The sequence below is a fragment of the Jatropha curcas genome, chromosome 10, assembly GCF_041381405.1.
Source record: "Jatropha curcas cultivar XTBG-Jc1 chromosome 10, XTBG_Jcur_1.0, whole genome shotgun sequence".
In the NCBI taxonomy this organism is placed as follows: Eukaryota; Viridiplantae; Streptophyta; class Magnoliopsida; order Malpighiales; family Euphorbiaceae; genus Jatropha; species Jatropha curcas.
This window is the reverse complement of record NC_143160.1, coordinates 26860520-26932608: the sequence shown is the minus strand read 5'-3', so window position 1 is coordinate 26932608 and position 72089 is coordinate 26860520. Positions and strand designations below refer to the sequence as shown.

The 72089-nt window shown below is 34.4% G+C and overlaps 2 protein-coding genes and 2 pseudogenes across 3 annotated transcripts in view; all 4 read right to left on the bottom strand.

The window, feature by feature from the left end:
• LOC149493384 (uncharacterized) overlaps positions 1-1763 on the bottom strand; it is a 4532-nt gene extending 2769 nt beyond the window's left edge. The window contains exon 1 of the mRNA XM_089726691.1: positions 595-1763. Coding sequence (XP_089582817.1) covers positions 595-780 — 186 coding nt within the window. The 5' untranslated portion in view covers positions 781-1763. The remainder of the gene's footprint in view (positions 1-594) is intronic.
• A 31050-nt stretch (positions 1764-32813) lies between these two features.
• Positions 32814-51915, bottom strand: LOC105636727 (SEC7-like guanine nucleotide exchange family protein). 2 transcript variants are annotated; one of them, XM_012220097.4, is made up of 11 exons: positions 50591-51915; positions 44462-44779; positions 41655-41988; positions 40996-41418; positions 40196-40488; positions 39497-39770; positions 38714-39219; positions 38085-38406; positions 35945-36305; positions 34372-35051; positions 32814-33681 (listed from the first exon to the last, which is right to left on the bottom strand). In XM_012220097.4, exons 1-11 carry the CDS (start codon positions 51685-51687, stop codon positions 33073-33075), a joined length of 5217 nt encoding a protein of 1738 aa, XP_012075487.1. In that variant the 5' UTR covers positions 51688-51915; the 3' UTR covers positions 32814-33072. The 2 variants fall into 2 exon arrangements, with proteins under 2 accessions (XP_012075487.1, XP_020534941.1); XM_020679282.3 differs by lacking the exon at positions 50591-51915 and having other exon boundaries at positions 41655-41998; positions 44462-44639.
• A 2313-nt stretch (positions 51916-54228) lies between these two features.
• On the bottom strand, positions 54229-55251 carry LOC149493383 (uncharacterized; annotated as a pseudogene).
• A 159-nt stretch (positions 55252-55410) lies between these two features.
• On the bottom strand, positions 55411-57595 carry LOC149493382 (uncharacterized; annotated as a pseudogene).
• Positions 57596-72089: the final 14494 nt, after the last annotated feature.

Genomic DNA, 72089 nt, shown 5'->3' with positions numbered 1-72089 from the left:
ATTTCTGTTTCAGAAAATATAACCAGCAATATTTACTGTAATGATCATAAAACACCACATAATAACGATAACCATCAATTGAAATTACTGGAGATGGACCCCAAACATCAGAATAAATTAATTCCAAAGGTTTTGAAGTTTGATAAATAGAATTTGAAAATGACAATTTGTGTGATTTACTCACACTACAAGCATGACAATACTGAAAAGAATTATTAGAATCAACAGAAATATTATTTGAACGAAGAACACTTTGAACTAGACGAATGTTTGCATGATCGACACGCTCATGCCAAATTGACACAGGTGCTGGAAACGTTTTTGGTGAGAATGAATGAACAGATTGCTGCATCGGAAATAGATATAACCCATCTTTACTCTGGCCTTGTTAAAGCACCTGTTTCGTGGGGATATCCTTCACAAGATAAGAGTTAGGGAAAAATTCAAGAGAAACATTATTTTGTGAAGAGAATGCAGACACAGACAATAAATTTTTCTTAATCGTAGGAGAATAAAGCACATTATCAAGAATATATGAATGACCATTAACAGTTTCAAAAGAAGAACCACGAGAGACAATAGGAAGGGTATTACCATCTGCAATAGTAAGAGTAGCTGTGTCTGGAATAGGAACAGGTTGAGCAATAGCTTTCTTATGAGCAGCAAGGTGATAATTAGCACCGGAATCAACAGTCCAATCAGCAGTTTCAGCTTGCACAGCGTTGCCATAAGATGAGATTTTTGGGGACGGGCATTGACGGGCAACATGACCGCTGCCATTGCAGCTAAAACAAGTCAGAAGAGCCAAATTATTACCACGTCCAGCAGAACTAGATTGATGTGCAGAATAATTGTAGTTCCTTCGTCCAAAACCAAACTGATTATAACCACGACCTCTACCTCCACGCCCCCCACGCGACCTACCACCATAACTACCTTGTCCACGCCCAACAAAAGATGCGCCATAATGGGCAGTTGGGGAACAGAAGCATTTAATGACATAGAATCCAATTTCAATTACGTTTCCTCACTGAACAGTAACGCGTGAAGCTCGTCGAAAGAGATGGGGGTGTTTCGTGCTTCAATTGCTCGAGTAAAGGGTCGATATTCAGAACCTAGACCCTCTAAAACATCACAAACTAATGTTGCATATGATATGGGATTTTGAAATGCCTCTAATTGATCAACAAGAAAACGAGCTTTCTTCATGTATGTATCAATCGAATCTGTTCCTCTAGACAAATGCTTCAACTATTTTCACAATTGAGGAACCTGTGACTTAGCACCAGTAGAATAGATCGTTGCAAGCTTATCCCAAGCCTCTTTTGCGGTTTGGCAACGTAAAATATGATGAGCAATACACTCAAAGACAGAACAATTGAGCCAACTTCTAACAATCTAATCCTGACTAAACCAAGTTAAATATTCAGGATTTAGCTTACTAGATTCGGTTGTTTGTGATGGTTGAGGAATCGATCCATCAACATGCCCAGCTAATCGATACCCATGAAGAAGAGGAAGAAGCCGTGCTTCCCACAACAGATAATTCGATAAATTCAGCTTAATGGTTAAAAAGGGTGTAATATTTGGGACTTGAAGAATAGGAGCAGCAACAGTTTCAGCAGAGGTAGAAGAAATCGTTGGAGAAGGAGAAGAATTCAGACTTGGTTAAGTAGACGTGGTGAATCAAATCAATGGACGATGGACGGGAAGAAAAGAAAAAGAGCCCTGCGCTGGCTCTGATACCATATAGAATTTAAGAATTCTAGGAATCATTTTCATTATTTTATTTGTATTGTTGTAGGCTGTATATATAGTATACAGAATTTGTTACAAGAGATACTGCTATATTATTTACATTTATCACAATATAACAAACTATCCTTATCACTTTTAACCCATGTGCTACAAAACTACACATATCTTTGTTAGATGTAACACATACCCAACTCTACTAAGGGATTGGTGGAAGGGCATTGATGGAAATATCCGCATAATAAGTTTTCCATTTTAGCGTGAAAATATCTATAAATTCTTCTCTTCAAGAAAAAACATATGAAGTAAACGTTCTTCTAAACGCATAATTTTAATTGAGCTTATCTTTTATTTGTAATTAGAAGCGCAATACTAATGCAATTTCTCATTAGAGAGATTTTGAAATCCAAGTCAAATATTTAAATAATTAATCCTTGCAAAATAACAACACAATAATAGTCTAAACATGAGCAACCACTGGCACTGTTTGTTCTCTTTATTTAGAAAAAATTTCCTTTTTGGATGTATTTTTAATATAGAGAATTTTACTTTAAATAATAACTTTGGAATGCAAGCCAAGATAAAAAGACAAGAATGTCCTTTGCATATATGTTTGTTTTAAGATTGAAGCTCAAGAATAGAAGAAAGTTGTACACACATGTATTCTCAGCATTTAAGTATGTGGGTTTCAAAGGACCAATTATCAGTTTACTGTTTTATATCGATTTTGCATAATGGTGACCGTTTATATAAATTTGGCCATAAAATTAAAGTTCATGTTCTAAATGTTAAAATTATTGCCACATAAAAATAGAGTTTACCCTTATTTGAATGTTTGATGGCTATATGTCCATTTTTATCATCGTAAATGTGGCCAGAACTATTGGTGTAAAGAATAAAGATATGTTGGGCCTAGTTAGATTTTGAAAACGAGCATGTTTTGTGTTTAAAAGTGCGGACGTCTTGAGATTTTTAAAAAAATTACAATTATTACTGTTTTGGCCATATTGGTGGAAAAAGTAATCAAAAACAGTGAGCGTCCACATTCGTGGAAAGGATATACAAAAACAGTGAGCAAACACAGAAAAACAGTGCACAACTTGAAGAGTTGTAGTCTTTTATTGCTGATTTGAGACACTTTCTCGAAGGAACTGGTCAGTACTTTGAGGTTTTTGAAACACCTATTTTTTGCTAATGGTGGCCAAATAGATGCAAATGTGGCCAAACCTGATAGTCTTCTAGAGAAGTAAAACAAATGATGATGGCCAATATCACCAAAGTCCAAAAGATGTGTTCGATCCTGCAATGCATGAAGACAGTACTATATGCAAACAATGAGGACAGTGCTATCTCAAATTGTAAAAAAGACTTTCGAAAACTATGACTTTCAATGAATTATTATATAGAAAGTAGAATACTATTAGCTAGTTTATGTAATTCAAATAATTTAAATGCATTATATTATCATATATAATTCTATTATAATTAAGAAAATTCAAAAATAGATATATATAGATTATATTCATAATATTCTATTATTTATATTTATGTAAAAGTAATTACTTATCTTTGTAAATTAGGAATTCCTCCTCAACACTGTGGCACATGTTTCTAAGCAACAGAGTGGATTGCACCTGCGTATGAATCCTGTTCTGGGTGTCCATGTGCCAGGAGGAATCCCCGTCTTCCATTCCATCGCCTAAGGTCCTATTGGTTGTGTCTCCTTCTTCTGTGGCGACGTTAATGCGACGTCCACCTACAGGGGGTATTTGGGACACAGGGTTTACAGGCTTCACCATTATCCTTTCCAAGACACTTGCAAAGTTATTGTAGGCGTGAGTTAGAAATGATAACCCCTAAGGATCTAGGGCGGATATGTTAAGGGGCGATGGGATTAATTTCTCCATAGAGCTCCCGGCCTTGTCAACTTCCCCAGGTCCTGCAGCGGATGCTTTCTCCATAGCGTCATGGAGGATTTGACAGTTATTTTGCAATGAGGGGCGAGCTAACATACTGAAAATCTAATAATTTTTCAGTCCACGCTTACCGCACCAGTTTGATAACTTCAAAATATATTATTCATAGAGAAATGGGAATTGCAGAATTATATTGATATTACCAATAGTCATTAACCCTTTTTTGGAGAAGGCTTTGATCTAATATACAGGATACTAGATAAAGTTGGTTTCATGAGTAATTGAGGGAGAGATATTTAGAGCATTATTTCCTAATATTAAGCCTAAATCATATATTTATTGTTCGGCCCTTCACCTCTATTTCTCGAGGGTCCAAACAGAATAGGTGTCTATTTCTTAACATGATCATTGTTATCATCATCATAATCATAATCAACAATGAAAAATTAAATTTTCTAATAAGAAAGACAACCGATAAAATTAGAAGTACTTAGTAATCTACTTATGCAATATGTTTTCAACTACAATGTACTCTAATAGAAACAATTCAAAATAAGTTTATACTAAAGAAAAAAAAAAAAAGAAGCAATCTTTTAAAGCCAATATCTATTAAATATATAAATAATTTAGTATTTATATTCAAAATTGCAAATCAAATCAAATTAACTAAATAATCGATAATCACACACAACATTAGAGGTATCAACATGGGTCATGACACGTGAACACATTCACCTAACACGTGAAATACACGGGTTAAAATTGAGGTTAAACAGGTTCGTGTCATATACAGGTCACCCATTTATGACAAGAATATAAACGTGTCGCGTCGCGAGTTGACATGCGGGTTGAGCGAGTTGATAAGTGTTATTTTTATAGTATTTTTAATATTGTTTTTATTAGGATTTTTAATTATTTTTTATTTATATTTTTGTTTAAAGCTTCCTTGAATCATATTTCACTTGATCTTGAGGAATTTTATATGAGTTTTATAAGAAACCAGCCAAAAATGCAAAAGATGATTAAAAGCAATCATTTGTCCTTGACGGAGCACATCCAGGTCGTGCTATCTAGGGATGGCAATTTAATCTAACCCCATTTGGCAGGTTTGGATAGTGTATGAACGGATTTGGGACTGATTTGAGTCGGATTTGCCATGCACTTGGTCATCGCCTCGCCTTTCCATTTTCTGCACTTCTACAGCCACAGCCACAGGTTGTTCATGATTTTTTTATTTCATTATCATTTTTTTTCATTTTTCTTCATTTCTTTATATATATATATATATATATATATATATATATATATATATATATATATATATATATATATATATATGTAAACACAGACAAACAGACAGTGATTGTGAATTGTTGAATTAATTTATGGGTTCAGCTTTTTGTACAAAATGTGAAATCTCCACCTGCAAAAAATGAAAAGAGTTCCATTTATTTGATATGATGATGATTGCTTTTACTCTTAATTTGTTGATGTCTGGAGAATGTTATAATTGTACCAATTTATGAATGGCCATTATATAAGGGATTTTAGATTTGTGGAATTGTAATAGTTGTTGATTCTGGTTTGATGGAATAAATATAATTAAACGGTTATTTATGCGGATTCGAGTAGTATGCGGGTATTTCTAAACAGATTTGGGATGGGTCTGGGTATTTTTAGTTTATTCCTTAACGGATCCGGGACTGATTCGGGTACTTTAGTTATTAGCGGATTCGAATTCGGGTAGTTTGGTTCTTGCAGGTACCCGCCCCGTTGCCAACTCTAGTGCTACCCAGCACCCCTGTGCTCTCTGTATAGTTCAACTTGGGCCAAGATTTTATATTAACCTCATACTGCCTACATGAATATAATTTGTTATAGGACGTACCTTATTAAAGCTTGGGTCCTCTTAGATGTTGGGAGAGTTCTAATTGAGAAGAAATACAAAACCTTCCTATCTCCAAAAGATTTCTTTCTCAATATTCACTTTCCTAAACGAATATAAATATATTATAAACAATATATGTAAAGAGAGAGACTAGCCATAACTATCATGCATTGTATATTCCATCTTTTGTTCTATTGTTCTCTACATAGTTTCTTTCTCTTTAAGACTTCAAGCATTCAAGTCAGTGTCAAGAGTCAAGAAAGCCGCTCAAGCCAATCGTCTACTAATTTTTATTTCTAAACTTTCTTCTTGTTATTTATTCATTATGAGATTATTTACAAGTTTAATTGAGTTTACTATGTCAAACTAATTCTTTTTACGGGGGATATAATGTAGCTTAAATTTAACTCCAGTTTATAATATTAGTTTTGATTTTTTTTATTCAAGTAAAATCTATTATTGATCTTAATGCTTCCAAGCAAAGTTTCTCCCCTGGATTGATTTATTTCATTAATCATTATCGAGAATAGGATTTTTGTTATGAATGGGTAATAAATTTCATGGGAATAACAACTTGATGCGAGAGCTTAATGGTTTTGCTTGTGGGAGGTTTTCATAAAAATAAAGGCCTTAATTGCGAATTCTTGAATAATCACAAGAACTTAATAAGTTAATCTATGTTTGATTACGCCATTAACAGATGGGTAATTGAATTGGGTTAAAATAGCTAATAAAACATCGAGAGAGCTTATTAGCGATTTTAGGATATTTCTCCTTTTTAATAATTAATATTGATTATCAAACTAATAGGATAAACTGGATAGAATTAGGTGAAGTCAAAATCGTTAATAACTTTTAAATCTTGATTTCTTTTCAATAATTATTTGCTTGATTTCTTATTTATTGCTTTATTTTATTTCTTTTATTTTTATAATTGTTCTCCTTATTGCCGTTTAAATAATAATATGTTGATACAATTTTAGTACTTGGTATACAATTCTCGTGAGATGATACTTTACTCATTCTTTATTACTTGTTGCGCTTTCATGCACTTGCGAATTTGCCATGTCACTAGTGACCTGTTTATTTAAGGGTAAAAAGAATTTTAGTGTTAGATATAAATACTCCAACTAAAATCCTATTTAAATTTTATTGTTGTATTAAATTTTTTTATTTTAGTTATGAATCTTAAAAATCTATACATGTTATATATGAAAATTTATTTCTAAATATATTTGAGTTAAATATGTTAAAACTTAAAAATATCATAAGCAGGTTAAGTGAACTTGTCAATTAATTAATTATTAATTAATTAATTCTAATGAACTCGTGATCCAACCCAACCTGTCAATTATAAAAATGACCCGCCCAATCCAACCTATATCTTCAAACTCATCGAATTAAATTGAATTGGATTGAATCGCTCAGATTTGATTGGGTTAAAACAGGTCATGTGCAGTCCTACATAGACACTGGAATAGACATTCTATTCCTTATTTCATTCTATTTCATTCCTCATTCCATGTTGAGTTTTCTATTTTTAAAAATTAATAATTCCATAATAAATTTACTGCATTTGAATTCAATTATTTATATATTCAAGCACTTCACAACATGATGTATTCAATTAAATTATTCTAACAATCGGGATTTAATATTTCCATTAGAAAGAATTAAGTTAGAACTTGAATGGGAATGCATAAATCCTATAATATAGTAATTTGAATATTAACGTATTGAAAGACTTTTAATTTCTTTTAATTTTTTAACATAAATAGAAAGATTAAAATTAATTAGGTTAGAGGCACTTATTAATCTGATTTAGGACAAGTTTTGACCAACTCAGTGCACGGACTGAATAGTGATGGCTAGCAAAAAGCTGGCATTTGTATGCTGCCTAATGCCTAATGCCCAATGCCTAATTCTTTTTTTTATTTAAATGCCATCCTTTGACCTTTTAATTAATTAAATTAATAATACTAAAATAATATAAATTTTTTTATTTTGACTCAGTTAAAATTAAAATTAATATGGTGTTCGATAAAACAAAAAATTTAATATTAACTATTAAATAATATATATTTAGTTATTATATTATTTGATTGATATAATAATAGTGATTTCGTGTCGAATTACATTAATATTTAATTTTAAAAAAGTTTTAGTGAGAAGAATAATGGAAATATATAGATTTGACCAAAAATAGTATTAAATATTTCAAGGAAGGTAGAATTTGGTTTAAACACAATCAAGTAAAAATAAATAAATAAATAAATAAAACTTGGTGGTTGGAAGTGAAATTTCTTATTTAGAATCTATAAACTATGCATTGAATTTTGAAAATATGTCAACGAAAGATGATTTTTTAAATTAAAATTGAAATTATTATTTTGAATACTCCTTCGTTACTACTACACTCAATTGACTAAAAACATTTATGCACACTGCTGTCATTTTTTTATAAAGTTTGGACAAAATCATTTCTAACATAAAAAAATTACTATCATATTAGCTCAAGGCATAATTAAAGAAAAAAAAATGCAAGTTCTAGAATTTTTTAATTCATTCAAATAGAAATCAAATTTAATTAAATGATTTATATTTCGAAACAGGGAGAGTAGTATTTAATTTTTCTTTCATGTCTCTATCTGTCTTTAACTCGGTTTCTTTTTAAGTACTCCCTCTTGGCATCAGTATTAATAATCCTATATCACTAGGGGCATTATTGAAAATTAATTCTACTACCCATATCTTTTAACCTACGTGCTACAAAACTAACCATATCTTTGTTAGATGTAACACATGCCCAACTCTACTAAGGGATTGGTGGAAGGACATTGATGGAAATATCCGCATAATAAGTTTTCCATTTTAGCGTGAGACTATCTATAAATTCTTCTCTTCAAGAAAAAGCGCATAATTGTAATTGAGCTTATCTTTTAATTGTAATTAGAAGCGTAGTACTAATGCAATTTCTCATTAGAGAGATGTTGAAATCCAAGTCAAACACAGAAAAACAGTGCACAAATTGAAGAGTTGTAGTCTTTTATTGCTGATTTGAGACACTATCTCGGAGGAATTGGTCAGTACTTTGAGGTTTCTGAAACACCTATTTTTTGGTAATGGAAGCAGATGCAAATGTGGACAACCTGATAGTCTTCTAGAAAAGTAAAACAAATGATGATGACGAATGTCACCAAAGTCCAAAAGATGTGTCCGATCCTATAATGCATGAAGACAGTACTATGTGCAAACAATGAAGACAGTACCATCTCAAATTGTAAAAAAACTTTCGAAAACTATGACTTTCAATGAATTATTATATAGAAAGTAGAATACTATGTGCATACAATTTACTAATCCTACAATAACTTAATTATCCTACTTACGTTTTAGCTAGTTTATGTAATTCAAACAATTTAAATGCATTATATTATCATATATAATTCTATTATAATTAAGAAAATTCAAAAATAGATATATATATGGATTATATTCTTAATATTCTATTATTTGTCTTTATGTAAAAGTAATTACTTATCTTTACGGAATGGTAACCTTCAATTTAAACAAAAATAAAGCAAATCTTTTAAAATTTTTGTTGAATTATTATCTCTGTTTTGATTAATAAATTTATATAAAAAAAAAAAGTATAAATAAAACTGTAAATCGAGTAGCCTCAGAGGTTTTGATCACAAAGGAAACTGTAGTTTGGAGATGGGAGATATGAAGGAGCCGAATGGCTAAGTCAAGAGTTATAACAATCAGTTTGCAACGTATAAATCATTACATTTCTAAACACAAATAATAATGAAAATAAAAATTTATTAAACCGAAAAAATATAAAAGCTAAAAGCTAAGGTTTTAGTCGGATTAGACGAGGTTTTCAAAGATAATAACCTATATTTATCTTTTAAAGTAATTATAAACAAATTTTGAAACTATAATAAAATTTTTAAACCAATCAAGTTGTAGAAAGATACAATAAAATCTTAAAAATTCCTAAAAAAAGAAAAATAGAACGTTGGACAAAGAGAGAGCGTTGAATCTTCTCTTTGTTTCAGCTTTTCATATATATATAGATAAAATTTTACATGAACAGTGGAGTCCACATTTTTTTTTTGGTTAGAATGCTATACAAATAAAACTCATCGTTTAAGTAACTCATATTCTCTCTTGTGCTTTACTATCCTCCCTCTCATCTTTTATTACCTTTTTGTTTGAAATTTGGAGGCCACTTAATTTATCTTTTTAGGAATAAATTAAAATTCATAAAAAATCCACTTCCTTCGTTCTAGAGAAAATTTGACTTTTTCTGCGTAAATAGAACGGAAGGAATATTATATCATATAACTAGAAGTTAAATTTAAAGCTTATGGAAGTGACATTCCGCATAAGGCTTTGTTCGGCAATTTCAGCTGTTGCAGTAGATGTTAGTGTTATCTGTTCTACTAGCTGTTAGTGGTTAAATATTAACTGTTAGTAGTTAGTTGTTTATATAGCAGCTGAAAATAAAAGTGTTCGATAAGAATAAATATTTGATTAGCTGTTTAATATAAAAAGACAAAAAATGATAAGGTTATAAAAAACAAGACAAAGACAAGTGATGGGATAAGCTTGATAAAAAATTTATAAAAACACTAAACGTTAATGAGGATGATAATGCTTCATGAAACGCTGCCTCAAACTCTAAATGTTAAGATAGATGTGACATTACCAAACACAATAATTAATTAAAACAATGTTTAAACTAAATCAAAATACTAAACATCGTTTCAAACACTTTTGCCGAACAAAGCCTAAATATTAAAACTATTTCCCGTTATAAATCTTTTTAGAACTTAGGGGACGCGCAAGCAAGCCACTAGTTATACATATAGAATTCATGTATGAATTATTTGTTGCAACATCAAATCAATTTGCTGCCATTTAATCAAATTTGAAGATTTAAAATTTTAATTTATTTCACATCAATTAAGCATTTGAGAGTGTATTTGTCATTCGTTCATAATTGATTTGTTAACATTTTAGGAGTTAGACTTTTAATACACTACTCCATTCTTTATTTAAATTTAATTTAATAATTTTAGCTTTGCATAAAAATTAAGAAATATTAAATAATCTTAGTTCTATAAAAAAAACAAGAGTGATTAATTTAAATTAATCTTTTATTATTTCTTTATCAAATTATAGTGCAGATATATATCTAGATAAAATTGAAATAAAATAATAAATACAATCTTGATTTTCCAAAAGTATTATATTAACTAGAACAAGAAAAAAAATTCAAAAATTATTAAATTTAACTAAAATTAATAAAACAGATGGAGTAATATTTAAATTAAATGCAATAATCTCTTCTAATTTAGTTAGCTATATTAATCTTTCACAATTCGGTATTTTTTAATTTAAATAATTAAAAATACATTACATTTTAATGTGCTATTTCTTCATTACTAAATTTATATCAAAAAAAAAAAAAAAAAGAAAAAGAAAATAAACAGCTCAGCATAAAATCTATAAAATTTTAATATTTATTATTACACAGTAAAGAGTTGGCAATACATAAGAGTTTTCTATGTAATTGAGAAAGGAAGTTTTTATTAACGATATTAAAGTATAATCATTATCTTTTTTTTCGCAAAGTATGAAGTTCTAAAATATAATAGTCATGTACCCGCACGATGCGTTTTTTAAATTAAATTGAATGTAATTTTTAAGAAAATTATTGTAACTTATCTTTGTACTGCTTTAATTTAAATAATTTATTTATTTATTTTTAATTAAAAATAAAAAGTAAAATTATAATTTTTTTAAAACAAAATTATCAAGTAATGAATTGAAATATTAATTAGCACAATTAATCATTTTGTAAGTAAATTATTGTAATTCTAACTGATAAGTTAATTAATTTTTTTCTTTAAAATTCTTATATATTCAAATTAGATGAGGTATAATAATATTTAATTTTAATGAAATAAAATTTTAGTGAATTGAAATTAAATATTTTAATACTATTTGTTAATATAACTATATTATTTAATTCATTTTTATTAATTATAACTCTATTATAACTCCATTAGTTTTTTTATAAATAAAACCTATTTTACAAAAAAAATCGGTATTTATTAAATGTAAAAAATATTTAGTATAATGAAATGATCCAAATATTATAATGAAAAAATAAAATGCCACATCATCAGTTTAATATTCTATATATTGCCACGTAAGTATTTAAATCTTAGAATTTATATATATATAACGTTATTAATTTAATATTTAAATAATTAATTAATTAACAATTTTAAGTTGTACTACTTTGTAAGAGACGTCCAACTAGTTTTAATCAATGATTTGAACACTTATTGCCAATTGACTTATTGTAGCTACCTGAAATTATCATTTCCAAATTGTTGTAGTATTGTTATTTAATAAGATCAGTGATATATATCACTTTTCTCAGAATATAAGTCATTTAATATTTTTATAGAAAATAATTAATTCTCCTAAATTATACTCTCTTAATTATCAAATGCTTGTCCCATTTAGGTATTTGAGTGAAGAATCATTCAATCATTACTATCATATACAAAGGGAAAAATAGAAAAAATAATTTATTATTTATTAAATCAACAAATGTGACTAGTATTTGATAATATAGCACTTAGAAACAGAGGGACTAAAAAGGCAATTTAACCAAATTACCCTTTATTTCAAAATCGAAGATAACTTATGAATATATTTATTGTATTTAATATAAATAAAAGTAAAAATTTATAAATAGTTAATTTATTATTTCTTGAAATACTCAAAGCTGTCTTATATTTTAAAACGAAATTATTACTCTACAATGATATTATACTTGGACGAATAGAGTAATAATTAACAAAATGATAAAATCGAATGCAAGAATCGGATGTTAGTTGCCATAAATGCCACATTTTATCAACGAAAAACATAGGCAATAGGCCAAATGCCAAAAAAAAAATATATATATATATATATATATATATATATATATATATATATATATATATATATCCTCACAATAATTGTGATTTTTGTTATGAATATTATAATTTTGTGGATATCTATTTAGTTATCTTCTTCATAAATTTATTTATGATCGGTTATGACTTTTTGAATGTATGGGTATGCCCTTTGAAATGTAAGGTTATATCATTTAGAAAGTATAGTTATGACCTTTGAGATGTATCTTGTACCTATAAATAGAGACACCTTAACTCTATGCAGATACACTTTTTTAATGAATAAGTATTACTTTCTCTATATTTTTTCTACTCTGCTACTTTATAGTCTCTTTATTTCTTATATTTATAACATGTTACCAGCATGAAACTCTAATCAAATCATATGAATTTGTTCTAAAACTTCTTTGATTTCGTGGTGCTGTTTTCTTGATCAACTTCTACGCTACTCACTTTCTTATTGAAATTGGTTAAAGAGAGAGAGGATAACTTATGGTTTGCAACAACCAAAGTTAAAAGTTATATATCTAAGGTTGCTCACGCTTACAAGGTAATTCTATATACAATTTTTCCTCATGTATATTTTAGATCTGAATTATAAATTCAATAATCTTTATAATTGTGGTAACCACAAATAATCAAAATAAATCTTACCACTAAAAGTGGTAATGTAATATCCCTTCCCGGTCCACCCGTTAACTCAAATGAACCGAGCCGAGATGTTACAATGCTGATGTTGTTTACATTAATAATGTAATTAATATTTACAAAACATGATACTAGTGGCAAAATGAAATGGGCCCAACTGTGTGCCCTGTACATGCCATAAAAAGGGTAGACAAAAGATACACATCTAAATGAGTAGCTACCCTGAAGACTGAGTCTTCTACAGATGAACTGCAGCAGTTGCAAGCTGACTCTCTATGGTCCAATCTCAAAACCTGCGAGTTAAACAGGTAACTCGCTGAGCAAATAAAGCTCAGTGGATATCTCAACATATAAAGAAACAATTAAGCACATACATAGATAAAAATGAGCATGTAAATGCATATGGATAACTAAACATATAAGCGCATATAGCATGATCCTTTCCTTATACCTTGATTATCTTTCGTACTGTTTATAATACTGTATGGTTCATGAAATGTTATGTCAAGATATTTGTATGGCTCCATAAGGTTATAGTGAAACCGAAGTGATAAGAAAAACTGTATGAAACTGGATGAATACTGTATGCTTGGCTGCTATGGCCCATATATAATCATATCCACTCAACGCCCTGTAGCCGGAGTACCAAACTGTATGGGGTGCAGATCTGCTATCCTATGTCGCGACATAGCCTTATCTACATGGTTTCTACCTAACCTCAATGGAGCATAATGTTGGTATGTCAATGATATAACACAACATCATATTCATAGTTCATAACTTCATAAATCATAATGTTTATTTGATTTCACATCATTTGTATGCTTGCATGTTGTTTTAATACATGATTTAATGTTGTATTTTTGTTGTAAAATGATTGGAGGCATACAAGTTAAGCAAAGGAATCCAGTTGCATAGAAAATAAAATCCAAAAATGCATGAAAACACAAGTCGCGAGCGCGCCTTGCAAAGTCGCGAGCGCGTAATGCACACCTGAAGGTCAGTGAGTTTCCAGGTGAAAGTCGCGAGCGCGCAGTGCAAAGTCGCGAGCGCGTAAAGTGCAAAATGAGAGTCAGTGTGTTATCGGGCACAAGTCGCGAGCGCGCAGTGCAAAGTCGCGAGCGCGTAAAGTACCAAATGAGAGTCAGAGAGTTTCAGGTGAAAGTCGCGAGCGCGCAAATGAAAGTCGCGAGCGCGTAATGTGCAAAATGAGAGTCAGTGAGTTTCAGGCACAAGTCGCGAGCTCGTCATGCAATTCGCGCGCGCGCGTCGCGTTTTCTAGCCTGCACAGTCTGTACTCTTTTGGTCATATCTCTCATTATACAACTCCGATTTGGATGATTCAAAAACCCATGTAAATCTAACACATAGAGGAACAAATAACTCTTCTATAACACTTCCTAATTCCATCATTAAATGGGGTCAAAATCAAGATGAAGCTACTGGTAAAATTTCCAGCAAAACCTGTTTCAGCATAAACTCACTATTTACTTCATTTATTCAACTGCTCCCCTGTTTTCTCACCATTACCAGTCCTCCCACTCAACATAAAGCAATATTGTCTCATTAGCAACACACCACACAAATTCTCATGCAAAGAAAATGGTAAATGAAAAGAGATATCAAACCTTTACTCCAAAAAGCTTGAGCTCTTCTTTAACTTCCTTTTTCTACTACCTTTGAACTCACTTCACCTATAAATAAGAATTCTTATGAATATTCTAAAAATAGCACCAAATGATTCAATTATGAACTTCAAGAAGGTTTACTTACTTGGATAGAAGAGAAGTTGAAGTTAAGGCTTAACTACCATGAAAATGGATGGAGAAAGGAAGGAGATGAAGAAGATGAAGATAAAGATGAAAATGGGAAAGTGAAATGGTTATTACGGGTAGGCCATCAAAATATCAATGAATTTATGTGAAACTTCCTAAATGGTACCTCAATTGGCAAAAGGCTATAACTTAATACCCAAGCTTGATCTTTTAATACAAATAAATCCTCACCCATATGCTTTGAGCTTTTTCTCTCAATTAAGTAAGTCCACTTATAACCCCATTCTACCCCAACCGGGTTTGGTTTGGCCCGACTCAACTCGACTCTATGAAATGACTTGACTCAGTGCTAAGACTCGACTCGGTAGGATGTCACAATTCTCCCCTCCTAAATAAAAACTTCGTCCCGAAGTTTACCTGCTGTGAACAATTGCGGATACTGTTGTCGCATGGTGTCTTCAGATTCCCAAGTTGCTTCTTCTGTCTTATGATTCCTCCAAAGAACTTTTACCAATGCTATTTTCTTATTCCGCAATTCTTTAATTTCTCTGGCTAAGATTTGAACTGGTTCTTCTTCATAAGTGAGATCCGGCTGAATTTTAATCTCTTCTGCTGATAACACATGTGATGGGTCTGATCGATACCTCCTTAACATTGATACATGAAAGACATTATGAATCCGATCTAAGGTTGAAGGTAACGCTAGGCGATAGGCTAATGGTCCTACGCGTTCAACAATCTCGTATGGACCAATGAACCTAGGGCTAAGCTTACCCTTTCGTCCAAACCTTAGGATCTTTTTCCATGGTGAAACTTTCAGAAATACCTTATCACCAACCGAGTACTCAATATCCTTTCTCTTTAAATCAGCATAAGACTTCTGTCGATCACTTGCTTCTTTCAGCCGTTTTCTGATGATTTCCACTTTCTCTTCTGTTTCTTTAACCAAATCTGGACCCAAAATCTTCTTCTCACTCAGTTCTGTCCAACACACAGGTGTCCTACATGGTCTACCATACAACGCTTCATATGGTGCCATCTTAATGCTCGATTGGTAGCTGTTGTTGTAGGCAAATTCCATGAGAGGTACATATCTGTCCCAACTGCCTTCAAATTCTATCACACATGATCTCATCATGTCTTCCAGGATCTGAATGACTCTCTCTGATTGGCCATCTGTTTGAGGATGAAATGCAGTGCTAAAATGCAATTTTGTCCCTAATGCTTCCTGCAATTTACCCCAAAACTTCGATGTAAACCTTGGATCACGATCAGATATAATGGATGATGGAACTCCATGTAGTCGCACTATTTCTCTAACATAAATGTCTGCTAACTTGTCCAGAGAATAGTCCATCCGAACTGGTAGAAAGTGTGCAGATTTAGTTAATCTGTCCACGATCACCCATACTGCATCATGCTTCCGCTGCGTTTGAGGTAATCCAGTAACAAAATCCATCGTGATCTGATCTCATTTCCATGTTGGCACTGTTATTGGATGAAGTAACCCAGCTGGCAGTTGATGTTCTGCTTTTACTTGTTGACATGTCAAACATCTTGTTACAACATTTCCGATATCTTTCTTCATGCCCGGCCACCAATAGCCTTTCTTCAAATCTTGATACATCTTGGTACTACCTGGATGCATTGTATATGGACTGTTATGAGCTTCATGCAGAATCTTTTGTCTAAGCTTCCCTGTCTGTGGTACAACAACTCTGTCTTCATAGAATAAGACTCCACTGTTATCCAATCTGAATTTCCCACCATGATCTTCCTGTACTTGTTTCACCCATAGTGCTGTTTGTGCATCTTTCTTCTGTGCCTCTGCAACTTCCTGAACCCAAGATGGTTGTACTTGCATCTGTGCTAGAATAACTCCCTGCGGTTGTAACTCTATGCTAATTCTCATTGCTCTCAAAGCAAACAATGATTTCCGACTAAGGGCATCAGCTACCACATTAGCTTTGCCTGGATGGTAATTAATGACATAATCATAATTAGCCAGAATCTGCATCCACTTCCGTTGTCTTGAATTTAAGTCCTTCTGTGTCGGCAAATACTTTAAACTCTGATGATCTGTGTAAATGTAACACTTTTCACCGTACAGATAATGCCGCCATACCTTGAATGCTAGAACAATGGCTGCTAATTCTAAATCATGGGTTGGATAATTCAATTCATGTGGCTTCAATTGTCTGGAGACATAAGCTACCACTTTTCTGTCTTGCATGAGTACACATCCTAACCCAATATGAGAGGCATCACTGTAAATCTCAAAGTCTTTACCTGACACTGGCTGAGTCAACACTGGTGCTTCAGTCAACTTTTTCTTCAAAGTGTCAAAACTCTGCTGACATCTATTATCCCATTGGAATACAACTGCTTTCTTCAATAATCTTGTTAAAGGTGATGCAATGATGGAAAATCCCTTTATGAACCTTCTGTAATAGCCGGCTAAACCCAGAAAACTTCGAACTTCTGTGACATTTCTGGGTGGTCTCCAATCAACAATAGCTCCAATCTTATGAGGATCCACTCTGATACCCTCCGATGACACCACGTGTCCTAAGAAAGAAACTTCTTCCAACCAAAACTCACACTTACTGAGCTTGGCATACAGCTGTTTATCCCTCAGTGTCTGAAGTACAATCCGCAAATGTTTACCATGTTCGACCTTATCTTTGGAGTAGACCAGAATGTCATCTATAAACACCACCACAAACTGATCCAGATATGAATGAAACACGCGGTTCATGAGATCCATGAAAACCGCTGGTGCATTTGTGAGACCGAATGGCATGACTAAAAATTCATAGTGACCATATCGGGTCCTGAATGCAGTCTTAGTGATATCTTCTTCCTTTATCCGTAACTGATGGTATCCCGACCTAAGGTCGATCTTAGAAAACATACCTGCACCTTTTAGCTGATCAAACAAATCATCGATTCGAGGCAATGGATATTTATTCTTGATTGTCAGTTTGTTCAGTTGTCTATAGTCAATGCACAATCTGAGTGATCCATCTTTCTTCTTTACAAATAATACCGGTGCTCCCCAAGGTGATACACTGGGTCTGATAAAGCCTTTATCCAATAACTCCTGTAGCTGAATCTTTAACTCTTTTAGCTCTGCTGGTGCCATTCTGTAAGGTGCAATTGATACTGGTGCTGCTCCAGGATAGACATCTATGGTAAACTCCACTTCCCTCCTTGGTGGTAACCCTGGTAACTCGTCTGGAAATACGTCTGGATAATCACACACTGTTGGTATGTCTTGCACTTCTGACTGTTCTTTCTCTGCTTGTAATGCACATATCAAGTATGCTTCACAACCCTTCTGAATTAATCTCTTTGCTACCATGGCTGATATCACATTACCCAGAAAATCTCGCCGCTTCCCGACTACTGTAATCTCTTCCCCTGCTGTTGTATATAATGTCACCCTTTTCTTTGCACAATCAACTATAGCCTGATGTCTGGATAGCCAATCCATACCCAGAATAACATCAAATTCTCTGAATGGCAACTCCATCAAATCTCCTGGAAACTCTTTTCCATGAATAACAATTGGACATCCTTCGACCACTGTATGAGTTTGTACTACATCTCCTAATGGATTAGTAACCAACATACCCTGACTCACATATGCAACTTCTAACCCTTTAACCCAAGGTTTCGGTACACTAATGTATGAATGAGATGAGCCAGGATCAATTAAAGCATAAACTGTATGATCACCTAAAGAAAACTCACCAACTATTACATCTGGAGCTTCCTCATCTTCCCTGGTTCGCATCGCATAGACCCTGGCTGGACCTCTTGTATCGGGTCTGTCTACAGTCTCTGACTGCTGTCTCTGCCCTCCGGAGCTCTCACCTCTCCCTCTGCCTGCTATGAACTGTATAGGAGCTTTTGCCCTCTTCGGACAATCCTTCTTCTGATGGTCTGATCTCCGCATATCCAACATTTACCAGTCACCAACCAACAATCTCCACCATGCCGTCTGCCACAATGCTCACAAGGTGGAAAAGTATAACCGGCTGACTCTGCACCTCTACTGGTGCCTCTACCAGTTCCTCTGCCTGAACCTCGACTACCACTAGCAGAACTAGCCACAACTGATACCGCTGGTGCGTTAGCAATCCTAGCTGCGCCTTGGCTAAAGGGAGGTCTAGAACTAGCTGAACTACTAGCACCTCTGAATCTCTTGCTTTCTGACTGATATGCACTGGGTGCACTCTGAGTTTGGTCTCTCCTCTGCTGAGACCGCTGGCGTCTGGTACGCTGACTGGCCTGAATTCGCTCTATCTCCTGAGCTGCCTCTACCAAAGCTGAGAACTCTCTGAATCTGGAAGCTACCACTCCCATTTGAATCTCATCGTTCAGGCCTTCCTGAAACTTTTTACACCTCTCGGCTTCTGTAGCCACTATCCCCTTACCATACCTGCTGAGTCTGGTAAATTCTCTTTCATATTCTGACACTGACATTCTGTTCTGCCTCAGGTATAAGAATTCTTTCCTTCTCGCATCTAGGTAAGCCTCTGTGATGAACTTTTTCTTGAATTCATCCAAGAAGAATTGCCATGTACGCTGCTCTGCTGATACCCGCTGCTGAACAGTAGTCCACCATGTGTATGCCTCATCTATCAGCAATGATGTGGCACAAACCAACTTGTCCTCTGGTGTACACTGTAATTGTTCCAGAACTCTCGATGTCCCATCTAACCAATACTCAGCTATTTCTGGACTGTCATCCTTGCTAGCTTTGAATTCTTTCGCCCCATATTTCCGAAGCTTCTCTAGTGGGGGCTTTCTTTCTCTTTCTACTACTATTGGTGCTTGAGGTATCACCCCTGCAATCTGTCGAAAAGTATCCGCAAGTTGCTTTAACAACACCTCTTGACCTGGTGCTATTGGAGCCTCACCCTCCACTGGTCTGGAGGTGTGTGACTCGCTCTCACCTTCCTGTGACATCCTCCTAAAAGAACAACAACTGCTTAGTTCATCAGGGTAGTCATGGCATGTACACTATACTGACTTATGCATGTAAGCCCGGGGAAACTAAACCTAGGGCTCTGATACCAAAATTTGTAACATCCCTTCCCGGTCCACCCGTTAACTCAAATGAACCGAGCCGAGACGTTACAAACTGGTTAACTTTATGGTCTGACACGCTGAAATCATAATGTATATTGAATATAATATCATGCTGATGTTGTTTACATTAATAATGTAATTAATATTTACAAAACATGATACTAGTGGCAAAATGAAATGGGCCCAACTGTGTGCCCTGTACATGCCATAAAAAGGGTAGACAAAAGATACACATCTAAATGAGTAGCTACCCTGAAGACTGAGTCTTCTACAGATGAACTGCAGCAGTTGCAAGCTGACTCTCTACGGTCCAATCTCAAAACCTGCGAGTTAAACAGGTAACTCGCTGAGCAAATAAAGCTCAGTGGATATCTCAACATATAAAGAAACAATTAAGCACATACACAGATAAAAATGAGCATGTAAATGCATATGGATAACTAAACATATAAGCGCATATAGCATGATCCTTTCCTTATACCTTGATTATCTTTCGTACTGTTTATAATACTGTATGGTTCATGAAATGTTATGTCAAGATATTTGTATGGCTCCATAAGGTTATAGTGAAACCGAAGTGATAAGAAAAACTGTATGAAACTGGATGAATACTGTATACTTGGCTGCTATGGCCCATATATAATCATATCCACTCAACGGCTTGTAGCCGGAGTACCAAACTGTATGGGGTGCAGATCTGCTATCCTATGTCGCGACATAGCCTTATCTACATGGTTTCTACCTAACCTCAATGGAGCATAATGTTGGTATGTCAATGATATAACACAACATCATATTCATAGTTCATAACTTCATAAATCATAATGTTTATTTGATTTCACATCATTTGTATGCTTGCATGTTGTTTTGATACATGATTTAATGTTGTATTTTTGTTGTAAAATGATTGGAGGCATACAAGTTGAGCAAAGGAATCCAGTTGCATAGAAAATAAAATCCAAAAATGCATGAAAACACAAGTCGCGAGCGCGCCTTGCAAAGTCGCGAGCGCGTAATGCACACCTGAAGGTCAGTGAGTTTCCAGGTGAAAGTCGCGAGCGCGCAGTGCAAAGTCGCGAGCGCGTAAAGTGCAAAATGAGAGTCAGTGTGTTATCGGGCACAAGTCGCGAGCGCGCAGTGCAAAGTCGCGAGCGCGTAAAATGAGAGTCAGAGAGTTTCAGGTGAAAGTCGCGAGCGCGCAAATGAAAGTCGCGAGCGCGTAATGTGCAAAATTAGAGTCAGTGAGTTTCAGGCACAAGTCGCGAGCTCGTCATGCAATTCGCGCGCGCGCGTCGCGTTTTCCAGCCTGCACAATTTGTACTCTTTTGGTCATATCTCTCATTATACAACTCCGATTTGGATGATTCAAAAACCCATGTAAAGCTAACACATAGAGGAACAAATAACGCTTCTATAACACTTCCTAATTCCATCATTAAATGGGGTCAAAATCAAGATGAAGCTACTGGTAAAATTTCCAGCAAAACCTGTTTCAGCATAAACTCACTATTTACTTCATTTATTCAACTGCTCCCCTGTTTTCTCACCATTACCAGTCCTCCCACTCAACATAAAGCAATATTGTCTCATTAGCAACACACCACACAAATTCTCATGCAAAGAAAATGGTAAATGAAAAGAGATATCAAACCTTTACTCCAAAAAGCTTGAGCTCTTCTTTAACTTCCTTTTTCTACTACCTTTGAACTCACTTCACCTATAAATAAGAATTCTTATGAATATTCTAAAAATAGCACCAAATGATTCAATTATGAACTTCAAGAAGGTTTACTTACTTGGATAGAAGAGAAGTTGAAGTTAAGGCTTAACTACCATGAAAATGGATGGAGAAAGGAAGGAGATGAAGAAGATGAAGATAAAGATGAAAATGGGAAAGTGAAATGGTTATTACGGGTAGGCCATCAAAATATCAATGAATTTATGTGAAACTTCCTAAATGGTACCTCAATTGGCAAAAGGCTATAACTTAATACCCAAGCTTGATCTTTTAATGCAAATAAATCCTCACCCATATGCTTTGAGCTTTTTCTCTCAATTAAGTAAGTCCACTTATAACCCCATTCTACCCCAACCGGGTTTGGTTTGGCCCGACTCAACTCGACTCTATGAAATGACTTGACTCAGTGCTAAGACTCGACTCGGTAGGATGTCACAGGTAAAAGATAATATGGTATGTCAATTATGTGCTTATTGTAACTAAAATATATGAAAGCAAATTTTGGCTTTGATACTAAAAGAATTATTAAAAGCTCTTAAGAGTAAATATTATTATGGAGAAATGAATTTCAATCATATTATATTATTATCTTTTTAATCTTGTAGAATTTTATTTTAAGGATATTCGCATAAATGAATATCATATAGAGAAAATAATTGTAATAAATATAGTTGTAAACTAGAAGTTTACATATTCAAATGGCAATGATCGTGAAATAACGCGAATTTTTATTTTTGAAACTTTTGAATTTTTATTAAATTAAAAATCAGAAATTTTGACTATGTGGGCTGCGAATAGAATACAGTCTCGATTCGAGCCCAAATTTGCCAGCTGGGCCCAAGCCCAAAAATATATTATCGGAATCTTCGATTTGAGAACACTTAAAAATTTTTAGGAAATAATATTGAACTCCAGTTACTAATCCATTATAAAATATATTTATATATGTGTGATTATTATATGAATTAATTATCCAAAAATCAAGTATCATTATTATTATTGTTTTTATTGTTATAGAGTAAAATGGAGAAATGTTACGGAATCTAACTAAATTAATCAAAATAAATCGAACCGGACTCGAAATTCAAATTGATTTTTCGAAAACCACACGAATAACCTGAAAACCAAGTGAAAAACCTGCAAACCGAGCAAAATCGAGCCAAATCATTGAATCAGACCAAACCGGCTCGAATCGAACCGGAATGATCTAGAAACCGACTTAGTTTCTTCTTTTCTTCCTCTCTTCTTCTTCTTCTGCGCGCGCGACAGCCTCCTTCTCCCCCCTTTCCTTCTCATTTCCGACCATCGCTCGACGAGAGCGAGGTGGCGATCGCCTTCCCTGGAGTCTTTGATCCATTTTCCGGCCTCCTTCCCCGCTAGTAGAGCCTCTAGTGGTGCGAACGAGACTGTCCCCATCGGCAGTTCTCGTTCTTCGATCTTCTGCGATACCATGCGATTCTGGCAACGTGAAGCTTCAAGGTGAGCTCTGATTGATTCCTCTGTCTTGTGTGAACAATTTCCATCCAAGAAACGACGATTTTGGTGGAAGGAACTGGAACCACCATGAATGACGGTAAGGGGCGGCTGTCAAGCTCGTTTCGACCAACTAGAGGGTTGATCTCACTAAACCAACACCGGAATGGAATCCTTGGTGAATTTCGAGTTGAATGGTATGATCGTGGTGAATTTCTGGGCATCATTGATTTTCCAGCCACCGTAAACGGCGGCGGCGACGGCGTTCCGGTGACTGGCCGGCGAGGCACCAAGGACAGAATTTTCCTCTCTTCGCGAAGATCGTGGAATCGTCACCCAAATTTCAATTGGTACGTTTTAAGACCAATTTCCTATTTTTGGTATAAATTCTAAACTTAATAATTATTAGTTGATTAAATTAAATTTAAATGAATAATCAATCAAATATATTTTTTGCTAAGAATCAATCGGTATAATGTAGATGCAAATTAGTTCTGCATATTGTTATATATATTTCATGAACATTAGTTACAACTAGAAGGTTCGGAATTAAGATAAGAATTCCTAGCTGATATTTATGTAAGCTAATTTAGGAATTTTAATAAATATTGGTAGGGGAGAGTTATAATTTAAGGCTTAGCAAGTAAATAGTTTTAAAGCAATTAATAATATCATTGAATCATGCTTGGAGGTTAATATAGTTTGCTAATTAGTTAATTTGGAACTATTAAGTGTATATATGTGAGTTTGATGGATGATACATGTAGGTTGAAGCGGATGGGTTGGTTGAATTGATTGTCCGATGGATGGGCTGCGTGAATTGATTGATCGAATAATTGATAAATAAGGTTATGGCGGACGGGATGAGTTGATTTGAATTGCCCGACGGATGGGCTTAGATATTATATTGTTGAATTATAGTTTAGTCAAATTTTAGGGGAGGTGCTGTCGAAATTTCAATAGAACCTAAACTAGTTTTAATTAATGACATAATTAATAAGTTTATTTAGATTAATTCTATAACTTAATACATAATAAATAGAGTGCTCTGATTATTTATTATCTTTATTATTCATTTAATTATTTATTTATTTATTTATTTTCATTATTATTGGTATTATTGTTATTATTTTATTATTGTTGTTTATTGTTAATACTATTTATTTATTTATTTGCATTGATTTTGGATGTTTAATTGTGCATTGCATTACGATGTTTAATTGATTAATATGTCTGCATTTGATTGTAATGTTTGATTAATTGTGTTGTGATAATGCTATGCTTTGTTTATGTGGAATTGGGATGAAGTGGGTCACCATGGGTTTGTCAGACCGTTACCGTTATATGGATCCTGATTACCGTTACTGTTATATACCGTTACCATTATATGGATCCTAATTATGATTACCGTTAACCGGGTAAATGGGAGATCGGTGCCCCCGTGTGCACCTACCGTTACCGTCACCGTTAACCACATGATGGCCGCTTGTTGTTGCGCACCTGAAAATCTAGATTTGATCGCAGCCCGCAGGGTGGCCTCCTGTTGTGTGCGCCTGATGATCTAAATTGGATGGAGACCACCGAGTTGCCTCATGTTGGTATATATATATATATATATAAGAGAAAGAGGGAATGGAAAAACAATGAGAAGGCTGGTCAAGTGAGGATTAGACCGGTCGGCCAGTATGGGGGATCGGCTCCCTGGTGCACACGTGAGTGGATGAGCCATGTGGGAGGACGGCTCATCGGGGTTTCGGTGACGCCACTGACTGATTTTCACGTGATGTGATTATATGAAGATGTTAATGATTGTGAGTGCTGGTGATTTGCCATTTGTGTGACTGGCTGCGTGAGCATATAACTAGTCGGATGACTAGATTGATATATTTATACATTTGTGTGAATGCGTGTGTTGTGCAATAAGTATTACTTCTTAGAAGGCTCACATATCTTGTTTAATTTTTCAGGAAGTAAGTTTCTCTTTAATTCGGTTAAGTTATGTTCCTTTGCCGCAGGGCTAGAAGAAAATTTTCCCAGTTTCATAATTATTTTACTATGTAATTATATGTATAAAAAGCTATGTATACCAAATAGTTAGTGACTCCGCTGTTGTAGAATTTGCGTACAATTAGTCGTGTATTAACATAGACGATATAATTATGTGAGCCCATATTAAAAATGTGACGTATTGTTAATTGGGCCCAAACTGTGGAATGTTGTAGCTGATAAATTTGGGCCGAGATTTAATAAAATCTTGAGGTTTATTTTCCTATAAATATGGGCTGAATGTTTAAAATTATATTGAGATAGTAAATTTTTAGTGTTTCAGACTTACTACGGGCCTCGGGAGCTTTAAGCTTACCTGGGCCCTAGTGCCGGTCCGGCCCATGGAATCGGGTCGTGACAGATCGGCTAGGGTATCTCGGATCAATATTGATGTGAAAAATAAAAGAAATTAAATTAAATCCTTATATGGATATTTATTAAAGAACCAGAAGTTTCTTCAAATCTAATGAATTTTTTATGGTTAATTTGTGCTCAAAATAATTTTTATGAAAACAAAGCTCCTTATTTATGTATAGGGATATTACTCGCATCAAGCCAACAAGTTAATATAAATTCTTCTCTTTGATTATGGATCTTCAAAGGAGGTTACAGATATGTTGGGTATGAAGTTTCACTTCAATATCTAGGATTTTAAATAAAGAGAATTGCTTATCGCTAATTTGTTGATTGTTATAGATCTCGATATTAAGGGATGAGAATTGCTAATTACTGAAAATAATTATTATTATCATATTTTAATCATCTTGTATGAACTAGCAGTTCAAAAGATTTGTTCTTTTAAAAAATATTGTAAATTAGTTGCTTAACCCCTACTAGAATTGAAGTCCTTCAAAGATAAACTGCCTATGTCAATAAATCTATTGCACGCCTGAAGCGTGGTAGGTCGTTCAGTTCCAAGGACAAGAATTATTGAAATGATAAGGTGCGAATATGTTACATGTACAAATTATAGAAAGAAAAACTCTAGAATAGTAATCTCTAGAACAGACCTAATACATGACTAAAAAATTTTCAAAAGAAATTTAGGTACCTGAAATTAATGAATTCAATGAAAATAATGAGATCTCGATAAATTATGTCATGTCAAGAAAAAGATAGAATCGAGATGAATAAATATCAATTGTATTTTTGCATATGTTATAGCACTTAATATTGTGAAAAATGATGAGGATATTAAATATAAGTCTATAAAGAAAATCTCTGAAGAATTTAAGTTGCTTGAAGTACAAAATTCAAATTCTCGAAAAATTATATAGAACTGTATATGGAGTACTTGATAACATGCTTGAATCATGCAAATTGAAACCCCTGAACTGTATTCGATTAAATTATAAAGATTTCTGTATAGATTAAGGAAATATGAGCAAAGGTAGTATAATCGCCTTAAAGATATGACTGAGCAAATATCATGTGATCTATGGTGGAAAACAAATATATGATGTGATTTGCCGTGTTTCCATTCTGCTTTGATGAAGTATATGAAAATCTCAAAGGATTTAAAATATCTGAACCGTATAAGTCAAATTCCAAGAATTATGTTCGATTAAATTACAAAGGTTTTTGTATGAGTTAAAGCAATTTAGGTGCATCTGGTACAATTGCCTCAGTACATATCTGATAAAGGAAGTTATCTAATTTGTTCATGTATTTTTTAAAAAGTTAAGAATATGAATTTATTGCTATTGATGTATATGTTGATGATATAAATCTCATTGGGCTCCAGTAGAGCCCAAAATGTAGTGAAATGTGCCCCAAAATGTATTTGAAATGAAAGAATTTGGAAATACAAAATTTTTATCATCTTGAAAATCGAGCATTTTATATATGAAATTTTTATCCATAAATCAGTACATATAATCCAAAGGATTGAAAACATATTATATTCCTTGAAGGAACGATGCACTAAAAAAAAAGTTGTATTTTTGAAAAATTCCTTCACTCATAATCTACGAAGGAATGATTTTATTGATAGTCAAACTTATTCACTTAAGTGATAATTTTATTGATTTGCTTATCAAAGCACTTCCTACAACAAGCTTTGAATTGGAATACATGAACTATTGTTTCTAAGTGATGTTTTTATAAGAAGGAGTAAATACGTATTGTACTCTTTTTCTCTTTAACTAAGGTTTTTTCCTACAAGATTTTCTAATAAAGGTTTTTAATGAGGCAATATATTATCCCATATTTTAGAAACTTCTTAATTGTATTTATATTTCAATTCGTCACTTAAAAATACATAACCTTTTATTGAAATAACACATAAGTCTTTTTACTAGTTTTTCAGTCAACTGCTAGTGAAAAGTTGACATGGAATTACTTAGTCAGCAAACAATTATTTTCAAAATGCCACATCATATATTTTTTAATAATGGTTTTTTTTTTTTTTTTTGTCTCTCACCAACCTTGCATTTTTTAATAATTTTTCTCTCTCATCTCTCCTCTACCCATCTCTCTCTCTCACTTGCGAGAAAAAGTAAAACGCTAATCTTCAATCTGAGTTCGTCTTCTCTCCTTGCTCTAGTTCATCTTTGTTTTTTCAGATTTTTTGAAGCTATAAAAACAAAAATAGATCAGATAACATTAGCACAACTTCAAACAACTAGTAAATTATTTGTAAAAAAGGAAAATAAAACCTTATGAAAACCTTCAACTACTTTAAAAAAGCTCTCTCCATGCATAAAAAAAAATGATACCGAAGGTTGAATAAATATTGGTTAAAAAATTACATAGTAAGAACCTAAAGGTCACAAAAGAAATAACAAAGGCAAAATGGAAGCATAAACCATAATTATTTGAAGTGGAAATCCACAATATAATTTTTTTATAATAGTTATCTTCAATTTGAAAAACTAACCCAATAAATAAAAATATTTTGAAAATTACAAAAAAAATGGAAATCCTACCAAGCACCATGGCCATCCATCCGATTGAGAAGAGTTGATTTGAGAGCTCCAAAGATTGTAGTTGTAAGAAAAAATTAATAAATTATGAAAAAAAATTACAGTGGAGTATGACATGAGAGCTTAATTTGATTTCAAATATAGAGAAAACTACAATATCTATGCAAACATGAAGATGAAGGAAGAGAGTCGCATTGAATTTTTATATTTTTTCAGAGAGAGAGAGAGGAATGGAGTGTGCATTTTCAGGATTGAATGCTCTACCAGACACCGTTAATGAAGGATAACACGGAACCCTATGAAAATTAATTCCAAAAACTCTATGACAAGATCGGAATAGTTTCAAAGATCAAACTAAACTTCCCCACCCAAAACTTAAGGAAACTTAAGCAAGCAAGTACACCAATAATAGAGTAAATAAAAATAAGATAAATGCCACAAGTAAATTGATAAGTCTACCAATTAGAGGAAAGCAATCTCACAATCACTCTAATCAAAGAACACGCCAAAAATCTAATCAAAGAACACGCCAAAAGCAAAAGCATGAACAAATATGAAGATTTTATTAATTCATTGAATGATTTGTTTAACAACATAATAAAACTATTTATACTAGATCTAAAAGTCTGATCCTTAAAGGATTTAGAATAACTAATCCAAACAAATTAGGGATAAGGTTTAACTAATTTAAACCAACTAAGGATAAAAATAACTAATCTTAACAAATTAAAGATACGGAATAAATAATCCAAACCAACTAAGGATAAAGATTAACTAATCCAAATAAATTAAGGATAAAAAGAAAAGGGTTACCGAATTATTGATGGCCCAACCTATTAAAAATATTACAGCTCAAAACTTATTATGCCAAGGTCAGGCCCTAGCATGGGCAACGTGTGCTGCACAATACGGGCGTGCTACATGTTACAGATTCAATGTTGTTTTCACTCCAAAGACAGGCCCACTAGGAAGTACCAATAGATTTTCTATGTTGTGCTTTTTGTTCCCTATCACTCCATGGATGAGTGATGGCGTATCAAAGGAGAAGATGTTTGGATCAGAAAGAAGAGATGGAGAGAGAGAGAGAGAGGGGTTTGGTCGGTGTTTGGTGGCTTGGTGTTGCTCCTTGACCATGAAATAACAAAAAAAATGCGGTTGTGGTGCTGTGGGAGGAGTTGTCATCGTACAATGGAGAAGAGGAATGGAGTGAGCAGTAGAGAAGAGAGAGAAAGAGAGATAGGAGAGAGAAAATTACAAAGTGGGAGAGAAAAAAATATTAAAAAATCTGATATGAATTTTTTTTTTTGTTAAAAAATATGAACATGTCAGTAAAATTACCAACAGTTTACTGGATAACTGGTAAATATAGTTTTATGTTATTCAAATAATAATTTAAGTATTTTTAAGTATTGAATTGAAGTATATGGATAATTAAAAAATAAGAAATATAATTCAGAGACGACGAGTAAAAATAAGCCCCTCTAGTTGTATAGCAACTCAAGCTAAAATGCAACATTACATGTTGGACTTTACGCATGGTGTTAGCACAACTCCTCCTGTTAATGAGTAAGGTGCAAAGAAGAGAGAGACAGATTTGAGTCTCATGACCCAAAAGGAGATGATTTAACGGAATCTTGAGACAGGACTTATCAAAGCTAAGCTACAACTGGTCAAAGGGAAGGACCAGTACAAGTAGCATGACACCCACATCAAGAAACTCAAAGACACACAAGATCAATTCCATGAAGTGATGCAAGGAGCCCTAAATGCAGTTGTTGAAAAGCTCGCTAAAGAAGGTGAATCTCTTAGACATTGCCTCCCCGTTTGCTATTTTTATCCTTAAGAGTGAGAATAAGGCTTTATAAGAGGGGGATGAGCTCATGAGCAAGGAAATTTAGAAGTATGGTCGCAGAGTTGAGGGAGGTCCATTATAAGGTACTCCGCCTTAAAGGGGATGTCACCAAAAAAGTGAGCTAGCACTTTGTTTTTAATCATCCGATGCTCGAAGCCCATTGGCCTGATTAATCTGGATTTACACCGAGCAAGCCCATAAAAGAGGCAAAGCGTTCCGTTCCGAGTGTTTAGAGGGACTCCATATCCAAGGCTCAAACTGAGGACCTCTAGTTAAGAGAGAAGGGATTCATGTTATCCCATCTCACCCCTTGAGGGTGAAGACAGCACTTTTGCATGAATTTTTTACTCCCTCAAAGGTGGAATTCCATGTCCTAAGGTGTACCACAACTAAAGAATGCCAAAAATCGAAAATTTTTTGTGGATTATGAAGTAGTACTTCAAAGCTATTTGCATTATAAAAATGCTAAGAAGGTAAACCATGCACCACTATACCTTACTAACACTGACCTAGTTCGATGGAGGCAAAAGTCTTTATATTGAAAACGGTCTTTGCACCATTAAAACAAGGGATAAGATCGAAAGGAGCTCATGCAGCAGTTCTTCCCCAACAATGCTGATAATGAAGCAAGCTTTTATGAGGCACCTAACACAAAGGGCAAGAATTGAGAGTATGTTAATGAGCTTTCTGAAGCGCTCTGGAGATTCTTGACTACCCCAATAAGGAGTTTTGTCCTTTATGGACATATTGCAACTTTGGATCAAGTTACAACTCCAAGGGAGGGGAGTCCAAAACCTTACTACCAGGGATAGCAATTTTACCTGACCTTGGGGACACTCGATCCAATTAGATCCGATTTTAGTAAGTTTGGATAGTAAATAAATGGATTTGGGACGAATTCGGGTATTGTTTTTACTACCTGTATCAAGTTTAGATTCAAGGACTCAAGTACCTAATTTATAATCGGATTTGAGTTCGGTAATGCATTTTAAGCCGAACCGTGGTCATCCTAACTACAGCTACCTCAGTTGCTGAATACCTCGTAGATTTTAACAAGCTGGATAAGTCAGATTCAAAGAGGAATAAAGGCAAAAATGGGAGAGAAAGCAACTATAACAAGGAAAGCAGCCTAAGCAAAATAAGCCCAAGCCAGGATTTTCAAGAGCAAGAAAGATGACAATGGTGGGGACTGATCTCAATTAAAACGTTTCCTGTGTGATAGCCACAGAGAGCTAAGAACTGTCGGAAGAGAAGTAAACTTTTAGCCCTTATTAAGGAAAAAGAGCAGGCATGGGGTCGCTACCATTAGCCACTCTCTTCCAGGATAAGGAAGAAGTGCCCAAACTTAAGAAAAAGGGACGAATGCACGTGCAAGTCAAGATCGATGTCTTAATATATTGCTCCTCCACAAGGCTCCAGCCATGTGTAAACTTTTGGCACTGACCTTATGTGTCTCCCTTTGCCTGTTGAACTTCTCCTCCACCGACTTAGCTAGGCACCTTGCTAGCTATAAATATACAGCCTAACTATACAGGGCCCCACTGTTTTGTTTCGCACATATCTTGGCCCACAGAAAAAGGCAACACGTGACAAAAGTCAAAGAAACGAAAAGAACATGTAATGGAAGGATCAACTCAAAAAGAAGAGAGTTCAAAATGCTGGTGTAAATGCTAATTGCGATCAATTTTTTTACTAATCACTAAACTTAAGCCAAGTATATAAAGAGAGGTACACAACTTCAATCAAATAAAATCCCAGATCTTGATATTTTTCTATTTCTAAAATTATAAAATTTGGTACATTATATGAGCCTATCATGGCTGGCAATTGAGTGGGGTGTATTCAAGTGTGTCAAAGTGAGTGAACCAATAAAGCGTCCCGTCCTAAGTGTGAAGAAACATGGTAACTTGTTGAGATTCTTCATCTTCTCTGTTCTCAATTCAAATCTCTTTACAAATACTCATCCTCCATTGCCGTTTCATCAAAGAGCAGCAGCAATTACAAAAATTACTAAAAACAAACCCTTTTTTTTTTTTACCAAACAAGAATTGAAATATACATAAAACCCCCACATTGCAATATCTCTTCAAGGTATTTCAACCAACCATTGAGTCACATAATCCAAACACCCTGCTTTTCCGATCAAACCCATCAAAGCATTTGCAACAAAAATACATTCCCATGAACTATAACACCAAAATCCTAACACAGGCAGTTAAAATAGAAACAAAACTTCACTTATTAGTAACTGTAACTTATTCCAAAAAGAAAAGGCATAATTGCTTAATTCTCTCTTCACCTTTGATATGACACTATCTGGCCTAGAGAGGCACTTGAAACCCCATAACCATCAATAACAAAACCTGGTTTGAGGTACGTGACAATTAGAGAATTACTGAGTTGGATATCCTGTTTAAGCTTGATATGACACTTGCAACATGTATTTGCTTAGGGAAGATCATATCAGCACAGCACAGTCTTTGAAAGTATCTTAGCTAAAGCATAAAGATATTATATCAACATGACAATTCAATGCAGTTAGTAGTTATTATAGCAGCATACTAATACTCGAACCAACCAACTCCTTCACAATTGCAGCTATCATAGTCAGAATGCATCTTGCACTTGCGCACTGATGCATGAACAATAATGCAGACAAACACTGATTTTGCCATAATAAAATCTTCGATCAAATGTAGTCGAATAGAGTTTTGAATTAACTAAAAAATTATTCTTATTGCTACTACTATTCCAATCAATCTGTATCAACAAGGATGTTTGCAAGTACATTCTTTTACACAGGTGAAAAGGGTTTCCAGCCTCAGAATACAATTAAAAAGAAAAAAGAAAAAAAACTGTTATAAATAAATATATAATATATACGAAGGCTCGTATCCAGCTAATTATAGAGATCAAAACTGAGATTTGATGAGGATATCCATTTTGTGTAATACTGTGAAGTAATTATTTATCCCATTAGTACAGGGCCTATACATGAATGGAAAATATTACCTAGAATGTGCTGAACTTCTCTCGAGCTATGCTCGCTCCGCACAAGATCTACTAACAAAGGAAAGAATCGAGATACGTACCTCCTAAAGGAATCCCTTTCTAAATCACTTAATATGTGCAAAGCTGACACGAGCAAAGCAGTTCTTGCGGCCAATTCTTCCTTTTTAGCTGACCCTAATGGAAGAATCCAGTATACCACCTGCTCATCAATAGGTTTCTGCTGGGGGGATTGAGACCCAGTACAGTTCAGATATATCTGCAATATTTTTTCACAAACTTCCACGAGTTGCAATTCTATATTCATCTCCTCTGACATGGTTGGATTATCCATTAGCAAATCATGAAGGAAGTTGAGGTAACTTTGGTATGACTCATTTTCAAAATGAACCATGGGAGGAGCACTGAGATCCAGAATAGCGCAAGCTTTCTCCAGTTTCTTCTGCAGAATGATCTCGCAGTTCAGTTGGTGAGCATGTGATGCAACAGATGAAAATATATCTATAAGAACTCCAATATTGGCTGCTGATAAGAACTGTATGTGTGCTTTGGACAAATCAGTTGCAACCTGATAACAGGAATATAAATATAAGCTTTCATATAACCTGATATCCAGGATGACAGTGCAAATGACATTAGCATTGTACGGCTCTCAGACTTGGCTCCTTTATTAAATAAGCCTTGACAATAAATTTAAGTTTGACTCATGAACTATAATGAACAAAGTTAAAGCAAGTTTTAACAAACCAAGCTTCCAGTCACTCATGAGTGGCTGGTTCAATTTAGTTGCATCCTTCAACTTGATTTTTTTTTTCTTTTAAAGGAAAAGACTTTTAGGAGTGATTGTAAGAACAGTACAATTGTAGAACTTCAAACATTATCCCTATAAATTCATACAGAAGAAAGGTACATATATATATATATATATATATATATATTTTTTTTTTTTTTTTTCTAGCCAAATAAAAATATTACAAATAGAACATTCAGTTTTATATAATAAATATACCGTATCATTAGTAAGCAATTTTTACGATATCAGTTAAAATGGTAATTAAAGTGCCGTTAAAAAAAAAAAAAAAAAAAGCCAACCGTATTAAAACGACAAGGAAAAGTGTTCCCCCAATTATAAATGCTAAGCAACAACGCATGTTCTTTGGCCATTCCAACCAACACTTTAATCTTTCTTTAATTCCTCAAGGTCATATTTAACAGATAGCACGTGTAGGGTGCGTGTGAAAATGGCAGAGGAGAAAACCTGTATAATTAGTAGCTGTACAGCAATGTGACTCTTTACTCTTGAAACCACATAAGCTGCAGTTTGGAGATTGTCATCCTCCAGATCCTCGTTGAAGCCATGATCAGAAGAGAAATCAGCATCCGGATAAAATTCTGAGCTATCAGGCATCTCAATATCATTCATGCTTCTTAAGACCTTCATAAAACCAGGTAATGTTGATGCAGCAGCTTCCTTCAGAGACACAAAGATCTCTCTCCATTCATCCTCAGAAAGTCTAGAGCCAAGTTCACCTGCTAAATGCAATAATGCAGCAACCCCAGTGCTAGCAGGTCCCTGAATCGGACTTCTAACTAATCCAGTCAGTATTGATATCACAACTGATAGTTGAGACCTCACTGTATTGAAAAAACTGACAAATAAATCCACTAGACATTGAGCTGCAACTGCAGAAGTTTCAGGATCCCATGCACTTCCTTCATGATGTGGAGATGCTAAAGTTGGTGAATCTAGACCATATTTAACAAAATTATCTTTTTTCTCATGTGCACTACTGAATATGGGTAAAATAGCAGAACTGAAAACATCAGGCCAAAATGATCTTGAGAAAAGATGACCATGATCATTAAGAATATTAAATAGAACTTCCAAAGCACTCTTTCGAATAGCCGATCTCGGATCAGATGTTAGTTCTGATAGCCCTGAAACAGCAAACAAAGCTATTTAAGTTCAGAAAAAAGTAGATTCATTATTGTTCATAAATAAACAATAAATGACACTCTACATGACAGAGACATCACCTTTCAAGCTGTGAAAAAAATTACTGTTTCCCCCTCTTTTATTGAAAACTCACAATGAGGATTATTCCCCAAATGTATCAAAGCACAAAGCAAGGTTACAGAACAATGTTTTGTATGACAAACGGAGACATGTAACATTCAAGGTGGCCAGGAAACATATAAATTTTATGTTTCAATTAGAAGGGAGTTTATCATTTAGATATTGAATTAGTGCATATTAGAGCGAGAAAAAGAAAACTTCATTGAGCTGATCAAGTGCATTGAATGCTCTGCATGAAAACAGAGGCACGTAGGCCTTCCAATCAAAATACATAGATTTCCATTATCAAAGCATTAGATACACGTTGGTATATAGAATTAATGACTAATCCTCCATCTGTTAGGACTAGTAATCCCAAACAAGAAATATTCTAAACCAACGGGGTAGCAAACTTATTTCTATCAATAACAAAAAGTTCCTAAAAAACAGAATAATAGAATCAACATTTCCTTGCTAATTTATGAGCAAATGTTAACTCCAATGTACAAAATGAATTGTAATTAATTGATGAAATGAATGAAGTGTGGCAGTTTGGGCGTGTCTTCAAGAGCATCTGTGCTATGCGGAGTAAAAATGGTGAATAATGTGAGAGCATTAACTTTCTTGTGGGGTAATAAAATGAATCCAATTTTATCTGTATTGGCAAGATATGGGTAGACAGCAGGTTGAGGCACGAAAAATGCAAGAAAGCATTGCTGTATAGACATTGTAGCATTCTCTAAGAATCTTGGCTGAAACCTAAAAGGCAGATTACCTGTGAGTAGTGGAATCCAATAGGATGCATGATCATCTTTGTCAGTCAAGGCTCGAATATCTGAAGCAACCTCATTCGCCACTGAAATGGATGAATCATTACCCCTGCTCTTTTCATCCCAGACAAGTCGTCCATCTGCAAGTTTGACAGCACAAAACCGGAGAAATGCAATAGCATTGAGGCTCACATCACTGTTAAATCTACTATTTGTGAAGGTTGTGAGGCATCTAACACAATCTGTGAAAGTTGTGGTCTCTGTCTCAGTTATATAAGGAAAATATTCCCGCACTATTTTCTCCATCGTCTCAAATGCCAACAAGACAATATTCTTACGCTCATCAGCCGCAGCAGCTGTAAAAACCTGAGTATAAAATAACATAGAAACCATTAAGTAATTACAATTGCAAAACATCTACTTCTCTACATTGAAGAGTTACGAAATAAGCAGTTTAAACACTTGTTTTTGGCAATGACTATTGCACTTAGTCAAAATAATGATACTCCCAGTACAGTTGAAAGATTTGATATTTCAAGACATGAAGCAAGTCCAACCTCGCTTCACATGCCATTAATTTTAATAAGATGTTCATACTGCCTGCTTGAACTTCGAACAAGTTCCAAAAACTGAAACAACTTATCTGTTTAAAGATTATACATAGAATACCTCCCCCACCAAAAATTAAAGGAGGTGCGGGAAAAATTAGATACGAGATATCGGCTAAAGATAATGCCATCATGCAGAAAGCCAGTGAACTCATCTCTTAGCACATACTCCCTCAGTCCCACAAGGAGTGTCCATTTCACTATCTTGGGATGCCCCAAAATGAACATCCACTTTACATTTTAAGCTAAATGAAAAGATTATTTTATCAATGATACCCTTCAAAAAATTCATTCAACTTTGTCATTTACCCACTAAAACAATTATTGAGGACATTGGTAAACTAACAAAAATAACTCTATGAAATGACTTTTCTCAATTTCTCCACGCCAAAGTCAAATAAGCTACACAATTTGAGATGAAAATCATAAATGTAAATAATCTAAAGCATCCACCACGAATAGGTATTTATCAAAAAAAAAAAAAATCTTTTCATGAAAATTAAGCAAAAACTCAGTAGAAGTAATGTGATCAAAACTGATTGTCAATATTAATAAGGAAATAGGCTCTAAAAAAAAAAAAAAAAAAACTTGATGATTAATGATAAATAAACATTTTTCTTCTTGAATATTTTCCTTTCTATGAAAAGAAATTGTCATGAATCAATCATCTACTTCATATTCATCAATATATTTTCAAAATATATATTATCTTTATGATAAAACTAAATAAAACCAATGCAATAGAAAAACCCTAATGACTGATATTTAATACATAATATGTATGAACAACGAGTTCTATTAATACATCAAATACCCTCTAAATTTTCAAAAAATAAGCATATCTTGTACAAAACATTTTCCATGGGGAATAGCATTTTTAACTAGGATTAGCAATCAAAAATACTTAGAGCTGAACTTTTAAAATAAATTTCAAGATTTTAGTTCAACAGATGTCAAAGAAGCTACTAGACCTTTCTAGGTAGAATTTTGCAGGGGCGTTTGGTACTAAAGCTGAATACAATTTAAAAAGAAAATTAAAACTCTTGTAACCCAACACTGATATAATTTTATCAATTCAATAACCTTTTTTTTCTTTATTTGTTCTCTCTCTGAGACGAACATTTAGGTCACAGCTAGTCCAACCATTAATAATCTGCTACGGAAATTGATTCAATATTTCTATGAAAAGTTATCTTGTCCAGTTGAAATCTAATTTTCTCCAAATTTCCATATTAAAAATTTTTTGGCTTCACTGCTGCCAAAGAATCGATCCATTAGATTAAGAAAAAAACATACCTGAATTTCATGAAAACAGAATCTGTAATTATATAGCAGCAAATTGAAATGAACTTTTCCCCTTATGTTTTTTAAGCAAATAAAACTTCCTGACAAGATTCCAATGACTACTCCCCAGTTCAGAGTCTCTTGTGTGATATAAAGCTCTAGAAATTGTAAACCAGCAATGAAATCTAAAAAATTGTAAGTATCAGCCAAACAAATTGTGATAGCTACAAACAAATGAAGATCTAGAACATACCATAAAAACACTTTTCCAGCCAGATTTCACATTACTAACACGACTAAGGACCATCTGCGAAATGCAGCGAACAATAAGTTCTCTGATTTCAGCAGAGCTGCTCTTCTGCATCACAATCACAAATGGCCTCAGAAATTCATTCTGGAAATTGTAATTTGCCAGCTCCTCACGCTCTAAGAATTTCATAGCAAGTTGACGCAGTGAATCCATCACAAAAATAGCAACAGAGAGATTTTCTGACAAGCCAACTGATACGAAAAAATCGGATAGAACATTCCATATACGAGTCCAAACTAATCTGATGCGATTCATATTGTAATGCCTGTGAAAAGAGAAAACAAGGCCCCCCAATATCCCATGTCAGTTCAAACATCATTTGCATGAGTGAGATGAGGACAGTTTTCACAATAATTCAGAAAGAGATCCATCCTCACATTTTCCTTGGAGATATTTGTAGATAGAAAGAAAAATATAAATCTCATGGAACTCTTTAAGCAGATCAAATGATTTGCCGAAGACGTTATAATCACTTCAAAAGCATTTTATTTTAGAATCATATATACACAAAGCAGTAGCAATTTTAAGATATGAGATATATTTAAAGACTTCTGAAATGAAGAAATTCTTACGCAATTTCCACTATTTTTGTGAGGCTAAATACACGAGGATCTGTTGGGGACTGCAACTCTGATATTGCAACTTTGCAGAGAGCTTTCACAAAAGCTACTATTGCCTCGCTGTTCAACCTCTGGCTATTAGCAAATACATGGTTCAATTCAAAATTCCCTATCTGGTCGAGCAAATTCAAATTTGAGATAAAGTGATTGATCTGCTCTGCGGTTACTGCTCCTGGATAATTCACTCCAACCATTGTGCTGTCATATGAACCCCCTCTAACAACAGCCATTACAGCTGGATTCTGGAGACTTCCTTTTCTTTTCAGAGATGGATAACCCGTTGATTTCAATACTTTTTCATCTGCTGCTTCAACATTAGATCCGGACAAGAAAGATGCATCAGGAGGTGCACCCTCTCCTAGCAGCTGCAGATGCTCAATTCGAGAGAGGCACATTAAGATATGCTCCCAAGCTTCCTGAAGATAATTACCATCTTCAATGGCAATTGATATTATTGCCTGACAAAATCAATATTTTGCATCAAAACAACATAAATACAAACGACACCGCAGAAAGACTTAAAACCAAAAAAAGGGACATGCAATAGGCATAACAAAATACAATGCAAACTCTGTTGTCTAAAAAAAAATTAATTTAGTAATCAAAACCATTAAACTGTCGCCGGTTGTCCTGCTTCTTACCAAGCACGAAAAAGGATGTCTTCCCCTTTTCTCTCCCATTTCCTTATGATGACATGCTAATTCAACATCTACAGTGATATAAATAAAATCTTACCTTCACTGCATCAACATTTTTTTGCTTCATATCTGCAGCATTATGGAGATGAGTAAACTTGGCCATAGATGTCACAAAAGCATCTCTTTGGGTCTGCATTCCCATTACTGCAGTAACATGCACTGCATAACGAAATCCCTGTAAGCATTGAGAAGTAGCAAGTTTATCATCGGTCTGGTCAATGGTCATGCTAAACGCAGCCAGCATGGGACCCCAGCAGACCTCAACCATGAACCTCAAGATTGCTGCATCTGTAACAGAGTGATATACAGATCTGCAACACCAGAAAATTCTAATTTCAGCTGCAAGAAGGGAAAAAAATATAAAACAAAAATAAGGGCGCCATTACAGAAACTACAAGCCTAGTAGAGAATTGTCCTCTTCAGCACTAAGTATAGGCTTCTCAACCGGTCATATTTTAGCTACAATGTCATTAGACAGTTGGCATAACAAAAGAAATATACAGAAGAGACTCGTGGAATTTTTTCCTTTTAATGAACAAATGTTAATCAATCACCCAATCCCAACACCCTCTCCCACAACCCGTCCACCAAATTTAATGCCTGATAATTGCACACTTTAACTATTGCCGACCACAACGGTTCTTCACCCATTTATCCTACCATCCAAGGTGGATCATCCCAACGCATGATAAATAAGTTCCATAAGAACCATGGAATGCCTTAGAAAATAGCTTACTCTGATTTCCCTGACTTTGCCTTAAACTGTTCTTGGATGTGCCTTATGAGGAGTCCATTTGCACCCAGTGGCTTTTCTTCTGCCTGCTTCCAAGAAACTAGATTGAGTATACCATCCAAGCCTAATAGCTTATTTAAGCTAGTTGCCTGCTTGCTTTGAGGAGCAGAAGAATCAGCATTCATTTTAATTTCATTTTTCACAATTTTATCATAGACAGTACCCAGATACTCTTCAGGTAAATCTTTGCCATTATCTATTCCACGATTGTTTCGAATGAAATCAGCCTTTGTCATCTGGATGCACCCAATCAGAACAGTTAGTAAAGACCAAAAATCAAAAGATAAATATCTGTACCTGGATAATAACATGAAATCCTACAACAGCCCCATGAAACTAGTTGGATGAAGAAAATTGTACTAAATTTATAGGTATATTCAGATTATCTAAATTTATCCAACAGCACCTTTAATAATATTGAACCAGGAAGACTAGAAATTGTCAGCAATAAAATACAATGAGATTTTGCAACCAAGCATCATCCCAAGGCGAAACTAACATTAACATGAAGAGTTGAAATGTGGATTTTTGATTAAGTCAGAAAAATAACATGTGCTATTGATCCAACAAAGATAAAGAAAATTCTAAAAAGAACAAAAAAAAATCAGAAGGTAGGCAACAATTAGCAAATCTAAAGCATATTTATTATCAAGGGAGGAAAAGAGAAAAATAAGGAAAAGGCAAAGCTCACTGGTCAAGATTGTATGGTCAATGATAAAGGGCAAGAGGTTCTGCAAGCAAACCTTATCTTTCACCATGCTGTTATGGGCATCCGTGTTGAGCATTATCACTGAGTAAGCAAGAACATAGGCTGTATCTGCCCTGGAAAATGAATTAGGATTACATTTACAATAGCGCTCAGCAAACTTTTCCATGATGCGGTCAATCTTCTGTGCTTCTCCAGGCAACCTGAAGCCCCTTAAAAAAAACCTTATCGCTTCACCAAAATCCAATCCTTTAAAATTAAATGAATCTACATAAGCATGCATAACTCTCAAACAAAACTCATCTCTTTCACCCAAATAGTCACCAATCATAGTTTCATTTAGCCCAGTAGTGTTTTTCAAGAAGGCAGCAACTTCTTCTGGAGAACCACCAACTTTTTTGGTGTCTATCAGAAACTCAATGCCCTTGGAGGGTTTTCTATTAAATAGAGATATACCTTTCTGCATTAAACAAAGAACTTGTCACAAAAAGATAAAACAAGCCCCATGGAGCAAGCAATAAATTTAAATAGGAATAATGAAACTGTGGTGGCACAAGAACTACACTAGGGGCACAAGAACTACACTAGGGGCACAAGATATTATCATGATACTAATAAAACAGCAACCTGTGAACAGATCAGTATGCTTTGCATATCAAATATGACAACCATCATTTAAGTCAAACAAAACTCAACCTGTAGTTCAATTTTATAAGCCCGCCGTTGTTCAAGGCTAGCAGCATCAGACATTTCAGAGTTCACCTCAGAATGAAAATCATAGTCAGGGCTACTTGCATCATCCCCAGTTGGGGTTGAATGATTCTCTGTTGAAGCATCACTCTCAGAACTCTTTAGCACATAGGACTCTTCTATTATCAGTTGCTGATCCATCCAAGCACCCATTGACTTTATGATACCAACCAAACACTTTACAGATTCATGCCGGAAAGTAATATCCTGGGCCGAAGACAAAGTTGTTGTTGAACCAGGAGGCGGTCCTAGAGCAGTTTTCAGAAGGCCATTCACAATCCTGCAAATATCTGATGGAATTATAAGGGCTTTAATACATTTTTTAACACAATACCACAAAGATATGACAGGAAGAAACAGCCAACAATAAAAAGTTAAGTGCATGTTTGGTAGAATGTAATTGATTATAATGGTATATGATCAAATGAAAACTCAAAAGAATGGAGTTCATATCATTATATTACATAAAATTCATTATAGTCTACCAAACACACACTGAGCATTCCACACCAATATAGAATCCAACATGTTAGCTTGTTCCAAAATTTAGGGTATAGAAGCATTACATGATCATAATGTAAAGAAACGCCAATCCCTTAATTATCTTAAAGAAAAGCAATTATACTTTCTATCATTCTCTAAATCTCCTTTCTAAAACATGTCAAAAAAACATTAAAGCAGAGTTGTTACCAAAAAAAAAATCCATGTACCCCTAGATTTGCAGTTTTCCAATTTTAACAATATGTACCTTCAACTTTGTCATTGATTTCGACTTTTGCAATCAGCCTAATTGGGTGGGCAATTGACCAAGAGCACTGAAGTTTTCAGAATACATTTCAAAATCCAAATATATCTAAATATTTATTGAACTTTTTTATTTCAAAATATAATTTACAAATTGCAAAAATAACAATAAAGTTCTATAATTAGGTAGAATATTATCAATTTTAAGAAAAAGTAGAGTTTTTATTACAAACATTTAGGAGTTATTGATGTTTGAAGATTTCCCATTCAGGTTCCATTTGAATTTGTTCTCTCTCTCTCTCTCTCTCTCTCATAAAGGTGCATTCATTCTTTCGCCAAGTCGGACTTGTTTTTTCAGAGAAAATATCAACAAATCGACTCCTTGATAAATAGGAATAAAAATCATGCTTGATGTTTAAGAAGTAAAGAAGTCAAAGAGTAGTCAAATTTTCATTTTACCATTCAACTTTCTTAAATTCAAGAAAATAGCACATCAACACTTGCAAAAAGATCAAATTCCATCATGAAAATAAGCACAAGCCAACTAAATTATTAACCTATAAACTCCCAATTTTCTAAAACTTGTGTTGAAAGGATAAAGTTATTATTTTGTTCTACAACTAACTTTCTAGGAATGTTGAGTGAACCAATTATAATTCATTAAGGAGCTTGAATGTGACCCTTTTCCTTTTTTCTTCCTAAGCAATTTCCAATACATACTAATTTTATAATCAAGTAAACACAATAATAAGGAAGCTTTGTTGATTTTTAAGACAATTAAAAAAACAACTACATTTTTAACTTTCATGAAAGCAACTTTGTAAATGTTGTATTATTCATTTGACAAAAATTATTCCTTTCCCCCCTTTAAAATAGCAAAAGGCAAAAATGGTACCCCTGAAATTGCCTAAATCTTTTACCATGAGCCAAAAAAAAAATATGCCTAAGAAAATCAATGCAATTCCTAGGATAATTATCTAAACAACAAGAAGCTACAGCAATACACACACACACATTGAATATTTAAGAGAAAAGATTCCAGTCTAGATTTAATACAGTTAGCAAACATAAAAATACATTTTAGTTACAAGACCATATGAAAACGTCCATTTCAGTAAGTTACATGTTGGTTTAGATTTTTCCAATTTTAAGACTCAAGCTATTATTGTAATTGTCGTCTTTACTGAGATTGGCTTAGGCCTGGTGTCTAAAGTGTTAAGCTGAGTCTAGTCATGTTTTGTGTTGTAACATTGAGACTGGATTAGCACCATAGTATGCTCTATTTCTGTGATTTGGATTTCCAATCCCATAGGTATTAGGAGTTCAAGTGCTTGTTGATTTGGCCCTACTTTGAGTCTATAAATACTATGCTTTATTGATCAGTTTTTTTGTCAAATAAATATTCATGCATTGAACCCTCCTGGATTTTTGTCGCAAAGAATGATGCTAACAGAACCTTGGATGGTTCGATGCCAAATTAAGTTTAGATGTGAAGCCTATATTCTTCTAATTTACTGTTCACAGTGACTGTCCTGCACTGCAAACAGCCCCAGAATTCATTCTTGTCATTTTTGCTTCCTAAACCTCCTAAATTTCTGGTCAATCAAGCTTTAAAATAAACCGAAAATCTAGCTTGAATGATCAGCCTGAAACTGTTCTATGTAAGCAAAGGTGTACAAACCAAAAAACTAAAACTGTAGCTTCCACAAAAATAAGCTCTAGCAAATCTCCAAGTAGAAACTTCCCAGTAGGACAACAAGTGCAAATTGTACAAGGCGTTAATTTTTTACATAAAAAAAATAACACCCAACTACATCAATTAAAAATCCTGAGTCATGATTATAAAATCCCAGCCCACCATAAAACACACAAGGACAGATCTTTCTAACCGATTATTCACATGCAAAATAGAATCCTCTTTAACAACAATAAAATGCAATTAACTATCCAGATTTTTAACGCCTATTAAGTAGAATGAGGAAATGACCAAAATCATGCATGAGCAATACCTTTCATATATGTTTGGAGCATCCACATCACAGTCATAGTTCACGAAAACATCAACTATAAGCTGTGAATCTTGCGCAATCTTCTCCATCAAGTTCAGGACAATCATTTTCTGTAAAAAACTAGGCTGGTTAACATTCTCGAGTACCCTAAGGATGAGCATGGGAAAAAATATTCCAATTTCTGCCTTCAGTCCTGATCTGAATTTCGACAACAAAATCATAAAGATTGAACACTGGAGCTGAAAAATAGCCATAACAGACAATGCACTGTTCTTTAACAATGACAAGCAAAGGTATTGCTTAACAGCATTGAGAAACCTGTACCATGTAGAACAAAATATTGTATTATTACAAACTAAATCATTAGTAGACAGAAAGAAATTACAAAACTAATCACTCATAATGGTAAATTGGTATATAATGTTTGCTAAGCAAAGAATATTGAGTTTTTTTTTTTTTTTTTTTTTTTGGGTTGTTGGGGGGCGCAGCAAGGGTTGTTGCTTCAGCCTATTAAAAGAATCAAAATTATCAAACTAAAATAATCCCATCACCTTTCACCCATTCCTTTTAAATTAATTATGCTTAAAGCACGACAAATGCCAAAATATGAATCTTAAAGTCTTCCAAGCTGAAGATTGATTTCTAAAAAGAAAGTTTATGGAGAATGAAAAGAATATGCCAACTTTAAAAGCAAGCTTTTAGATGAGAAATAACATGATTTTCATTGCTAATTATAATTCAACTTCCTCATATTTTGTCTTCTTTTTTTTTTCTTTGGGTATATAACTCCATTCTTTTTCATTTTAAAGCTTGCATTTTTATTAGTGATAGGCTAAGGATCAACAAACTAACAATTATTAAGAACCTATCTACAACTACAATTACCATTCACAGCATCAACTGCAAATGTACCTAAACTCACAATACAAAAATGAATAATGAAAAGCAGGTTAATAGAGTGTCCTTAACTAAACCTGTTATGGTCCCAAATTTGGATCTAGTTATGGGTCTTTGAATTAGGGGAATCAGGTTTGAGATGGGTATCTTAGAAGGAGTTTTCTTCCCTCTATCAGTGGTGACAGACTTAGAGAGAATCTGCAATCTCCTAGAGCTCGTTAAGAGAGAACTCTACAATCTCTGAGTTTTAGGAACTCAAAACCTTTTCATAAGATTCTGCTTACATTTTTCCTGATATCACAACCTTTTAAACAACTAAATGCGAAGCTAAAACTACCCACTACCCACTAATAACTACCCATTACGATAAATAACTTGCTTAACCACCCCACTAATACCCATTAACAAAGAAACTGATAATAACATGATAAACACTGAATAACTAAATAAAAACACCGTAAATAGCAGTAAAACTACCCTAAGTCCTGCAGCGCTATAACATTACACTCCCCCTCGAAAAAGCGCTTGTCCTCAAGTGCAAAGGATGGATGACATGCAATCTTCAACTTGTAAAAATGTGATGCAAACAAAATCCTTATTACCCTCTATTATTCTGCAAATAAGGAGCTGTTTATTGTGCTTCTATATTTAATTAATATTCCTGGATCAAATGGCTCCTCTAATGTTTCCTCTATGTCATTCTCGAATTGCTTCTTCCCACTCCCTTCCCATTTAGAGGCTGCCAAATCACAAGCAAGACCCTCTAATTGTGCTAACAATTGATGTTTGATTATTTCTTTCTTTTGCTCCACTCCATCTTCTATACACACAACTATTGAGACTTGAAACATTTGCTGGAAAACTATTCGCTCTGCGGCAGTTTTAGGTTGTTCCAATTTTGCCAACTTTCCTAAATTATTACTCTTCATAGGTGGTCCAAGAACCTCCAACTCTGTGAATTTTGAAACAGTTGTAGTGCCCCCAAGAGATTCTAGACCGGCTGAACCTATTGGACCCTTTGCCTCTGGTGCTTGACTTTCAGCACTTGAAGAAGTCAACCCCTTCTTTGTGGATTCCAAGTCAAAAGACATGGCATCCAATTTGTCATGAAGTTGTTCAACCTTCTCATTACGGGTCTGATTGGCCTGCTGCTCGGATAAGAGTAAATTGAAGAGTTTGGTAAGCTGGTCTTGGACAGATTCACCCATAACTGTGAATTTCGAAACAGTTGTAGTGCCCCCAGGAGATTCTAGACCGGCTGAACCTATTGGACCCTTTGCTTTCGGTGCTTGACTTTCAGCACTAGCAGACATTCCTCTTTTACAGGATTCCAAATCCAGAGACATTGCATCAAGCTTGGCTTGTATTTGGTCCACCTTCTCTTGTCGAGCTTGGTTGGCTTGCTGCTCGGCTAGGACAATGTTGAGGAGTTTGGTAAGTTGTTCTGAAACTGAGTCTCCCATAACTATTGGCTCTGATACCAATTTGTTATGGTCCCAAATTTGGATCTAGTTATGGGTCTTTGAATTAGGGGAATCAGGTTTGAGATGGGTATCTTAGAAGGAGTTTTCTTCCCTCTATCAGTGGTGACAGACTTAGAGAGAATCTGCAATCTCCTAGAGCTCGTTAAGAGAGAACTCTACAATCTCTGAGTTTTAGGAACTCAAAACCTTTTCATAAAATTCTGCTTACATTTTTCCTGATATCACAACCTTTTAAACAACTAAATGCGAAGCTAAAACTACCCACTACCCACTAATAACTACCCATTACGATAAATAACTTGCTTAACCACCCCACTAATACCCATTAACAAAGAAACTGATAATAACATGATAAACACTGAATAACTAAATAAAAACACCGTAAATAGCAGTAAAACTACCCTAAGTCCAGCAGCGCTATAACAAAACCCTAGTTTGTAGAATAAGTAGGGAGATTTGGCTAGGTAAACCCTACAAAAAGGCCCATGCATCAAAGTAAGATTCATATGCTTTCATATTTCTCAACAGACTAGTGCAGTCCAAGCCATCAAAAGAGGGTTAGCTTTGACCACACTCTCCCAAAGTTTGGTGTACACAGCTTCCAAAATAATGTTACACGCCATGTGGCATGTAATTGCCAACCTCATTACAAACACTCCATTGCCACTGGCTTCTCTTTTTGCCAAGAAATCAACATTGGTGTACCCAAAGATTCTCTCTAAAAAGCACATTTTCATAGACTTCTAGTACACTCATTTACATTTCTTGCTTAGCCAACATTCTCTTACCTACTAGGTTTCTCCCATCTCATCATGCTTTACCTTCAAATGTTCAATCGATATGTATGAAAATGTAGTCACCAGTGTGAGAACAATCGGAGGGGATACAGAGGAGTTCCCCATAACAGTTGAGCTACATCAAGGTTGTGCTTTGAGCCTATACTTATTTACTCTAGTAATGGATGAGCTAACCAGTAATATACAAGTGGATGTTACGTGATGCATGTCATTACAGATGATATTGTCCTAATTGATGAAACTAATAATAGAGTAAACCAAAAGTTGGAACTATGGAGGAGAACTCTTGAGGATAAGGGTTTTAGGATAAGTAGAAACACGGAATACATGCACTGCGGATTTGGTTTAAAGAAAAAGTAGGAAAGTGAGGTTAGATTGTAGGGTATAGTGGTGTGTCTGAGTGCAATGAAGATGGTCTAAAAGGGGGTCTCAGAAATGAAGATGTTTAACATAGAATTCGAGAATGATGGATGAAATGAAGGAGTGCTATAAGTGTCCTATATGATAGAAAGATATCTAATAAGACGAAAAGTAAGTACTATAGGACGGTGGTGAGACCAACAATGCTATATAGGAGTGAATGTTGGACACCTAATGCATAACATATTAATCACATTAGACATGCTCCAGTTTGCAAATGTGATACTTTAGTAGTGGAGGGTGCTAAAAAGGGAAGAAGTTGACCTCTATTGCTAAGGATCTACAGTCTTTGGATATTAGTGAGGCCAGTGCTACTTTACTGGTCCTGCTCCTCTCCTTTACAGGAGCTTTAATTGGCAGACCTTAGTTAGTTAGTTGTTGTTGCCTATTTTATGTTTTACTCTATTTATTAATGTCACGATTTTAAAATTATGCTTCAAAATTTTTTTTACAACAAATATTTCAAAATCTTTTTCTGACTTATACTTTGATTTGCATTGTTATTAATTTGATTTCATATTGCTGACCCCAACTAGTTTGGTACTAAGGCTTAGTTGTTTTTGTTGTATTCAACTTTGGAATGCCTAGGCTAGTGATATCGAGGGCTTATAACAACAGTTTTTGGTTGTAAGTTTTTTCTTTCCCCTCTTTTTTCTAGATACAGATAAGCAAGATAGGTTTACTAGCTCTAGACCAACAACATGATTGCTTCCAAGTAGCAACAAAATTTTCTTAGAACATCACAAAGAGTTCCAATGAAGTCCCCAAAATTAAGGGTCTGTACAATCTAAAGTCCCTATCTTGAGATTGGTCTTCCTTCAGTTTCAGAATATGAGCAAAAAATGTAATTCCTTTCAAAATGATCCCGAATATCAAAGACTGTATTAAAATGGGATCTACATCGGTTATACACTAAGGATTTCCCAAACTCATATCAGTCCCCCAAAAAAAGATTTAACAGCGAACATTGGTTCTCAAAAAAGATAATAATAATTAAGTTTAGAAGAGTCGCCGAAAATGAAATTCCAACTAAATATGTCCTTGTTTCATTAAAGTTTCATGCTAATTCGAAGTCTCTCAAATACTATTCTTATGTATATTATACGTTTTAATTTTTGGTATAACTTTTTATGATTTAACTTTGTGAAATTCGGGGAGAACGTTAACAAACTGATAAAACATACTGTTATACTGTTCTTAATTTTTGTGTTTTAATTTCATTCAATATTTTTTAATTTAAATTTCATTAGCTAGGATATTATTTGCAAATTCTATAAAGTAAATAAATTTAAGATATAAAAAATAACCAATTTTTATGTTTAACTTTATAAATTATTATTGTTTTCTTTAAAATTTCACACTACTAAACATAAGAGGTACAAAAAAAATATGATCAAATAATTAAGAGCAACTATTTGAGGATTCATAATAAGAAAACTAATATGAAACTGAAAATAAAGTGGGTATGTGGACCTTTTGTTTTATTGAAATTTTAGTCGAGGTACTCCTCAAATATATTCTTTAAAAATGTTTACATAACTCATCATATAAACTAAGAGCATCACAGGTGAGATTGATAATGAGAAAGTTAATATGAAAATAAAAGAAATTCAACCAGACATAGTTAATGGAGAAACGAAAATATTTACAGAACTTAATTATTAGTTTTATTACTATTTCACAAATCTTGGGGACTGATTTTGTTATTAAACCTTTCTTGGGGATGACGTATAACTAACAGAATACTCATTTAATGGTGTCTGTAATGGTGGGACTATTTTGAAAGGAACAAAATTTTGTATGCTTAAATGAGTGTTTTCAAATTTCAAGGAATAATATCCAGCAATCCCAAAATTTTGGAGAATAATTTGGAGCTCTCCCAAAAGAAGAATAATGATTGAAAAGAACAGCACAAAACAGTATATAATCAGAAATGGGGCCTCTTAATAGAAAAGAATAGTGAAATACAATTCCCAGAGCCAAGCCCAAAAGGTTGAAATACTCGCTATGATTCAACTGATGTTGCAGAAAGCACAAAAATTAAAGGATACATATTTCAACAATTTGCTGGTCCACGTCCAAACCTCCTCTACTCAAAGATGCCATTCCTAGGGCAAAAAACTAGTTCATCTGGATATTACTGTCACGATTTTCAATAGAAATAACTCATTGTCAGGGCCTTTTTTTCTGAGTAACAGAACTCTCACATCTAAGTTTTCTGTAAAACTTATTTCATCATATTCAAGAATGGAATTTCTTCACCTCTCTCTCTCTCTTTCTCTCTCTCTCTCTCTCTCTCTCTCTATTCCACTCACAGAAAAGAATGAAGTCATTAGCTAGCTAAAACATATGACATTTGAAAAGATTATGTCTACAAGGAACTTAATCATGCAAATATTTAAAAAATAATAACGCCAACAAAAAAAAAAAAAATAGAAATTTGACATCAAGTTGAACAAATTAAAAAAATAAATAAATAAGTAAATAAGTGATGGCTCACACCTAACTGCTGAAGTTCAAGAATGACTTGCCTTTCATTGGTGCGCCAAATCAGACCACCATTGTCCATAACCACCTTGAGCAACTCGAGAGACAACGTCTTACCTCTGAGAAGAATTTGATCATCTGGGTTCTCCTGAGATGAGAATTTCATGGACAATTTGCACAGGTTCCTAAAAAGAAGAAAGCCATCCTCCCTAATTTTACTCCATCCAGCACCAGAACCAAATGATTCAGCTCCATCATTTGCTTCTCTATCACCCAGTTCGCCTCTATCATTCCCATTAGCAACCTTCGAATCAATATCAAGAACAGGGCCGTTACCACTGCCATTCTGCAATTTGGTAGACGGACTATGCAACAGGAGTTTGGCATCTGGAACTCCCTCACTAGCTCCCATAACCTCATTAACAAGATTCTGACAGAAATGTATAGAGCTTCCCTCATTCAAACTCTTATCCGCAAATTCCAACAATTCACTTACTGAGACAGTTTTAACATTAACATTCATAGAATCCTCCTCAACCCGGGTAAAAACAATGAGCACAATCTGAGCAAGAACAGATTTGGCACAGATCTGATTAGTCCCATTCAAGCCACCAAGATACACATTGTAGCATGTCCTAACAAGATGCACCAAACACTCTCCGCGAATCAAAACGCAAGGAGATCGAACAGCAGCGAGCAAAACTCTCAGCACAGCAAGCTCTATAGTTTCCTCTCCAATCGCACAAACCTTACAAACACTCTCAATCATATTAAAAACAACATTACTAACATTAACAGAGGAATTACTATCGATCTCACCTCTAATGAGACCTAACGAGAAAAGCCTGAAAGCACATTCGAGTGCAGGCTCAACGACCTTAGCATAGGCGGAATCTAAGGCAAGAACTAACGGTTGAAGAACGAATTCGGCATCGGAAAAAGAGATACCGAGCAGAGGAGAGTAGGAATTTGGATCGAAGACGGAATCGGAAAGGGATTCAAGCTTATCAAGAGCGGATTTGCAGGCGGAAACGAGATGAGAGTGCTTTCGCCACGCAGCGTTTTTGACGATTTTGTCGAGCGAAGGGCCTAAAACTCTTCCGCAGCGACTCTGCCCTCCTAGAGTTAGAGAAGAGGACATGGTTACCTCGTTTAGTTCTGTAAAGGAATGTACCAATAGATTTACAAACAGATCTACATGCTTATTATCTCTCTGCTTCTTTCTCCTTTCTTTCCTCTCTGGGAATAAAAATGGCAGAGGGAAAAGAAGGAAATGCTGTTTAATTAATTTATTGGAATTTAGACAAAAAAAAAAAAATTAAGAATAATAGTCAGTAAGACTTCGTCATTAGTTGGGTGCAGTAGTGAGCCGACAGATGCGTGAGTGAGAGGTGGAGGGGTTTGATTCATGTGGGGACTTCCTATTTGTTGTTAGGGGTTTGTCACGTGACCATCAAGAATTATTATATCGTCAATATCATCAACCTCCCCAAACGGCCCAATATATCAGAATTTTGGCAAAAATAATGTTGTTCAAAGAAACTATTTCCCAATGTAATCCAAAATCAAAACTATTTACTAATTTAATATTTATCATGGTATGGAGAGAGAGTGGTGCACTAAAATGACCAACTCAAGTGCGAATTCAGTGCAATAGAAAAAGTAATTCGTATTGACAAACAGTCAATAAAAAGTAATTATATAAATAAACGATAATTTTTATTTTGTATTGAGACCACCAATCAACTATGGTCTCAATACAAAATAAAAATTTTTAATTATCAAATATGGTTTTCACTAAGACACACGATTCATTCAGTGGTTTTAGTGCAAATATGGGATGCAACTACTAACCAGCAAAAAGTACACGAGAAAATAGTATTTTATTAAAAATCCACTAGATTAACTAATGGTTTCAATAAAAAAAAAATAAAAAAAGAAACTTATTTGCTCAAAGTATTTTTTTTTCACCTAACTACAAGTATCATCTAGTAGTTTTGGTTCAATAAATATTTCAAGTTAAGAAATAAAAGCATAATTTTGCTTATACAGTTACAAATTACCAAGAGTAATTAAGTGCTTGGAGTTGAACTTGTATTATGTTAAAAATGTCTTAATAACTAACACATGAAAAAAATAGTTATATTAACATGTACATTCATGTTCTCTTGTACCATATTTTGGAGGCCTTCTATTATGCGCGAGTTTCAACGTACTGCATCTTCTAATGCTTTGATATTCTTCTTCATGCTCAATATTTTTATCGCATACGATGAGCTTAAATCATATTCACAAATGGTTGTTGTGGCTAAGAAATGTCAAATGAGTTTGTTTATCGATTGCCACCATCATCTCAAAGAAATCATTAGATGAGTGCATAGCATGGGATGTAAATCATCTCATGTGCGGAAAGACGCTGTAGAAGTATTGAAAGCAGGTATTATATATTGAAATGACATTGACTCACCCACACAACCAACTTGAAGCACTTTATTACTCTTTGGTAATTTGTAATTGTGTAAAAAAACTTATGTTTTTATTACTTAACTTGAAATATTTATAACCCAAACAAAAACCACCAAATGATATGTGTGTTTTGGTGAAAAGATACTTTGAGTAAACAAATATTTTTTTTTTATTGAAATCATTAGTTAACATGTTGGACTTTAAATAAAACTATTATCTCGTGTACTTTTTGCTGACTAATAGTCACATCCCATATTTGCACTAAAATTACTAAATAAATTGTGTATTTCAATGAAAATGTCATTTGACAATTTAAAATTTTTATTTTGTGTTCAAACCACCAGTTGAATTGTTGGTCTCAACACAAAATAAAAATTATTATTTATTCACATAATTACTTTTTGTTATCTGTTTGTCAGTATGTATTACTTTTTCTATTGTATTGAAATCGATACTTGAATTGGTGATTCTAATGCAACACTCTTTCTCCATAGCAAGACAAACATTAGATTGGTAAAAGTTTTGATTTGGCATTAGATTGAAAAATAGTTTTTTGAAGAATATTATTTTTGTCAAAACTCTACGTTCAACTCCAAATTTTGATAATATTGCATAAATTTCCGTACTAAAAACAATTTGATTCTAATATTTTAACTAAATTTATCTTAATATTTATTTTCTAACTCTAAGACCATGTTCGGTAATACCTTTTGAACTGGCTTTTAACGTTTTTGACCAAGTCAAATTCTATTTTTATTAATTGTAGTGTTTGATAACATAGTTTTTATAATAGCTTTTAGAGCTTGAAGGAGCTCTTTATAAAACGTTAAATATTCTAACGTTTAACTTTTAACATTTAACATTTTAGCTTTTAATTAATTTTTTTGACAATCATACCCATTTTCCTCTGAATTCAGTTAATTAAATTTTTTTTTTTTTTGTCATTTTAAATTAAACAACTAATTAACTAACTATTTTTACCGAATATTTCTAATTGACACCGCTATATACTAGTTACCAGCTAAAAGCTAATAACTGACAGTTAATATAATAACTACCAGCTACTACAATAATTAACATCTACTAAAACAGCTAATATTGTTAAACAGACTCTAAACACTAAAATGAGGTTACCCAAAAAATTCAATGAGAGGGGTCCAATAAAATAAATATAAATAACAAGAATTTCTTATAAAAAGAAAATAAAATATTACAATTAAACTAATAATCCTCATCTATTTTTCATTGACTGAAATCTATTTATAATAACTATGCTGTCAATACTTACAAACATATCTCTTTTAATGTAAGGCACCAAACAATCATTCAATTGAGTATCTCTTATTATATTACTAAGTGAACTTTTAATAATTTTCATCACAGAAAAAAACTCTTTCCACTATGGTTATAGCAACCGGCAAAACTAATGATACTTTGATTAACAAATACACCAAAGGAAAAATAATATGTTTTTTTTTGTGGTAATCATCCTCTTAGCAAGACCTCCAATTCCATTCACTTCAGAAAGATTCTTATCCATAAGCATATCCAGGATAAAAGTTTTCAAACTAAGATTCGAGTTTAATTAGAGCAACTGGAGAAACTTCAGATGGATAAAACTTTACAATTTGAATCAATTTGCCCGTATGAAATGCAGAAAATTAATTTTTAGGATCAAGACATAACATAAATAAAAACAAATTTCTATTAACTTCATCAAATCGATATTAAGTTCTTGAAACTACATGTCAACACAAAATAAAATAACTCAACATGATAATGATGAAGATTTGTCATTTTTTCACTTCCGCGCTATGATTTTCATCTAGCTATATAGATAACCTCCATATTTATGACACTTACATCATATTTACCACAAAATCCAACATCTCAAGCAATAAAAATTTCTAACCATCATTTCTAACCATTCACAAATGACATTTTGAGACTTAATCAAATAATCAATCGAATATTTGATTAAAATGTAATCGATCAAATAATATTTGAAAAAGAAAATGGTTCTTCTACTCAAAAATAAAATGTTCCAAATATTCTTGAAAAATCTTGCTCCCCTAAGACCATTTATGTCTACAAGCATTAGGGTTCCAATTCATGGATCATTGCATTTATTATATTTTGATCCCTCTTTTGTAAAACTTAGGATAACTCATTTGTAATATTCAAAATCTTTTTTAATAAGATGTAACAAAAAGACAAATTCAAATCGACTCATTATATCTATCAAATCAATTCTTCAGCCATTTGTGGATCATCACTCTCATTTGCTCTAATATACTTAAGAACATCAATTATAAAAAAAAATAAATGCATCAAATTAATTAGTATACCATAATGGGAACCCTAACGAGTATCTCTCAGTCTCTTCAATGTCATTTTTTTAATTAAAGTGTTGTCCAGTTTTTATTACACCATTTGAAATCCCTTCAAGCACTTTCTCCATTTGCTTTACTCGAAGCATATCCTTACATTTACAAGAACCTCCAATAACATTGCACAAAAAGTAATAGTATTGAAAAAAGAACTTATACTTGAGTGCTTTTTTGTAACAATAACAAGCGTGAGTTCGAGTTGATGGGCAAAATAATGAATGTAATAAACACTAAAATTCTCCTTCATAATCAAACTTTTAAGTCCATGAAATTTACCTCGTATGTTACTAGCTCCATCATAGCGTTGACCTTCCAAACTAGATATACTAAAGCCATAAGTAGAAAATAGAGAATTAATACCCTTTTTAACTGATGTTGCACTTTTATCACGTACATGCATAAAACTGATGAATCTTTCAATGAGACATCCAAATGTATTTACATATCTTATATGGCAACTTCCATTTGCTCTTTAACTGATACATCTTGACATACATCAACTGAAATAGAGAACAAAAATCATCACCGATATATGAAATGATTGCCTTTATTGTCTCAAATGCAACTGCATTAATTATATCTTTTTGAATATTTGACGATGTGAGTTTGAGAGTTTCAAGAGCATTCTTTAACGGCCGAATGCATAAAATCTCCCTTCAACTTTCTTACTTTAACCATTTATCATCCTAAATTTTGTAAAAGACCTATCACGCACTTTAACTTACAATTTTTGTAACTATTTTGCCCCTAATAAAACATTAAGAAGCACATGATAGACATGCACAATGATGTGGCAATTAAAGTAGACAGCTGAATGATGGTTTTGAAATGTGGCCTCCAAACAAACAATAAATCTACCTTCATTCTTGTTTATTTTTCTTTGTCAAAATCCTCTATTTAAATGTTCTTCAATAAAATAACAACTTATGTAATTTAATTAAAGAAAGAACAATGGAAGCACTGAAATTCTACAACTAGTATATATTTATTTTATAAAAATATAAAAAATTTATGAGCCTAGATTGGTTTGCACTTAAACTTGTTTATATATTTTTGAAAACATTTTTAAATATAAAAATAAATAAATAGTTAAGAAAATATTTTTATAAGTATAATTTTTCATTTAGTAAATATTCATTAAATTTAGTTATATATAATTAAATTAGAAGGTATATGCCTTCAAATATTCTTTTTCAAAAAAAAAAAAAATGGAGAAGTTAGAAAATGAAGCAGTATCATAATTTTACAAAAATAACATTATTCATCGTTAATGGAGGAACAAAGTAAAGCAACTAAAATCAAGAAAAACAAGAAGAACTACTTGCAAAAATTTTCTTATACTTTTGGATCAGATTGGATTGAATCTAACTATTTTGAAACTCAATGATACAAAATTAAAGATGACAAATTGCCCAAAAAGATGAAACCTTGATAGAAATTTGGGATAAGTAAGAGAGATTTAAGAGGCAAAAGAATGACAAAAGAAGAGAAATTATGGGATTAGAGAAATCTAAAGGAAAGCAAAAGATTTATGAAAATTTAAGTTGAAAAGGGAAAGAAACAAACTTAGATTATATGGAACCAAGAATCTATGAGATGAGGATTTTGGTTTTACTCTCTCTTTTTTGCTATTTGCATGTGCCATTTGAAGTTTTTAGCCAAAGAAGAGATAACCAAGATTTGTGAAGAAGAAAAGGAAGAAGGATGAAGAAGATAGAGAAATGGAAATCGAAAGAAGAAGATTAAAGAGAGAGGCAAAGGAGTCCAAATCTGACGTCGTTTAAGTGACATCAGATAACTATCAGACTATCACACTCTAAGTAGCATTTGAAGTCACGCGCTTCCTTTTCAGCATGGCAAAGGGTGTAATAGTTACAAAAACTGTAAGTTAAAGTACATGATAGGTCTTTCGCAAAGTTTAGGGTGATAAATCATTAAAGTAAGAAAGTTGGGGGAGATTTTATGCATTCAGTGATTCTTAATACAACATTATTAATTTTTTTATTACATGAAGGTATAACTTTTATTAATTCAATGAAATTTCCTTGATTTGATGAATTTTCAGACTCATCATTCCCCGAAAGTAAATCCTTGCATCAAGAGATAACAGAGGCATACAATTGATGCATTTAACCCCTAAATCTTTAATTATTCTAATTCATTTGAAGAAGAAACTTCAATATGTTGAGCTTGATTTATCAAAGCTTGACAAGATATCGACATTATTATAATCACTAGTATGATATGCTACATATTCTCTTAATCTTTCTTTCTTTCACCGAGTAGTAAAACCTTCAATACAAAAGCACCATGACCTCTTTCACTATGTCCAGATGAAAAAAAAAAGATAAAGATATAAACAATATCACTACAAAAAAAAAGGCATTTTGGGACCGACACATCGGTCGGAAAACGCAAGAAATCGGTCGCTTTGCTTAGCGACCGATCTACGACCGACCACCATCAGTCGCAAAATTGCTCGTCACAAAATATTTTGCTCGTCGCAAAAAGATGTGTATATATACACATCTTTTTCAATGCTGTATTTCAACTAATTCTTAAATTCATCAAACTAAGATACAATAAATCTCCATTTTTTTATCTTTATCAACCCTTTGAGGAAATTTATTGTGGCATGATTGACATAGATAAACAATATGCATAAATCTAAACTATCACAAACAATATGCATAAATCTAAACTATCACATATGAAATCACTATAATGTTATTTCTACATTAAATTAAGTGGGTGGCCCACTAACATAACGTTTTAATTTTATTTTTCACCCACTTATACAAGTTTTTAGCCAATTAAAAAATGCCAAAAATAATGAATAACTGCATGATGGATAAGTATCTTTGATGGAGTGGACGACTAATAAAAATAATAAAAGGAGCAGTTATCAAAACACGTTTGGAACAATTGTATTGTTTCTGAATAGTTATCCTTGGCCCTCTTCTCCCATATATAAAGGAAAGATATATAACGCCTTTAAAAAAAAAAAAAAGAGATATCTTTCCATCACTAAAAGATATAATTCTCTGTATTAAAATTGGATAAGGAGAAGAAGAGTTCAAGAGTTTAAGATTTATAAATTAAAGGGGATTTCTGGATTCAACATGGCTATGTGTTCTTCAAGTGGTATGTTGTTTAATATAGTTTTTCTTGAGATGTTTTGAATTCAATTAATCTTGGGTTTACGTGTTAATTTCCGCGTTAAATTCTAACATTTGGTATCAGAGCTTAATTGAATTTATACATCTCAGAATAATTTTGTAATTAAATAGTATTAATTTCAAAATTACTGTGATAAAACCGTCTAAAGCGAATATTCAAAAACCATAATTTTTTGGATTTAATTTCTGGAAGTTTTCTATTTTCATATACTTGATATTGAATGTCTACAACATGATTAATGATTATGAGTATTTTATTAATGTTATTTGTTCTTCAAATGATGGTCCCGTTTAATTAACATTGAATTCGATTGTTTGCAAGTTTGCGTCAATAAATTGTAATTAATCAATTCCTATTTAATGATTCATGGATCTGGACAATGTTTTATGTCAAATCTTCTGTTTATGCGTCTTTGAAATGTAATCTTGCTATTGTCTATGATTTTGTGAAGTATGATTTGAGTATTATAGATTGACTCAAATTAAAGAATGAAATTTTATAATTATAATGTTAACTAGTTTAGATAGTTGCCAAAGTAACCTACATTAATGAACCTTATATTTATTAAATTGCATAAAAGAATAAAGGGAGACTTAAATAATAATAATAATAATAATAATAATAATAATAAATCTCTTTATACTTAGGAGAATGAGACTAACCCAAGGGAGAGTCTATTTCTGCTAATTATTAATTACTGTTTTATTTTATATTGTTTAGAAAGGTAAAATGGATACCCAAAGGTAACATATAAATTACATAAAATAGTAAAGTATTTTAAGCTCCCAGCAAGTGAACACTAGATATGTTAAAATTTACCCAAAGGAGAATTTTAGCGATATTAATAATTCATTGTTATTTATTTTATATATGAGGCCTTATTGTAAGCATATATTTATTTTGTACAGTTCCCACTTCGTTACACTCTCTTGCATCTGGAATGACTGTTTTTTATGGGTCGAACTTTTCTGAATGGTATGAAAGGGTCCAATTCTCATTGGATGTATTGGATCTTGACCTGGCTTTAATAACTGAAAACCTCCTGAAACTACAGATGACAGTACTCCGGAGCAGGTGGAACAATCAAAAGCCTGGACAAAATCAAATAGACTCAGTCTGATGTTTATAAGAATGACCATTGCCAATAATATTAAGAACTCTCTCCCTCAAACCGAGTCGGCCTCGGAATTTTTGAAATCTGTTGAGGGGCGCTTCAAACGCACTGATAAGTCCCTTGCAGGCACATTGATGACTAAATTGACCACCATGAAATATGATGGTTAGTGTCACACCTTACCTTACTGTAAGACATGGCATGTCGCCCGTAATATACTTAATAAGCACTTAAGTCTTATAAATGCTTACTAAGTATACTACAAGGGACTTAATACTGTTGATTCATTCATTTATATCTTGTAGAAAAGTAGATTTAATTATTAAATGTCAAACTTCTTTTGGTTCTTTCATCTGTTATAAAGAAATGTTTTTTTTTTTTAATTTACTAAACATATGAAACATAACTTCCATTAAGCTCATTTGCATTGTCAAATGACATAATTATAGAATCTGAATTTCAGTTTTTCTCATGCTGAGCAGCCTGCACTGATCTAATTATAACTCCATTTCCTTTTATCCAATGTCCTTTCCCTTTTAACACGACCTACCCAACATCTCAGCCTATCTCCATATAAAATTTCATGAATTTTAAAGTTCATTTGCTTAGTCAAATAGGTCAATTACAGAAGCTGAAGTTTAGACAGCCCAACTGTAACAGGTCCAACAATAATATGTTTGCTTAAGCATTCTCAACTCACTTCCAGCACAAATTCATGCAATTCAACTCTTCTATTACTTACATAACATCATAATATAAGATATATCAGAATCCCTAGGTCATGGCATATCAAATACAAACTCAAAATCATCCATCTTGGTGAATTATGCAAATTAAACTTTGAATGCATGCATAACTACTTTCAATCATCTTAAATCACCTTAAACTCAATTCTAATCACTTTATCTTCACCAAATCAGAATGAACAAGCAAGCACCTCACTTCAAAGTTCATGGAATTCAAAAATTAATCCATAGAAAAGAAGGAGGAAGTGAAGATAACTAACCTTTTCTTAAGAAGTACTTGAAAATTCCTTGATTTTCACCTCCTTTTTGCTTGGTTTTTACTCAAAACTCTCCTCCTGTAACGCCCTAATTTTTCTCTGTCTAAAATAATAGTTTTACCGGTCTGTGAATAGTACCACCGGTCCGGGAGTCAGTATTATTTTGGTCCAGAAAAATTACTATCTATGTTTCATATTTTATTTAATATTTTTGGAGTATGCATACATGATTTTTATGGGTAGAAAATAAGTAATGAATATTTTTGGAGAATTTAGATAATTAGTGAATAGTGAATTATGGTGTTATATGAAGTAAGGAAATTTGAGGAATTATTTTTAAGGATTAAATTTGAGAATTTTATGGAGATAAATAATATTTTGAAGGAATTTACTTGGAGATTATTTGTAGCCATTAGATGAGATTACTTGACTTAATCCTAGCCATCCAATTAGGGGAAAAGACTAAAATACCCTTGTTGCTTTATATAAGTCAACCATCAATTATTGTGCAACCATTTTTCTTTCTTCTTCTTTTCCCTTACACGTCTCCTCCTCCTCCTCCTCCTTCTTCTTCTTCTTCTTCTTCTTCTTCATTTTCTTCAATTCTTCCTTACTAAACACATCAAATTCACCCCAACCAACTTGATTTAAGTTATTAATCCTAGAGATTAAAGCTTGGGAAGTGATTTTTGGTGAATTATTTCAAGAAATTTGGAGATTCTCTACTTGAGCCAAAGGTTGGAGAAACCTCTACCATGGAGTAAAGGCAAAGTGAGAGCTTAGAAAGTTTTAATTTAAGCTTGCTAAAGCTTATTTTTAAGGTTAGTGTTCATAAACACACTTACCTTACTCAAATTTTTGATTTTGTGCCTTTATGCTCTTATGTGGATATTTGGGATTTTGTATGAAATGATTGATTTGTTGAATTTTGGTTGCAATTACATGCTCTTGGGTGATATGTGATGAGTGTTTATGTTGTGGTAGACATTTCTACCTTGTATCTTTGTTGTTCATGTTCCTTTCATGGTTAAAGTAAGCTGAATTTGGGAAAAACGGGTTATTGAGTGAGATTAAGGACCATTTTTCGATCCTTTCTAGTTTCCATTTGTGTCTGAGTCCTTCATAAAAGTTGTAGGTCTCTCTCTTAGCTTTCCAACCCATCCTCTTGTGTCCGATTTGGAGATATATAGCTCAACTTATGGCTGAAACACCCAAACTGACTGTGTTATGACGGGCCACATGCATCACTGAATTGATTGCCCATTTTGACCACTATAATGGCAAGATTATGTTCTGACTTCTTCATGAGAGTTGTTGCCCTGTGTCTTGAGACTTCTCTGGTTTTGGATTGAATTAATTTGAGTGTTTGGTTAAGGAGTAATTCAATAAACATTGGACTTGGTTCTGCTGAATCAGGTCTGGACTGTTGGTCTGTGTTCCTAGCTTTTGTTTTCTACCTTGTAGATTGATCTGGGCTGTGATCCCTTCATAACATTTGTAGTATTTTGTCTTAGATTTCTAATGAATCTGATTTCGTTCCATTTGGAGACCTATAACTCAAGTTATGTCTTAAAAACCCTGCAAAGGTCAAGGTTATATTAATGCTAGAAATTTCCTATGCCTTGAATCATGGGTTTATTTGGATCAATGTATGTATGAATCATGTGTGATGAGGTTCTCTTGATTATTTGTATGTTTGAGAATTTATTTGACAAAAATAAGATATAAGTTTGAAAAGTGTTATTGTGGATATGTTTAAATGGACATAAATGGGAAAGATTGTTGGAAATTTTGGGATAAAGTGTGGAATTAGTTTAGATAATGCATGATGAGGATAGAAATGGATACCTTGGTGCATAAGAGTTATGTTAGTATGCTTGGTTGGAGAAGGAAATTCCTTCCCTTGGTTTTCATTAAGAGGCCAAACCACTCTAGGGTGGTAAGGCTTACTTAATTATTATTTTTTGTATGGTATGCTATCTATACATGTAACACCCCTTCCCGGTCCACCCGTAAACCCGAATGAACCGGACCGAGGCGCTACAAACTGGTTGACTGTATGGTCTGACATGCTGAAATCATAATGTATATTGAATATAATAGCATGCTGATACTGTAGACAAAAATAATTTACTTTATATTTACAAAACATGATACTAGTTTACAAAATGAAATGGGCCCAACTGTGTGCCCTGTACATGCCATGAAAAGGATAAACAAAAATACACATCCATATGAGTAGCTACCCTGAAGACTGAGTCTTCTACAGATGAACGGCAGCAGTTGTAAGCCAACTCTCTATGGTCCAATCTCAAAATCTGCGAGTTAAACAGGTAACTCGCTGAGCAAATAATGCTCAGTGGATATCTCTACAGATAAAGAAACAATTAAGCACATACATGTATAGAAAGAACCATGTAAACACATATGGCACATATAAGCACACACATCATGATACTTTCATGATACCTTGATTATCTTTTGTACTGTTTATAATACTGTATAATTCATGAAATGTTATGTCAAGATATCTGTATGGCTCCATAAGGTTATAGTGAAACCGAAGTGATAAGAAAAACTGTATGAAACTGGATGAATACTGTATGCTTGGCTGCTATGGCCCATATATAATCATATCCACTCAACGGCCTGTAGCCGGAGTACCAAACTGTATGAGGTGCAGATCTGCTATCCTATGTCGCGACATAGCCTTATCTACATGGTTTCTACCTAACCTCAATGGAGCATAATGTTGGTATGTCAATAATATAACACAACATCACATGAATAATTCATAACTTCATAATTCATAATGTATATTTGATTTCACATCATTTGCATGCTTGCATGTTGTTTTGATACATGTTCTAATGTTGTATTTGATGTTAAAATGATTGGAGGCATATAAGTGAAGCAAAGGAATACAATTGCATTGAAAAAGAAGTCCAAAAATGCATGAAAAAACAAGTCGCGAGCGCGCCTTGCAAGGTCGTGAGCGCGTAATGCACTAGATGAGAGACAGTGAGTTATCGGGCACAAGTCGCGACCGCGTACTTGAAAGTCGCGAGCGCGAGAAGTGCCAAATGAGAGACAGTGAGTTCCCAGGCCAAACTCGCAAGCGCGCGATGAAGGTCGCGAGCGCTTACAGGCCAAGGGCCAAGTACGCGACCGCGCACTTCACAGTCGCGAGCGCGAGATGTGCCAAATGAGAGTCAGAGAGTTTGCGAGCACAAGTCGCGAGCGCGTACTTGAAAGTCGCGAGCGCGAGAAGTGCCAAATGAGAGTCAGAGAGTTTCAGGTGAAAGTCGCGAGCGCGAGAAGGCAACGCGAACTCATCATGCAATTCGCGCGCGCGCTTCCAGCCTGCACTGTCTGTACTCTTTTGGTCATATCTCTCAATATACAACTCCAATTTGGATGATTCAAAAACCCATGTAAAGCTAACACATAGAGGAACAAATAACTCTTCTATGACACTTCCTAATTCCATCAATAAATAGGGTCTAAATCAAGATGAAGTTACTGATAAAATTTCCAGCAAAACCTGTTTCAACATAAACTCAATATTCACTTCATTTATTCAATACTTCCCCTGTTTTCCCCTGTTTTCTCACCATTACCAGTCCTCCCACTCAACATGAAGCAAGATTGTCTCAATAGCAACACACCACACAAATCTCATACAAAGAAAATGGAAATAACAAGAGATATCAAACCTTTACTCCAAAAGCTTGAGCTCCTCTTTAGCTTCTTTTCTCTACACTCTTAGAACTCCCTTCACCTAAAAATAAGAATTCTTATGAATTCTAATACAATTGCACCAAATGATTCAATTATGAACTTCAAGAAGGTTTACTTACTTGGATAAAAGAGAAGTTGAAGTTAAGGCTTAACTACCATGAAAATTGAAAAGAAGGTGGAAGAGGAAAGGAAGAAGATGAAGATAAACATGAAAATGGGAAAGTGAAAATGTGTATTACGGGTAGGCCATCAAAAATCAAAGGATTTTATGGAAAACTTCCTAAATGGTACCTCAATTGTTAACAGGTTACTACTAAAGACCCAAGCTCAATCTTTTAATACAAATCAATCCTCACCCACATGCTTTATCTTTTTCTCTCACTCAAATAAGTCCACTTATAATCTCATTCTACCCCAACCGGGTTTGGTTCAACTCGACTCAACTCGACTACTCAACTCTATGCTAAGACTCGACTCGGTAGGATGTCACAATTCTCTCCTCCTAAATAAAAACTTCATCCCGAAGTTTACCTGTTGTAAACAACTGCGGATACTGTTGTCGCATGGTGTCTTCAGATTCCCAAGTTGCTTCTTCTGTCTTATGATTCCTCCAAAGAACTTTTACCAATGCTATTTTCTTGTTCCGCAATTCCTTAGTTTCTCTGGCTAAGATCTGAACAGGTTCTTCTTCATAAGTGAGATCCGGCTGAATTTCAATCTCTTCTGCTGATAACACATGTGATGGGTCTGATCTGTATCTCCTTAACATGGACCAATGAACCTAGGGCTAAGCTTACCCTTTCGTCCAAACCTTAGGATCTTTTTCCATGGTGAAACTTTCAGAAATACCTTATCACCCACCGAGTACTCAATATCCTTTCTCTTTAAATCAGCATAAGACTTCTGTCGATCACTTGCTTCTTTCAGCCGTTTTCTGATGATTTCCACTTTCTCTTCTGTTTCTCTAACCAAATCTAGACCCAAAAGCTTCATCTCACTCAGTTCTGTCCAACACACAGGTGTCCTGCATGGTCTACCATATAATGCTTCATATGGTGCCATCTTGATGCTTGATTGGTAGCTGTTGTTGTAGGCAAACTCCATGAGAGGTACATATCTGTCCCAACTGCCTTCAAATTCTATAACACATGATCTCATCATGTCTTCTAGAATTTGAATGACTCTCTCTGATTGGCCATCTGTTTGAGGATGAAATGTAGTGCTGAAATGCAATCTCGTCCCTAATGCTTCCTGCAGTTTACCCCAAAACTTCGATGTAAACCTTGGATCACGATCAGATATAATGGATGATGGAACTCCATGTAGTCGAACTATTTCGCTAACATAAATGTCTGCTAACTTGTCCAGAGAATAGTCCATCCTGACTGGTAGAAAGTGTGCGGACTTAGTTAATCTGTCCACGATCACCCATACTGCATCATGCTTCCGCTGCGTCTGAGGTAATCCAGTAACAAAATCCATCGTGATCTGATCCCACTTCCATGTTGGCACTGTTATTGGATGAAGTAACCCAGATGGTAATTGATGTTCTGCTTTTACTTATTGACATGTTAAACATCTTGTTACAACATTTCCGATATCTTTCTTCATGCCCGGCCACCAATAGCCTTTCTTCAAATCCTCATACATCTTGGTACTACCTGGATGCATTGTATATGGACTGTTATGAGCTTCATGCAGAATCTTTTGTCTAAGCTCCCCTATCTGTGGTACAACAACTCTGTCTTCATAAAATAAGACTTCACTGTTATCCAATCTGAATTTCCCACCATGATCTTCCTGTACTTGTTTTACCCATAGTGCTGTTTGTGCATCTTTCTTCTGTGCTTCTGCAACTTCTTGAACCCAAGATGGCTGTACTTGCATCTGTGCTAGAATAACTCCCTGCTGTTGCAACTCCATGCTAATTCTCATTGCTTTCAAAGCCAACAATGATTTCCGGCTAAGGGCATCAGCTACCACATTAGCTTTGCCCGGATGGTAATTAATGACATAGTCATAATTAGCCAGAATCTGCATCCACTTCCGTTGTCTTGAATTCAAATCTTTCTGTGTCGGTAAATACTTTAAACTCTGATGATCTGTGTAAATATAACACTTTTCACCATACAGATAATGCCGCCATACTTTGAATGCTAGAACAATGGCTGCCAGTTCTAAATCATGGGTTGGATAATTCATTTCATGTGGCTTCAACTGTCTGGAGACATAAGCTACCACTTTCCTGTCTTGCATGAGTACACATCCTAACCCAATATGAGAGGCATCACTGTAAATCTCAAAGTCTTTACCTGACACTGGTTGAGTCAACACTGGTGCTTCAGTCAACTTTTTCTTCAAAGTGTCAAAACTCTGCTGACACCTATCATCCCATTGGAATACTACCTCTTTCTTCAACAATCTTGTTAAAGGTGATGCAATGATGGAGAATCCCTTTACGAACCTTCTGTAATAACCGGCTAAACCCAGAAAACTTTGAACTTCTGTGACGTTTCTGGGTGGTCTCCAATCAACAATAGCTTCAATCTTCTTAGGGTCCACTCTAATACCCTCCGATGACACCACATGTCCTAAGAAAGAAACTTCTTCCAGCCAAAACTTACACTTACTGAGCTTGGCATAAAGCTGTTTATCCCTCAGTGTCTGAAGTACAATCCGCAAATGTTTATCATGTTCACCCCTGTCTCTGGAGTAGACTAAAATGTCATCTATAAACACCACCACAAACTGATCCAGATATGAATGAAACACGCGGTTCATGAGATCCATGAAAACCGCTGGTGCATTTGTGAGACTGAATGGCATGACTAAAAATTCATAGTGACCATATCGGGTCCTGAATGCAGTCTTAGCGATATCTTCTTCCTTTATCCGCAATTGATGGTATCCCGACCTAAGGTCGATCTTAGAAAACATACCTGTACCTTTTAACTGATCAAACAAATCATCGATTCGAGGCAATGGATACTTATTCTTGATTGTCAGTTTGTTCAGCTGTCTGTAGTCAATGCACAGTCTAAATGATCCATCTTTCTTCTTTACAAATAATACCGGTGCTCCCCAAGGTGATACACTAGGTCTGATAAAGCCTTTATCCAATAACTCCTGTAGCTGAATCTTTAACTCTTTTAGCTCTGCTGGTGCCATTCTGTAAGGTGCAATTGATACTGGTGCTGCTCCAGGATAGACATCTATGGTAAACTCCACTTCCCTCCTTGGTGGTAACCCTGGTAACTCTTCTGGAAATACATCTGGATAATCACACACTGTTGGTATGTCTTGCACTTTTGACTGTTCTTTCTCTGCTTGTAATGCACATACCAAGTATGCTTCACAACCCTTCTGAATTAATCTCTTTGCTGCCATGGCTGATATCACATTACCCAGAAAATCTCGCCGCTTCCCGACTACTGTAATCTCTTCCCCTGCTGTTCTATATAATGTCACCCTTTTCTTTGCACAATCAACTATAGCCTGATGTCTGGATAGCCAATCCATACCCAGAATAACATCAAATTCTCTAAATGGCAACTCCATAAGATCTCTTGGAAATTCTTTTCCATGAATAACAATTGGACATCCTTCGACCACTGTATGAGTTTGTACTAAATCTCCTAATGGATTTGTAACTACCATACCCTGACTCACATATGCAACTTCTAACCCTTTAACCCAAGGTTTAGGTACACTAATGTATGAATGAGATGAGCCAGGATCAATTAAAGCATAAACTGTATGATCACATAAGGAAAACTCACCAACTATTACATCTGGAGCTTCCTCATCTTCTCTGGCTCGCATAGCATAAACCCTGGCTGGACCTCTTGTATCAGGTCTGTCCATAGTCTCTGACTGCTGTCTCTGCCCTCCGGAGCTCTCACCTCTACCTCTGCCTGCTATGAACTGTGTAGGAACTTTTGCCCTCTTCGGACAATCCTTCTTCTGATGGTCTGATGCTCCGCATATCCAACATTTACCAGTCACCAACCAACAATCTCCACCATGCCGTCTACCACAATGCTCACAAGGTGGAAAAGTATAACCGGCTGACTCTGCACCTCTACTAGTGCCTCTACCAATTCCTCTGCCTGAACCTCGACTATCACCGGCAGAACTAGCCACAACTGATACCGCTGGCACGTTAGCACCCCTAGCTGTGCCTTGGCTAAAGGAAGGTCTAGCACTAGCTGAACTACTAGTACCTCTGAATCTCTTGCTTTCTGACTGATAAGTACTGGGTGCACTCTGAGTCTGGTCTCTCCTCTGCTGAGACCGCTGGCGTCTGGTACGCTGACTGGCCTGAATGCGCTCTATCTCCTGAGCTGCCTCTACCAAAGCTGAAAACTCTCTGAATCTGGAAGCTACCACTCCCATCTGAATCTCATCGTTCAGGCCTTCCTGAAACTTTTTACACCTCTCGGCTTCTGTAGCCACTATCCCCTTACCATACCTGCTGAGCCTGGTAAACTCTCGCTCATATTCGGCAACTGACATTCTGTTCTGCCTCAGGTATAAGAATTCTTTCCTTCTCGCATCTAGGTAAGCCTCTGTGATGAACTTCTTCTTGAATTCATCCAAGAAGAATTGCCATGTACGCTGTTCTGCTGATACCCGCTGCTGAACAGTAATCCACCAGGTATATGCCTCATCTATGAGCAATGATGTGGCACAAACCAACTTGTCCTCTGGTGTACATTGTAATTGTTCCAGGACTCTCGATGTCCCATCTAACCAATACTCAGCTCTTTCTGGACTGTCATCCTTGTTAGCACTGAATTCTTTCGCCCCATATTTCCGAAGCTTCTCTAGTGGGGGCTTTCTTTCTCTTTCTACTATTATTGGTGCTTGAGGCATCACCCCTGCAATCTGTCGAAAAGTATCTGCAAGTTGCTTTAACAACACCTCTTGACCTGGGGCTCTTGGAGCCTCACCCTCCACTGGCCTGGAGGCGTGTGACTCACTCTCACCTTCCTGTGACATCCTCCTAAAAGAATAACAACTGCTTAGTTCATCAGGGTAGACATGGCATGTACACTAGACTGACTTATGAATGCAAGCCCGGGGAAACTAAACCTAGGGCTCTGATACCAAAATTTGTAACACCCCTTCCCGGTCCACCCGTAAACCCGAATGAACCGGACCGAGGCGCTACAAATTGGTTGACTGTATGGTCTGACATGCTGAAATCATAATGTATATTGAATATAATAGCATGCTGATACTGTATACAAAAATAATGTACTTTATATTTACAAAACATGATACTAGTTTACAAAATGAAATGGGCCCAACTGTGTGCCCTGTACATGCTATGAAAAGGATAAACAAAAATACACATCCGTATGAGTAGCTACCCTGAAGACTGAGTCTTCTACAGATGAACTGCAGCAGTTGTAAGCCAACTCTCTATGGTCCAATCTCAAAACCTGCGAGTTAAACAGGTAACTCGCTGAGCAAATAATGCTCAGTGGATATCTCTACAGATAAAGAAACAATTAAGCACATACATGTATAGAAAGAACCATGTAAACACATATGGCACATATAAGCACACACATCATGATACTTTCATGATACCTTGATTATCTTTTGTACTGTTTATAATACTGTATAATTCATGAAATGTTATGTCAAGATATCTGTATGGCTCCATAAGGTTATAGTGAAACCGAAGTGATAAGAAAAACTGTATGAAACTGGATGAATACTATATGCTTGGCTGCTATGGCCCATATATAATCATATCCACTCAACGGCCTGTAGCTGGAGTACCAAACTGTATGAGGTGCAGATCTGCTATCCTATGTCGCGACATAGCCTTATCTACATGGTTTCTACCTAACCTCAATGGAGCATAATGTTGGTATGTCAATAATATAACACAACATCACATGAATAATTCATAACTTCATAATTCATAATGTATATTTGATTTCACATCATTTGCATGCTTGCATGTTGTTTTGATACATGTTCTAATGTTGTATTTGATGTTAAAATGATTGGAGGCATATAAGTGAAGCAAAGGAATACAATTGCATTGAAAAAGAAGTCCAAAAATGCATGAAAACACAAGTCGCGAGCGCGCCTTGCAAGGTCGCGAGCGCGTAATGCACTAGATGAGAGACAGTGAGTTATCGGGCACAAGTCGCGACCGCGTACTTGAAAGTCGCGAGCGCGAGAAGTGCCAAATGAGAGACAGTGAGTTCCCAGGCCAAACTCGCGAGCGCGCGATGAAGGTCGCGAGCGCTTACAGGCCAAGGGCCAAGTACGCGAGCGCGCACTTCACAGTCGCGAGCGCGAGATGTGCCAAATGAGAGTCAAAGAGTTTCAGGTGAAAGTCGCGAGCGCGTAGTTCAAATTCGCGAGCGCGAGAAGGCAACGCGAACTCATCATGCAATTCGCGCGCGCGCTTCCAGCCTGCACTGTCTGTACTCTTTTGGTCATATCTCTCAATATACAACTCCAATTTGGATGATTCAAAAACCCATGTAAAGCTAACACATAGAGGAACAAATAACTCTTCTATGACACTTCCTAATTCCATCAATAAATGGGGTCAAAATCAAGATAAAGTTACTGGTAAAATTTCCAGCAAAACCTGTTTCAACATAAACTCAATATTCACTTCATTTATTCAATACTTACCCTGTTTTCCCTTGTTTTCTCACCATTACCAGTCCTCCCACTCAACATGAAGCAAGATTGTCTCAATAGCAACACACCACACAAATCTCATACAAAGAAAATGGAAATAACAAGAGATATCAAACCTTTACTCCAAAATCTTGAGCTCCTCTTTAGCTTCTTTTCTCTACACTCTTAGAACTCCCTTCACCTAAAAATAAGAATTCTTATGAATTCTAATACAATAGCACCAAATGATTCAATTATGAACTTCAAGAAGGTTTACTTACTTGGATAAAAGAGAAGTTGAAGTTAAGGCTTAACTACCATGAAAATTGAAAAGAAGGTGGAAGAGGAAAGGAAGAAGATGAAGATAAACATGAAAATGGGAAAGTGAAAATGTGTATTACGGGTAGGCCATCAAAAATCAAAGGATTTTATGGAAAACTTCCTAAATGATACCTCAATTGTTAACAGGTTACTACTAAAGACCCAAGCTCAATCTTTTAATACAAATCAATCCTCACCCACATGCTTTATCTTTTTCTCTCACTCAAATAAGTCCACTTATAATCTCATTCTACCCCAACCGGGTTTGGTTCAACTCGACTCAACTCTATGCTAAGACTCGACTCGGTAGGATGTCACAATATATCTATGACATAAGTATGATTATTTTGATAACTTTCATATGTTTAGAGTTTTAAAAAAAAATGGGTATTTAAGATGTATGTGCTTTGAATTTTGGTTTCTTATGATAAATTTCATTATAACTTCAAGAACGTTTTAAAAGAAAAGGAATTTATAAGAAATTTCCTATATTAAGTAATTATGTTTAAGTATGAAGTTTTCATGAGTCACTTAAGTTCAAAAGTTAGCTTACATGTATGATTTCATATGATAAGAAATTTTCTATGTTAATTTTCATGAGTTACTTATGTTCTAAAGTAAGCTTACATTATGAATTTAAGAAGACTAAAGAATAAGACAAGTGTTATGAG

Bases quoted from the DNA above. Each gene is read 5' to 3' on its own strand.
- LOC105636727 (XM_012220097.4), bottom strand. From the start codon at position 51,687: ATGTCCTCTTCTCTAACTCTAGGAGGGCAGAGTCGCTGCGGAAGAGTT. The intron at 39,771-40,195 runs GTAAGCTATTTT...CTGGTGTTGCAG, and splicing joins GCAAAGTCAGGGAAATCAGA to ATCTGTATATCACTCTGTTA. The intron at 36,306-38,084 runs GTATGTTCTAGA...TTTTATACTCAG, and splicing joins GCTGGAAAAGTGTTTTTATG to GTTTTTACAGCTGCTGCGGC.